We start from the raw sequence: 72,089 nt of genomic DNA, 5'->3' as shown, positions 1-72,089 counted from the left end.
GACCTCTATCGGCGGTTGTCACACCTCTGCCGGAGTTTGCGGCAGCCATCGGCAACTAGCTGTCGCCGCCACCGTCGGTCGCCGCAGTAGGCCACCGTCTTTGCCAATCGGCGGCGATGGGCGACGGCAGGCGGGCAACGACCAGCGGGCAACGGTGGCGGAGGCGGACGACGATCGGCGGCCGACGATCGACGGCCGGCAATTGGCAGCGGCGGTGGCGGCCAATTGCCGGCGGTCGGCGGCGGCCGGCGACGACCGGCGGCCGGCGGCGGCCGACGACGACCGGCGGCCGGCGACGACCGGCGGCCGGCGACGACCGGCGACCGATGACGACCAGCGACCGGCGGCGGCCAGCGGCCGGTGACGAAGGTCGGCGACTGGTGGCGGGCGGCGGTCGACAACAGACTAACGGTATATTCGACATTTAAACTTTGGTGAAACAATGACCTCGTAATGTAATCAGATTACATAGCATTTGCTTTGTTGTAACGCCCCGCCTCCTACTAGCTAGGCTGCGAGGCCGGTCGCTACAGTTATGCTGTGCTGGTCTATTAATGCGGAATGAAAACTGGCTAGTTTAAAATTTTACTGAACTAAATGCTGTAAAGTGTAACTTAGTGTTCTGGATGTACCTAGGAGTTGTACACATGTTAGGGAAGATAATCTATGCCCCTCGGATGGCCTGCTAACTGTAATCAGGCACTTCAATCGATCCATAGATCGATTGGGCTGTCGGATCGATCCCGTGATCGATCCAGCTTGTTACTGGCACGGAACAATTCTCTGGATCGGTCGGCAGACTGATCCATATGCTCCCTCGCCTCTGTATGCGGCTGGATCGGTCTACCGACCGATCCAGGAGTACCCTGATCGGTCGGCTTGACCGATCAGTAGCTCACTGACCGGTCGGCTGACCGATCAGTAGCTCACTGACCGGTCGGCTGACCGATCAGTGAGCGTCGATGCTCTCTGTTCGCACAATGGATCGGTCGGCTGACCGATCCATAACAGAGGCCAACTCTCTGTTCGCGCATGGATCGGTCAGCTGACCGATCCAGCGGCACAACCCACTCCCTGATCGGTCTGTAGACCGATCAGAGTTCTGATTTCAGCCTGAAACTCTGATTTCAGCACTTGGGCGTGCCAAAATCTCACATATGAGTTATACACTACATGAGAAACATTCTAATAACATAAAACTAGTATTCTAAACTTAACATGACACATAGTTCATTGGTTCATAGCATTACACAACTAAACGTGCATGAAAGTAAAACACTAAAGAGTTTTACGGTTTAAACTTGCTAAGTCCCCTAAGAATCTTTTATTCCAGTTCCTGCCACACACACCATCTCTGCATTGGCCTCCAGCTTCCTCTGCTAGTCCATTTTCCTTTTACCTGTATCTGCAGTATAAGGAAAATAGTATCTGTAAGCTAAAAAGCTTAGTAAGAAACTATCTACCTCACTAAAACATGCATACGATGCAATTATGATTTTAAATCATGCTATTTGAAAAGATATGCTAAGTATACTGAATAAACTAAACATGGCATGACATATAAGCATACAATCATGGCATGACAACTAATCATATGAATCAATAAAGATAACTGAATTGAACATATAATAAGCTAAACTGTAGCTAAACTGATACTGAATTCCAACTCAACTAACATAACTAATTTGAGCTTTGAAAACTAATTCATAATAAGTGAAAATACATAATCATGTTGTTTGGGCCCGGCAACTGTACTTGCTGTGCGCGCATCCCTAACTAGACCCGGGTTTGCAAGTCCCGAATTTAGTAGGGTTAACTAGGTTATCTAAACCTAGGGACGACTATGGGAGTCCAACCCAACGGATATCTGATCCAGTACAGTGCCACTGAAAATAAAATACTGAATATAGCTAACTGTTTTAACTTGCTGTTTCTAGATTATCTGAACCTAGAGCTAGGTTGTCTGAACCTAGAGGCGACTGTGGGAGCCCACCCATTGGACCGTGGTCCCATATAAGCTAAAATAAACTGATTTACTGATTTAAATGCTTCTAATGCATTTAACTGAGCTATTAAAATGTCTAAGTTGCATTTTAACTTAACTAGCTATTTTATCGAACACCTAGTGTGCCCCAACTCTCCCCTCTATTAGGGAGACCACTTCTAGGCTCCCGACAACGTCTAGGAACCCCCACTGAAGAGGGAATACGTGTCCGGCCCATCTAGAAGTACTCACTAAATCCCTAAATCTGCGAAGAGGGTCAAATTCACCCTATGCGTCGATAAAAACTGCATATAGCTAAACTAGTGCGTATAAAACCAAACGGAGCTACTTATACTGCAGGTGAGGGGTTTCTTACCTTGTGTGCTAGATTTCTTACAAATCTAATCGCTAGAAATTCCGGTGGAGACGACTTCTCGACGATTCGCTCGCGTCCACGTGCTCTACGCGCGGAGGGGAACGTCCTTGTGCTGAAATCGTCGCCGGAAAGTGACCTTGGGACCCTAGGGATGGAACCCTAGTTCTCCTTGTGGTTGGCGCCGAGAGAGGGAGGAGAGGGAGAGGTGTTCGGCGTGAGGGTTTGGAGGGGAAGAGGTTGCCGAACCAAATTAAAAATAACCCAAACCAACTTAAGTTTTTAATTTATATTAAGTGGGTATTTTGGCCCAACTCAATTATAAATATATTTGATTCTCCTTTCTCTCAGCACGGCCCTGCTGGGTTCACCGGTTACTAAGGCTAACTAAAGGTTTAGCGGACCCGAGAGGTCCCGGGTTCAATTCCCGCTTAAGCTTTTTTATTATTCTAATTATTTTTGCTACTTCCGCTACTCGGAAAATTCCGGAAAAATATCTAAAAAATCATAGAATATTCCTAAAATAGTTTTGAGAATTTTCAGGCGTTACATTTGTAATCCAGATTACAAATCTTCACTACCTTTTGTAATCCAGATTGCATTACATTACAAGTTTTAAATCAAACCAAACAAAATAATCGACTTTGTAATGTAATCTGGATTACATTACAAGGTAGATTACATGCTACTAAACACAGCCTAAGTGTCATATTAATTATCACTTTTTGGAATAATAATAATAATAATAATAATAATAATAATAATAATAATAATATCCTTTTAAAATTAAATTACTCTTTTTGTTCATTAACTAATTCTCGTCAATTCTTTTCACCTAAAATTTTGATGGTTAAAATATATAATGAGCTGCTACTGCTGTAAGAATTAGCTAATTACTTTTTGGTCTTGTTTATTTGATTGAAATCATGACAGATGAAAAAGAGAAAAATGAAACAATAATTGAAAATGTTTTCTTATTGTTTACTTCAGCACAGACAATTGTGCCATGTCTACATGGAAAAAGAAAGGGATTGAAACAAAAGAAGCGTAAATAAGTTTCAAAGGCACTGTTTTTTTTTTAAAAAACCCCAGGTGTTAGTTTCGCTCGATTATGTTGATTGTTACTCAGAAAATCTAATGATTTTACTATACAAAAATTTTATACAAAGGTCTGAATCTTTTTCTAGCTACCATGTGTTCTTTTAAATTAAACTCGGATCGCTTGCGGAATTTAACACGTTTGATCCTAAGTTTAATTTATTTGTTCTTTTAGGTTTAGACTCGGATCTCCTGCGGAACTTAACACGTTCGATCCAAATCACCTAGGTTATTAATTTCATTAAATATTAGTTTCCAAAATTAGCTCCCAGTACTGACGTGGCGAGGCACATAATCTTCTTGGATATGGGAACAACCACCACCGACTAGACAAAGCTTTTTAAGGAAAGTTAATATTTAATTTCCTTAAATAACTTTAGGTCAACCGAAAAGAACAATCAAATCACAAGGAAAAGAAAAAACAAAAGAACACAACATCGAAAACAAATTCGAAATACTAGAATCGTATGCCTCTTGTATTTGGTATTTTTACAAAGAAATAAAACTAGTATGATGCGGAAAAACATTACTAGTTATACCTTTCTTTTGAAGACAAAGACCTCTTGATCTTCTACCGTATTCCTCTTCTAACCTCGGACATTATGTGGGCAATGATCTTCCGAGACGAGAACCACCTAGCACCTTCTTCTTCTTCCTTCAAGTTTCGGCCAAGCAAAAACTTCCAAAGGATGAAGAACTTTTTCTACCAACCAAGCTCCAAGGGATGCAAGCTTTCTCTCCTTCTTCTTCAAGCTAGAATCCGGCCACCAATTAAAACTCCAAGAGCATGAAAAGGTTCAGCCACAAGATGGAGAAGAAAGAAAGAGGAGGGGCCGGCCACACCCAAGGAGAAAAAGAGAGGAGAAAATAATAGAATCGTTAACCATGAAGGCACCTCTACCCCCTCTTTTATAATCCTTGGTCTTGGCAAATAAGGAAATTTAAATAAAAACTTCCTTAATTCTTTTGCCACGAAAAAGAAAATTTTTAATTAATTTAAATCAAAATTCTTTTCTCAATTTCAATGGCAGGTCACATTAATATCTCCAAGCAAATAAAATTTTAAACACAAATTAAAACTTCCTTATTTGCTTCCGGAAATTTATAAAAATTTATCCAATAATTTTTATCCCTTCATGATTGGTTAATAAAAAGGAAATTTTATAAATTAAAAACTTTTTTTAAACATGTGGATAATTTCTAAAAAGGAAAGTTATCTCTAAAAAATAAAATGTCCTTTCAATTTACAAATAAGGAAAGATATTAAATCTTTTCTTAATCTTTTGTAGAAACTAATAAAAGAGAATTTTTAATTTTTAAACTTTCTTTTAAATCATGAACATGATTAAAAGGAAAGTTTTTACCAAAATTAAAATCAACCTTTTAATCTACAAATAAGGAAAGAGATTTAGCTCTTCTCTTAATCTTTTGTAGAATCTTATAAAAGGAAAGATTTAAATTTTTTAATTTCTCTTTTAAATCATGTTATCCACATAAGAAAAAATTTTAAAATTAAATTCCTTTTTATTTTAATAGGGCCGGCCACCTAAGCTTGAGTTCAAGCTAGGGCCGGCCACATGAATTCACCCATGAACCAAACCATGGCCGGCCCTAGCTTGGTCTCCAAGCTAGCTTAGCCGGCCCCTATAGGATGGGTAAGAAGGTGTGTATAGGTGGGTATAGTACTCTATAATTAAGAGGCTACGATAGGGACCGAGAGGAGGAATTGGTTTTGGTCTCCCGATAAAATTAAACATCCCGTGTTTGCCTTGAACACACAGCTTAATTTTATCAATAATAATTCATTCCACTAGAGAACTATTATTGAACTACCGCACCAATCCCAAATTACATTTTTGGGCTCCTTCTTATTATGAGTGTGTTAGTCTCTCTGTGTTTAAGATGTTGAATGTCCACTAATTAAGTGAGTTACTGACAACTCATTTAATTAATATCTTAGTCCAAGAGTAGTACCACTCAACCTTATCGTCATGTCGGACTAAGTCCACCTGCAGGGTTTAACATGACAATCCTTATGAGCTCCTCTTGGGGACATTCTCAACCTAGATTACTAGGACACAGTTTCCTTCTATAATCAACAACACACACTATAAGTGATATCATTTCCCAACTTATCGGGCTTATTGATTTATCGAACTAAATCTCACCCATTGATAAATTAAAGAAATAAATATCAAATATATGTGCTTGTTATTATATTAAGATTAAGAGCACACACTTCCATAATAACTGATGTCTTTGTTCCTTTATAAAGTCAGTATAAAAGAAACGACCTCTAATGGTCCTACTCAATACACTCTAAGTGTACTAGTGTAATTATATAGTTGAGATAAACTAATACATAATTACACTACGACCTTCCAATAGTTTGTTCCTTTCCATCTTGGTCGTGAGCTACTGTTTATAATTTATAAGGTACTAATAACATGATCCTCTGTGTGTGACACTACACACCATGTTATCTACAATATAAATTAATTGAACAAAATGTAGACATTTGACCAATGTGATTCTTATTTCTAGATAAATGTTTATACCAAAAGCTAGGCTTTTAGTATACATCCTAACAGATTAATCTTTGAAGTAGGTGATCTTTATCCATATTAGTTTATTGGATAAATTGAAAGTACAATTTATTTATGCAACTCCATCTTTAAAATATTAATCTTTATTGGGGAATTTATCTCTGGACTACAGTCATGGGTATCAAGTTGTCGTACAGACGTTTGAGGTTCGATTTGAGTTACAATATATTTATAAACATGTTTTAGAGAAATTTTTCTTTCCGATGAGAGTCACAACATTAGGATATTAGTGTTAAATTATATATTTTTCTTTTATATATTTATAGTTTAGGATTTCTTAATTAAATTATATAAAAACTTTATACACTGTATTTTAAATGATCAATTTTGAATTCAATAATATGATTAAATTTTTTTTTCTTAATTTTTACATGGTATCAGAGCAAGATTTTTTTTGACCTAATTTTTTATGTCCTATGCTGTTGATTTCGGCGTCGACGCTCTTTTCTGTCGATTTCGATGTCGACGCCTTGTGTTACTGATTTTGGTATTGACGTCCTTTTCGACTGATTTCGACACCGACGCCATGTGCTGCCGATTTATATGTTTGACATCTTTTTCTGCCTCAAATTCTCTGTGAGACCACGGATCATCCTGACACTAGTTTTTATAGATCGTACAGATGTTATCCTTATAATTTAGTTATTTTGAGCATTATTCGTTCTATCATCATGCCTGGTCATGCAGATGCTTCATGAAAATCTGATCCGTATATGTTGGAGCAGTTTCAACAGTTCCTTGCTTCACAGCTCTTTGCCATGTCAGCTTTCTCTCATATAGGTTTGTCATCGTCTGGTATTTCAGGTATATTTTCATCCTTATAAATTTTGGACTATGGTGCCTCCCATCATATGTTATCTAATTTATCATCTTTTGTTTCTTTTTATCCTAGTTCATCTATATCTATTGTGACTGTTGATGGTACTCTTATGTCATTCGTATGTGTCAGTTCAATTATTATATCTTGTTTATCTCTTACTGATGTTTATTATATTCCGAGTCTTATTTTAAATATTATTTCTGTTAGTCAATTATGTGAGTTTAGATACCTAGTCTCTTTTTATTTATTCAATTGTTATGTTCATGACCTGCAATCTCAAAGACTGATTGGGACATGTCATAAGCAAAGAGGACTTTATGTTTTAGATCAACTCAAAGTACCAAAAATTGTAGCTTCGAGTGTGGATTTCTCATCTTTTTATCTGAATCATTCATTTTCTGATTTTTTTTGTGGCACTCTCATTTAGGTTATGTTTTAGTATCTCGTTTTCAATTTTTAGCTTTTATAGAAGTACAAGCATTAGATGAAATATACGATGACTCTAATATAACATGGGATAAGATGGTATCAAAGTTGAAAATAGTAGCTAAGAGTGTACTCGGTGAGTCAAAGGGGCATGTACCACTAAGTAAAGAATCTTGGTGGTGGAATGAGAAAGTACAAGAGAAAGTAAAGGAAAAAACGAATAGCTTATAAGGAATTATATATTTGTAAGAACGAGGAAAACTTAAAAATATATACAATAGCCAAGAAAGAAGCTAAGAAAGTAGTGAGTGAAGCAAAAAATGAAACTTTTGAACGATTATATCAAAAATTGGATACAAAAGAGGGGGAAAGAGACATTTATAGAATAACTAAAATGAGAGAAAGGAAAACAAGAGATCTTAGCCAAATAAAATGTATTAAAGATGAATGTAATAGGGTATTAGTAAACGATGGAGAAATAAAAGAGCGGTGGAAGATGTATTTTCATCAACTTTTTAATGAAGGTTTAGGTGGCCAACTTAACTTAGGTAATTTAATTAGGTCAAATGAGCATAGAAATTTTAATTTTTATCGTAGAATTCAAACTTCAAAAGTAAAACAAACTTTAAATAAGATGCACAATGAAAAAGTCGTTGAACCAGATGATATTTCAATAAAGGTATGGAAGTGCTTGGGGAAACAAGGTATTGAATGACTTACAAAATTATTTAACATGATATTGAAAACGAAAAAAATGTTTGATCAATAGAGGATAAGTACTCTAGTTCCCTTATATAAGAACAAGGGAGACATACAAAATTGTGCAAATTATAGGGGTATTAAACTAATGAGTCATACTATGAAATTTTGGAAAAAAGTAATAGAAAATAAATTAAGGAAGGAGACCACAGTGACAGAAAATCAATTTATGTTCATGCTTAGAAGGTCGACAATAGAAGCTATATATCTTCTTAGACAATTAATTGGAAAATATCGAGAGCAAAAACAAGATCTACACATGGTATTCATTAACTTAGAAAAAGCTTATGATAGAGTTCCAAGAGGAATTATATGGAGAATTTTAAAAAAGAGAGGTGTTAGCGTAACATATATTGAACTAATTAAGGATATGTATGAGGATGTAACGACCAGAGTAAAGACTTCAGGCGGAGTAACTGAAGCATTTCCAATAAAGATAGGGTTACATCAAGGATCAGCTCTAAGTCCCTATCTTTTTACACTAATTATGGACGAACTCACTGCGCACATTCAAGACACAGTACCGTGGTGCATGTTGTTTGCAGATGATATTATTTTGGTAGATGAGACACATGAAGGAGTAAATGCTAAGTTAGAATCTTGGAGGGAAACCCTAGAAGGGAAAAATTTTAAGCTTAGTAGATTAAAGACAGAATATATGGAATTTAAGTTTAGCAATATTAGAAGTAATGAGACAATTGTTAAGATAGGAGAGGACGAGTTGCCCGGAACCGAGAGATTTAAATATTTAGGATCATTTTTACAAGATGATGGAGAGATTAAGAGAGATGTCTTACATAGAATACAAGCAGGATGGGTGAAATGGAGGGGAGCGTCGAGTGTTTTATATGACCGTAAAATACCTCTTAAACTTAAAGGTAAGTTCTATAAAACCGTAGTTAGGCCTGCTATGTTATATGGAGCTGAATGTTAGGCTATGACTCGAGTACATGAGCAGAAGATAAGAGTTGCAAAGATAAGGATGTTAAGGTGGATGTGTGGACATACGAAGATGAACAAAATAAGAAATGAGAGCATTAGAGAGAAAGTTGGAGTTGCGTCTATTGAGGAAAAACTCCGAGAGACACGTTTAAGATGGTACTGACATGTACTTAGACGACCAATAAATGCTCCAGTTAGGTGATGCTAAACTATGATAAACATGTATATCAAACGAGGAAGAGGAAGACAAAAAAGACTTGGTTAGCATCAATAAAATAAGATAAAATTTATTTAAATATAGATGATAATATAATAGGAGATAGAGCCCAATGGCATAAAAGGATTTATACAGCCGACCCCACCTAGTGGGAAAAAGCTTGGTTGTTGTTGTTGTTGTTGTTGTTGTATAGGAGTACTAGGACCTTTAAAAAGTTCTGATATTTCTGATTGTAGTGGTTGTAAACTCGCCAAATTTTCTGTCTTATCATTTTCTAAAAGTCTTTCTTTTTTTTCTGCTCCATTTGATTTTATCCATTCCGATGTGTGGAGACCCTTTCCTATTCCTACAAAAGGGGGGGAGTCAAGGTATTATGTTTCGTTTATTGATGATTGCACTCATTACACTTGGGTCTATCTTATGAAACATAAGTCTGATTATTTTACCATTTTCAACAACTTTAGATCTCTTGTGAAAACTTAATATTCTAGTGTCATAAAGTGCTTTCGTTGTGATTTGGGAGGTGAATACACTTCGAATCATTTTCACAATTACTTGATTCTGATTGTACTATTTATTAAACCTCTTGTACAAATACTCTTGAACAAAATGGTGTGGCTGAACGAAAATATAAGCATCTTGTTGAAACAACCCGTTCATTTTTTTTGTCTGCTAGTGTTCCTAGTATCTTTTGGGAGGAAGCAATCCTTACCGTTTCTCACGTGATTAATAGAATTCTAACCTCACACAATTTAGGCTTATCACCTTTTGAAAAATTGTATAGGCATGCTCCTCTCTATTCCTCTTTGCGTGTTTTTGGTTGTACTTGCTTTGACCTTGGTCTACATGTCGAGCGTAATAAATTAGCCTCTCGGTCTGCTCTTTGTGTCTTTTTAAGTTATGATGTTACTCAAAAAAGATATCATTACTTTGATCCCGTTGGTCAAAAATTGTATGTCTCTCGTCATGTTATATTTCTTGAGCATATTCCATTCTTTTCTATTCCAGCTAGTTCGCATAATATGACAAAGTCAGATCTACTTTGTATTGATCCTTTCAATACTGACACTAGGGAAGTTTCACCCACAACTTCTACTGGTAGCTCAACTGAATCTGATACATTGGTTCCTGAGATATCCACTCAACATTCTCCTCCTTTTGCCACTACTCAATCATCTCCTGAGGTTGCAGATGATCTTTCTCTCCATCGTCATCAATTCACTCGTGTTCGTAAGTTTACTAAACTGCCAGATTTTGCTTACTCTTGTTATTCTCATTCTTTTGCTTCATTTGTTGCATCTATTCATTGTCTTTCTGAGCCTGTATCCTATAGACAATTGTTTGTAACCCACTTTGACAGAGTGCTATGACTGAGGAACTAACTACTTTGTATCAGACTCATATATGTGATTTGGTTTCGTTGCCACCAGGAAAACATACTATTGGCTCTCATTGTGTATATAAGATCAAAACTAAATCTGATGGATCTATCAAGTGATACAAAACTCGTCTTGTTGCTAAAAGTTATTCTCAGGAGTATGACATGAATTATGAGGAAACATTTCCTCATGTTGTAAAAATGATGACTGTTCGTACTGTTGGGGTTGCAAAGTTGCAAACATAGTCCCACATTGAAAACACATGGGAAAAATCATGGGGCATGAGACATTTTGGGTAGAGGCCAAGAGCAAAAATTATGACGGCTTAGACCCAAAGTGAACAATATCATATTATTGTGGAGATATTTAAATTATTTTCGATCCTACAATTGGTATCAGAGCCCGGACTGCCAGAAGGTTTAACCGTTGACTAGACACAAGAGCTATGGTCTGATTGAGCCATGTGGGCACAATATTGACCTTGAATAAAGAAAGTGGGAGCTCCTATATTCAGATCAAGAGGACCAGATACCAGGCAGGAAGTCTTAGTTGTGGCTAGGCAAGAAAGTCCTAATAGGTCGGGTGGACTGAGGGGCAGGAAGACCTGGTGGGTAGAGGATCGGACGTGGGAAGCCTGTGGTTCTTTGTTTGAGGGGGGATTGTTGGGGTTGTAAGGTTACAAACATAGTCCCACATTGAAAATACATGGGAAAGATCATAGGTTTATAAGAGAAAATATATCTCTATTGGCATGAGACCTTTTGGGTAGAGCCCAAGAGCAAAACCCATGAGGGCTTAGGCCCAAAGTGGACAATATGATACCATTGTGGAGATATCTAAATTCTTTTCAATTCTACACATACTATGTTTGTTGTTGCTTCTGTCGTTGATGGAGAATATCTCAGATGGATGTTAAAATGCATTTATAAATAGTGATCTTCATGAAGAAGTTTATATGACACCTCCTCCTAGTATTTCACACAAACGTGGGGAAGTTTACAGGCTTCGTAAAGCACTTTATGGTTTCAAACAAGCACCTTATGCTTGATTTGAAAAGTTTTTTACAGTGATTATTTCGCTTTGTTTTCATCCTAGTAATCATGATTCAACATTGTTTGTTAGATGTGCAAGTGCAGGTCGTATTCTTTTATCATTATATGTTGATGACATGATTATTAGTGATGATTCTGATGGAATTACTTCCCTGAAGTTTGAGTTGGCTCGTCATTTTGCAATGAAAGACTTGGGTATACTACGCTACTTTCTAGGCATTGAGGTTACTTATTCCCCAAAAAGTTATCTTTTATCCCAGTCAAAGTATATATCTGATCTATTTGAGCGTGCTCGTCTTATTGATAATAGAGCGTTGATACTCCTATTGAGACTAATGCTCGATATTTTTCATCTGATTGCTCACCTTTGTCGGATCCTAGTTTGTACAGAACTATTGTTGGAAGTTTGATTTATCTCACTGTAACTCGTCCAAATATTACGTATGTTGTTCATATGGTTAGTCAATTTGTCGCTGCATCAACTACAGTTCATTGGACTGTTGTTTTTTCGTATTCTCAGGTATCTTCGGAGCACTCAATTTCAAAGCCTTTTATTTCCTTCTACTTTATCTCTTGAACTGCGTGCATACTCTAATACGGATTGGACTGGCGATCATACGGATCGTAAATCTACCACTGGTTTTTACATTTTTCTTGATGATTTTCTCTTTTCTTGGAAGAGTAAGAAGCAAGATAGTATTTCTAGTTCTTCCACATAAGCCGAGTATCGTGCCATGACCTCGACTACTTGTGAGATAGTTTGGTTGTGTTGATTACTTGTGAATATGAGTATTTCTCTTCATCAACCTACTCTGTTATATTGTGATAATCAGAGTGCTATTCAAATTACATGTAATTCAGTTTTTCATAAGCGGACGAAACATATTGAAATTGTTTGTCACGTTACTCATCATCGTCTTCAGATTTGTACCATCACATTGCTTTTTGTTCTTTGAAAATTACAGATTGTTGATATGTTTACCAAGTCACATTTTGCTTCACGCTTTCGTTTTTATCCGACAAACTCTCAATGCTTTTAGCTTTAACATCATGAGTTTAAGGGGGAATGCTAGATTATATATATTTATTTGTTTATAGCTTTTAGGGTAATTTGGTCCTTTTCTCTTTTATATTTAGAGTTTATGGTTTCTTAACTAAACTATATAAAGACCTTATACTTTGTATTTTCAATGATCAATTTTGAATTTAATAATATGACTAATTTGTTATTTTTCTTAATTTCTACAGTTAGATTTCTAGATCATCCATCATAACGCCTTCTCAATTTACCCTGATGACCAATAGAAAACTTTGACCTTAAATGCTTTCTTACAAAATGATAAACTAATCAAATGTTCATAAGTTTTATGTTTAATTTAATAAAATTTATTTATATTTATTTGATTATACATATTTAGGGTTATGATTTACCAGGCACCTTGTACACTTAATTGTAGGGGTGAGCAAAAATTCAATAAAACCGAATTAACCGAACTCAACCAATCGAATTTAGGAATTCGGTTCGGTTAATTCAGTTTTTGATTTTTTTTTAAAAGTCAGTTTGGTTTTCGGTGAATTCGGTTCGATTTCGATTTTAATTTTTGTAATTCGATTAAACCGAATAAACCGAATAAAAATATTTATTAATTTTTTTATTTAAAAATATAATAAATAAAATAAAATCTCTTCTTTTTTTAATTAAAATCAAATAAAATTTTAAAATTCGGTTAATTCGGTCAAAAACCGAATTAACCGATCTTTTATCGGTTCGGTCGATTCGGTTTTTGTAGAGAATTTGGTCGCTTCGGTTGGTTGAAAAAAAATCGGTTTATTCGATTTTCAATTTATTCGATTCGATCGGTTCGATTTTGATCGAATACTCCGTCCTACTCAAGTGATCGTCCATAATTTAAATACTAGTAAACTCAATCATTAGTATTTATTAATAATGTTGATGAATAATTTATGAATAAATTTATTTTATTAACTTATATAAAATTTAATTATTTAAAACATATATATGAATGATTTTATAAATTTTTTTGCATGTTCTTTCTATATTTAAAATTCATAATACGTTAAACATAAAAAAATATAGATTTTATGAATCGATATAAATTTAATATAAATTATAAGAATAACAAATTAATAGTTGAGCTCGATTAAAAAATTTGAATATGCTTATTCATGAACAATTTTCAGGGATAAACTTGAGTTTCACCAAGTTCGAAAAGATTTTTAATAGACAAATTTGAATAAACTCGGTAGTAAATAAATAAACGAACACAATTACCTTGGATTGGCATGACTCGTTTAAACCCTTAAAATTTAGTGTTGATTTTATATATATATATATATATATATATACTAATTTCTTTTCAAACTTATAAATAAAATTCTTAAACAAACAAATAAGTTTATAATATTAACTCACTAGTTAACCAAATAAATTTAAAAATATAAAAATGTTAAACAACTAAATTTTAAGTGCTCGATAATATTTAAAAGAATTAAGCCAAACTAAACTTAAATAAGATTAAAATCATAAAAAACAAAAAGTTAAATTTAAACAACTATATTCATTTGAGATCCCACTCAGATTTGAATAATATAAAATTTACCTGAACTTCCCTATTTTATAGTCTTATTTATTTATTTATATATATATATATAGTAAACATCGTTTTATATTAAAAATATGTTTATACAATTTCATCAAGTGTTGGCCTTGCCGTTGAAGCAGGCGTCCTCGGTGCCTCCACTCGTCCGGGTCGAGCGCTCGTCCACTCTTCCCCCTTTCTGGATCTCACACCTGCCCCGTCTACCAAGACCGAGTCGCACGCCGCTGCGATCAACGCGACTATAGCGTAGGTGCTCGTCTTGTCAAGGGAGAAGATGAAAGCAGTGCTGGCTAAGCCTTCCCCTACTTCTCTTGCACCGACCAACTTTGTTCGATTCCTGTGTCAAGGCTGGCGAGCCTTGCTGCAGCAATCAATGATCTCCTTCCCTTTGTCCGTTGTTGTTGGCCGACGAGCAGCAGCCGCTCAAACGAGTTCTCTTCCCTCTTAGCGTCAGTCGTCCAACGGTGTCGACCTTTTTACTTCAGCAAGCAATGTCGATGCCCGCAGCCACCATCCGAGGTGGCAAGCGGTGGAGCCTTTTTCCTCTGCCATCAGTGAGCAACTACGGGTCTTTGTTACTTGCATTCAGTCGCGAGATGGAGTACTGTTGATAGCACATTTGAAAGCTTGCTCATACGACTTACAACAGTAATAATTGTTTTATAGAGAGGTTTCGTGCTTTGTGGCTTTCATTTTTTCCCCTTAAAAATGTTTGTCGTCCCTTTCTTGTGTACCTAATTGTTTCTCCTTGTCTTGGCTAAGATGCAGAATATTGACCTTGGCCTATTTTCTCAGCAATGACATGTCTTTGGTTCGAGGTAGGGTTCTCCCCTTGTTTGTGGGGGCGTTTTCATTGAGTTAGGGGTTCTAACCTAAGGCACTCTAGCGATGAGGTGGACTAATCATGGAGATGAGTAGTAGTGAGTGCCATAATGTCCAATGGCGTGCATCCTAGTACCATAATTGAGTTGTGTGTTTTTCTTTAGCATGGGAATGGTGTGCTCATCTACATCCCAGAACTTGTTGGAGGATTTGCTGTAAGAATATGTTGTAGATGAGATAACGTCAATCCTTACAGTTGTGCTGTCTAGGAGTTGATTGGGAATTGCACCCATTACGGGGATTAGGGAATTGGAGAGGATGAGATGTGTGCTGAGTTCCAACTTGAGCAGTTGCGAGGAAGATTCAAACAATGTTTGACCGTTCTAGGAGTTTAGCTAGTATGATCTACTTCGGGATTGTGATATCATGGTGGAACCTTAGTATGGTTATAGAAGCTTTGGTCCTTAAAGTGAAGTATAAGTGGTTTTGTTGGTATAACCATAAGCTTGTACAAGTGCTTATGGTAGAGTTGAAGACACCAATATGTATATCACTCGAAGTTAGATATCAATCACCAATATGTATATCACTAGAAGTTAGATATCAATCATTAGAGTGGAGGATGTAAGATTTAGTGCCATTGGACCTAGTGGGTGGTTTGAGATTGTGAAGCGATTAATATGTTCAAGGTTAAGGGTAAATTGATTATCATGTAATTAGTCCAGTCAACTTGTTAGGTCTTATGTAGGCTCAAATCTTAGTGCGTTTGTGATGGACATACTTTGATTGATACCTAGATACTGCTGGAACATATCACTTCAATTGTTTGTGGATACTGTGTTGGTATGGGTAAATATGATTGTAATGCCCATGCCTACAGGTTTAGTAGCATCGATGTAGATAGACAAGCTTTCCCCAGTGATACTGTCTGGAACTGACTGATATAAGACTTTTTTTTTCCTATGTCAACCTTCAGCGGCATTAGGAGGAGATGATACACAATAAAGAAAGAGAAGAGGAAGAGGAGAAGCACTAAGGACACAGTTGGTTGAAACAAAAAGATTCTTTCTTAATGGCTTATCCTTCAATTTTGTTTTGTCGATCATGAGAAGGAGATGAATCATGAACAAGAGACAGGAGGAAATGAGAAGATGTACCATTAAAAGTGAAGCTAGAGTTCAAAAATAAGATGTTTCTATATTCTTTTAATTTCAGTTGTGTTAATCTAAGTTCAACTCCAGTTTCAATTGTCAATCTAACTCCAACTTCAGTTTCAGTTATGCTGCATAGAGTTGGTCACTAGGGGATGCAGTGCATGTGGAAGGGACATGATGAATGGGGAGAAGAAATGAACTGATCCTCGGAATTGGTTGACATCGACACTGGCATGGGAAGAAACAAATATCATGAAGGCTCTAATACCATGAAAAGTTAATGGAAATTATGGTTAAAATTACATGTCCCAAATGGTCTCCTATATGTATGATATGAATTGCGAATCATATGATTTTGACAACTATAATAATTAATAAAGCCTTAAAATGTTCAGTGAAAATTACAAAAGTATTTGTTTGCCCCACAACTGCATTCTGCACTCTTGAAATGTTAATAATTCTCACCATTTTTTCATGCTGACAAACCACCCTTTGAAAATAAAGAGTATCTGCATCACCATCCTTGATCCATCTAGTTTTGGCCCATAGAGAACAATGCGCAGATTTATTCTTGTGGAGGTAATCAAAATAGGTTTTGAGGCACTGATATTCAACATGCTCCTGAGAAGTCCATGCACATAAACTCCAATTGCTTCATATGATCTAAGCATTTGTCCAGACTAGATTCCTCTAATATAGAATTCCACGTTTTGCAACACACAGTTTCAGGTAAACTTGTAAACTATGAAGGTTGCTAACCCAACTGGATTCTGGGCCCCTCACGACCAAACAGGATGACTCTGCAGAGAGGACTTGCAACCTGACATATGGTGTATGAGTTCAAATTAGAAAAACAATCATTTAATTGTTCAAATTAGATGAAGTTTCCTACATCTAATTCTCCCTGGGCTACATAATGATCGAAACCCCTTGCACCGAGTAGCTCTGTAGCTCATTTTTGGTTCTATATGATTTACAAAGACAATGAGGCCAAGCCTTTTTTTGGATTGCTGGTTTAATCTTTTTTGTAACATGACATCTATGCGACAATTTACTAGCAATTAGGTTTTGGCTGAATGTTGATGAGGGAGGTTGTTCTGAAACAATGACAATAGTTGTGTCACTCTCCATAAACATGAGAATCGACATGCTTTTCTTTGCTGGTTTTTTCTACACATCTATTTTTCTTCTATTCTACATGCAATCTTTTGGCTACGGAAGGATGTATAATATCTTCTCTTTATTAGGAGACTAATAATTTCTGTGTACTGTCGCAGTGTGCTTTCACTTCTGAGCTCTTGTTTCATTTATCATAGCTTGGTTTCTTAATCCTCACAAAATGCCTTCCTTACAACTACTAAAGTTAACTGAGCGTGGATGTAACCTACTGGCATCAAGGAGGTATCTCTACTCCTTTCACTCTTGTCCCTTGTTCACTGATGATGTTTCACATTCTCATTCTTGAAAATTCCATTTCTTGAAGTCTATACTTGAGAGTTGTCTCCAATACATGAATGCTTTTTCGAGCAGGAGAATGCTTGCAGCAGTCTCAGCTGTTCTAGTGGCTAGTGGAACAGTTGCATATATGCAATCATGTCGCAACAGAAGAAGATTATTGAAAACAGAGAATTCTGCAAATTGCACCACTTCCAGTGAGACTGTAAAAAGTTTGAGCCTAAATAGTGCTGGTGATCAGCAAGTTCATAATGCAAGGCAGAGAAGAAAAGGATTGGGATCTTTACGTGCTTTAGCCTCAGTGCTGCTCTCCTCAATGGGCCCCAATGGTAGACACTATCTTATGGCCTTAGTGACTACAGTGGTGAGCATTTTGACTATGTCTTGTCTGGTTTAATTACACTATGGTTAATATGTGTTGCATCAGTACTTGATTATTGGATAAATACTGATGGTTGATATGCATTAGAAAAAAAAATGGTGTGATGATCAAATTTGTACAAGCAACTTATTCAATTTCATTTATTCTTAACTGGAACATAAAAATCATTTAGTTTAGGCAAGGAGCAACTCAGTGATTATCCATATGATATTTCTTTGTGTATACTTTACCAAAAGTCTGCATGCCTTGAAGAATTTGACAGTGAAATCCAACATATCAAGCAACATAAAGAAAACAATTAGTTTTCATATTTCTTCTAAGAAGCTTAACCAGTGGTAAAAAAATGCATATAAACAATTCAGTTAGATTTAGCATGATACTGAAAAGGATAAATTAGTTTATACAGGAATTGAAAAGGCACCTTGGTTCGGTCATTTGAATCATGGTGTACTTATTTAATTTTGCATCTTGTCTTCTGAACAATTAGGAATGATTTTGTAGCCGTTTCATTCAGACAAAATTTTGATGTTTCTTTTGCAAACTTGGTCTCAGTTTTTTTTCCTGTTACACACATTACATTCAAAGATTGGTAGTACTCGTTTGTTGGTTAGGTAGGACATATTCTTACAAATGTAAACTTTACAAATTGCAGGCGTTGAGAACTACCATGAGTAATAGACTGGCAAAAGTTCAAGGTTTTTTGTTTCAAGCTGCTTTCCTTCGGCGTGTACCCACCTTTTTGCGCTTAATTCTTGAGAATCTTGTTTTATGTTTTCTTCAGTCCACTTTATATGCGACATCAAAATACTTGACAGGGTCCTTAAGTCTGCATTTCCGAAAAATCTTGACAGAGCTCATACATGAGGATTATTTTGAGGTGCAAACATATTCTGTTATTATGGGTTGTATAGAATTTTTTGTTTATTCTTTTATTCGCCACTTAAGCTCAATGCAACATAGTTTTATTTTAATTGAAAGTAATTTTTGAAAGAATTTTTCATTTAAGTTTGTATTTGCTAATACGGGCTATTTCTTAACTGGTCTCATTATTACTTCAATGTGATTTGTGGAGATTGATCAAAGTTAAAAGGGTTAGTATCTCAGATAATCCAAGCTACACAGGTTGTTCCGAATGCCTGCTTTTGCATTTTATCAAATCTAAACCAAAAATGACTTGGTTATGTTTTAATTATATTTGTTAGACCCATTTAATTTTTTATTAGTTTTATTGATGTGGACATGCCATGTTTCAATATAACCCAGTCAAACTGGGGATGTGGTTTGTTTAACCTTGGACACTGATGAGGCTTCCCGATGGTGTCTTAGCCCGTGGATTTGCTTGTTTTTCCTTGTCCTCGCTTAATCAGATCAGATTTATATTTTCCTGTTTAAGGTACTTTTTTTAGGTAAAGTTTTGTTTCTGATTAATTAATTCTAGTTGTAAAATCCAGAACATGGTATACTACAAAATCTCACATGTTGATGATCGCATCAACAACCCAGAGCAGAGGATTGCTAGTGATATAAGAAAGTTTTGTTCTGAATTTAGCGAAATTATACAGGATGATCTCACAGCAGTAACAGACGGCATGACATATACCTGGCGCCTATGTTCTTATGCAAGTCCAAAATATGTGCTATGGATACTGGTAGCATATTTTTCTCTTGCAATTTTCAAATGAATTAGTAATTTCCTCATTTATATTTGTTAAGTTTCTGCCTTTGTTGGCATAGTTCGATGCCTATTTTTTTAGTTTTCTGTGAAGACTCATTGTTTGCTTTCAGGCATATGTCATCGGGGCAGGTGCTTCTATTAGGGTTTTCTCTCCAGATTTTAGAAATCTAATGTCCATGGAGCAACAGTTAGAAGGGAACTATCGGCAGCTTCACTCACGATTGAGGACTCATGTTGAAAGTATAGCATTCTATGGTGGAGAGACTAGAGAAGCATCTTATATCAATGAGAAGTTTGAGGCTCTTGTAAAACATTTGAATATTGTTCATCGTGATCAATGGTGGTTTGGAATAATTCAAGATTTCCTCTTGAAATATCTTGGTGCTACAGTTGCAGTTGTGCTGATTATTGAGCCTTTTTTTGCTGGTGCACTCAGTCTTGATGCTTCTACTCTTGGAAGAGCAAAAATGCTGAGTAATCTTCGTTATCATACAAGTGTGATAACATCCCTTTTTCAATCACTTGGGACTCTCTCCACCAGTTCTTGGCGACTGAACCGCCTCAGGTTATTACTAATTCTCCCAGTTTATATTGGATAAAATTATGCATTCATTGAGCAGGTAACTTTTTTTTTTAAATGTCTATATTTTATATATTTGATGATTTTATCGTTCTTTCTTCTTTTTCATATTTTTGTGATGCTGACCTCCATTGCTACTTGTCATGAAAAGAGAGATGGGAAGGAGGGGGAGGGGGAGATGAGAAAAAAAAGCAAGGGGTGGGAGGGGAGGGCTATGGGAGCGTGGAAGAGGTGGGAAGGAAGAGTGAAGTGGAAAGATGATATAGCCAGAGTGTGAGAGCTTGCTTGAGAGGAGTGTATCAATTTCACTTAACTGCACACCAGCTGATCTTAAAATACAATGGCTTTCCTCTTCTTACAGTATCATCGATACAAGTTTACTTGAATGTCTTTATTTGTTTATCATGCTGAGTTAATTGACATCAAGGGAGTCTCACAATTTAGCAACATCATGAAGCAAGAAAATTTTCAAGTTGGTCTTCTCGGCAGTGACTTTTAATATTAGACACACTGTTATTATACTAATTAAGGAGGTTACTTCAGTGACAAACTTCTTAGTGTGTTCCATCTCAGTTCATGACATCCTTAGTTAATGATGGTCCTCACGTTAGTATAGCACATGCATTCGGGTCAAAAATTTATATTTTAGATTTAGGATTTTTGAGCATGTCTTATAATATTTTTCCTTTTTCCTAACCTTACACCAATATCTTATCCCCTGAATATCACTAGTAGAGAGGGGGTCATGCTCATCAGCTAATGACATTGGTTAGGTAACTCCTCCATCCTTGCCGTTTTGTCCTGCCCCTCCATATGTTCGAATTTTCTTTGATTTATAATTTGTGAACAAACTCATTAAATTATTAAATTACTTAATAGTTTTACTATTAACTTTGTTCTCATTTAAGATATGTGGACCAGAAATGTAATTAGCATAGGACTTGTGGGAAGTGGGAGCTACTAATTTGATTTCTCTGCTTTTCTATCACCCAGCATCAGACCTTTTAACCAAGTGACTCTCTTGTCTCTTCGATTGTAGAGGTCGACATGACAATCAGAGCAACTCCTTAAATAGCTCCCAAGTTACTCCATTCTAGTCAAATATTAAAAAGAGTCACCATGTGGAATTCATTGCATGAAAATATGTAAAAATGCTTATTTGGGTATTTAAAAATTTGTGCATACTTATTTTGATGGGTGAGAATTTTTATTATAGTGACATGGGTACTTGGATTACATGGATGCAATTTTTGTCAGATCATTTTCTTTTTTTCGTACTCTAATTTGCCTAAGTTTATAAAGGTCTCATTGTAAATTTTTTCTGGTCATGATAGTTTGAACATATGAATTAACTTATGCTTTCTTTTGAAGATATATTTCTTCATATCTCAGTATAGCTGTCAATTTGGGTTGGGCCCGTCGGGTTGGCCCGCCCCGCCAAATAATTTAAGCGGGTTGAGTTGAAATTTTATCAACCCAAGCCCGCCGTGGGCCAACCCGCCTAGGCTCGCGACCCACGCGGGTTAGCCCGCGACGGGCTTGGGTTGGCTCGCGGGTTGAGAAACACATATAATCTAAGTTTTATGTCAATTTATTATCTTTCTTTATTATAATTTTAAAATAAAAAATAATACTTTTCATCCAACTTAAGTACTAGTTTATGTCCATTTATATTTAAAATACATATTTATATATAGATTTGATTGATGAAACTTTCCTGAAGTAAAACGTTGAAGATATGAAATAATTTTTTTTATTTTTTAAAAAAATTTTGATGGGCCCGCGGGTTGGCCCGCCAAACCCGCAACCCGCCTTAGATTGGGTTGGGTTGGAAATTTCCTAACCCGTCAAGTTGACGGGTCGGCCCGCCCCGCCCCGGCCCGCCAAATGGTCGGCCCGCCATGGGTTGGCCTGTCTGACAGTATCTCTTGAGTACGGTTATTTTTTTTTCTCGTCATGGTTGATTCCTTGTGATGAGAAAGCTTTCATTTGGTGAAGTTGGAGTATCTAGTGCAGAACCAACTACTTATTATCTACTTATTATTATATCTAGTGTTAAATTAATGTCCAAGCCAAGGTTGGGATGCTTAATTGTTAGGGCCCTGACCTCCATCTTCCTTCAGTTCATAAGCATGCTTTGCATCATGTAGAGATGATGGCGCTAAGAAGGCAAGTTAATACTTTCCAAGAGCTCCTAGCACGAATGGAGACATTGAGATATGCTACTTAAAATGTTTCAAAAAATGAAGACCAAAGTGGAAGAGGAAGACAATCCCTTTCACAATGGTAATGAAGAGGTTCTCTCCTGATAATGTACTTGAAACAATTATTGCCAACACGATTTTGATCTCAAGGTGGACATCCTCAAATTGAAGGATGGATTCAGCCCAATCTATTCATAGATTGATTTGATTCTATTGAGTGAACCTTTGATTATGAGGATGTACTTGGTGAGTAGGTGAAGACATCTTCAGGATTGAAGAGCTAATAAAGGCAAGCCAAAAATTAAAACACAAGTGAAAATGAAGAAAAAACTCAAAAAGAAATTCTTAGTGAACTATTTCTAAGATACTTACCTTGAGCTTTTTCATTTGTTTCCATAGAATTATTCCGTTGAAGAATGCAACTTCCAAACTAGAAGAGGAACATAAATGGTCACAGGTCAACCAAGAAGCAAGAATAGCTGGTGCAGATATAATTGGATGTGATAGATCAAGAGATCATGCTTCCCCAATAGGGGAAAGCTCTAAATTCGCTAATCTGGACAAAAGAAAAGATGATCCTTCACTTCTCCCTCATTTAGGCTGATATATACTCCTTAATAGTTGAAGGATGTCATAAGGGTTCTTCAATTTAAATTCAATTTCTTGACTTGAAAGTTGAAATGGCCCCCCTTAGCACACCGTAATGACCCAAGAAAATACAGATTGAACTGCCACCATTCTACACAAGATCACTGAATCTAGAGCCCAGTAGGATAAGAAATCCATGACATCGAAAGAGGTTAAGTTTGAACATCATAGGAGTACATCAGTCAGGTAACCCACTTGTTGAGAAAGTGATTAGCAACACCCACAAATGAAGAAAATCAGTGGGTATGATCATGATTGGAAGCTTGCTTGAGTTACAATCCATATCATGGATGGCTAAATGGGGAACTTAGCTTGTTGTACACATTTTCTCTGATCAACAGGTTGCCACTCTCAGCAGAAGAAAAAAGCCTGCTGGTCCTCTATGCTCATGAGCAGATGAAGGGGCTATGACTAAAGCTCTGATGAGGAAGTAGGTCAAAGATTTCTAGCACTCGATCTAATTGCACGGGTGAGATTGCCAAATGCTGGTTGCTCTTTACTCGCTGCAATGACTTGATGAGAGAGGACCATGGATGGGTACAGTGCTCAGGCTGAAGGGGTTAGGCACAAATGATACTCGCTTGAGGAAGATCCAACAATTGCAAGGGTGAGACTAAGAGAGGGAGAGAGAAATAAATCGGGAGAGGAAGAGATGCTCGGTGGCGGCAAAGATCCCATGTAAAGAGCTCTAGGTTCCAGTTAATCCTAATCACAAGACTTACCAGTTAGATCCACTAACACTAAAGTGGGATTGCACATTGGTCTTATGATCCTAAATAATTGAATTAAATTACCCCAAATAATATCACTACCACTAATAAATTACAAATATAGATAACTTCTGACATTTGTCTTTTTTTTCCTTTCTAAATTTGGTCCTCTAAATTCCACTACCTCTAAATTCCTCTAAACTCAGCTCAACTTTGGATTTGTTTTCCCTTTTGGAATAGAACACCTAAAGTACATTAATCCTCTAGTTTCTATTCTTTAATTATTGTGAATCTTAAACATGGAACTTATTTTGTTTGTGTATGATACTTTCTGGAGATCTTTCAACTGAATTTTTTTAATGCAGTGGTTTTGCTGACCGCATTCATGAACTAATGATTGTTTCAAAGGAACTACGTGCCATTGGTGACAAGTCATTGATCCAGAGAAATTCTAGCAGTAGATATATCTATGAAGCAGATTATATCGAGTTTTCTTGTGTTAAGGTAGTTTAAAAAATTTTGGAAGATTTTCTGTCTGTCCTTACTATCTGTGAACCTTTTGATACTTGATGTTTTCCAGGTAGTTACACCAACAGGAAATGTATTGGTCGATGATTTGAGTTTGCAGGTAGACTCAGGTTCAAATCTATTAATTACAGGTAATTTCCTGCAAAATATTTGCATTGCTTTGGATTTTATAGATTTAATTAGGGTTGTTGCAAGTTCATCCTATTTGCTCTTGAAGTTTTTTAATAAAGATATCTCTTGAAGATAAATTATTAGTTTCAAAGATTTAATCATATGTTTTAAAAGGTGATTTCAGGTGCTAGGTAATCGACCCACTAACAAACACTTAGGCATAAGTGAGAGAGCTGAGGTGGTTAATATTCAAATAATATTAAAAAAAAAACTTTGATAGTAACATTAAGATGACTAAAAATGTATTGCTCAATCAAAATAGATTTATAATGGTAAGTAAATAGTGATAATTAATAACTAAATATGTAACAACAACAAAACATATCATAGTTTACATTGTAATTTGCAAAAACACATAATATAACAAAAACATAAGTACAAAACAAAATATCCAAGCCATATTGACACAATATAAACACCTAAAAATATAACATAATTCATAACTGGGTCATGCTATAATCTCAAAATTCAAAAGCATAGTTTAGATTTTACAATCAATCAATCATAATATCAAATCTAGTCCTTTCTAGGAGTAAAACTATTGAAAAATTAGTCTCTCAAATAAAGTATATGTGTGTGTGTGTATATATATACACATATATACCTGTCTAGATCGCCTAGGTGTGTTGCTTCACAGAAGGTCCTCCGCCGAAAGGGTACCATTTATTGGCTAGGCAAAGCAGTCCCCTTACTGCCTAGGCAACAACTTGGATCTCATTTTAGAACACTGGATTTCTTTTATCAATATAATTGACCATTTAACCTGTTGACTCTTGAAATATAGCTCTAATTGCAAAAACATGTATATAAATATACATTTCTGGGTGAAGTACTGTTCCTTAAAGAACTCTTATTGCAAACCCATTTATGTTTTTAACACTTTTGTCTTAGTCTTTGTTATGTAGGAGAAAACAACTCATCTCTGATAGCATGTGCTCACTAGGTAATCAGGATTAGTTCTCATCTCTTTCACTTACCCAAGTTACTTGTTTGGGTAGTTTATAAATCTGAGATCTGTCAGTGTTCTTATCATTTTAAGAATTTTGTGTATTGAACCTTGTATTGCTCTTCACTATTTATCCTTTTCTTCCATGCCATACTTAATAACACCTCTGCTTGTTTGCTTCTAAATGTAACAGCTAAGTGGAGATCAAAATATGTTTTCAAAAAAGAAAGAGAAAGAAAGAATATGAGAATTCTAAGTTAATGAAATGGTGAAAAAAACAGATAAAATTAAGCAGACCCTCAAAACCTTCTAATCTATGGCTTTGCATGTCAGCCATATAATTTGACAGAAACTGCTAGCTTGAAGTGGTAAGTTCTGCTTGGCTGAAGATATTTATGGTTTTCATGTTTAAGAAACTTCAATGGCCTAGTGTAAAAATAGATAGAAACGAGGGAGAAACTTAAACAAACTGTTGCTTATACATCATCTGCGGGAGTTAGCTTTCTGTATACCTGAACTCCTCATGAATCCTCATGAATTTCAAGCAGTTTTTGCACAAGCAAACTAAGTGTTTTCTCCAATGCAGGAACAACATCTAGCTTGAGTCTAGGATATCAATTTTCTTCTGTTCTGCTTTCTTAACATCAGAATTTTAATTCCAATAATGCATCGTGGTTTCTGATAATTGATATATTTATATCTTTCTTTTGTTAAGGTCCTAATGGATGTGGAAAAAGTTCCATCTTCCGTGTTCTTGGAGGTCTGTGGCCACTTATATCTGGATACCTTGTAAAACCTGGGATTGGTTCAGGCCTTAATAAGGAGATCTTTTATGTTCCACAGCGGCCATATACAGTAGTCGGGACACTCCGTGACCAATTGATCTATCCTCTTACTACGGATCAGGAGACTGAACCACTCACTTATGACGGAATGGTTGAGCTGCTGAAGAATGTAATTTTTCCTCGGTCTACTTAATTTTCTAATTCTACCTCGCAATTAATCATTGCATGTATTTTACTCTACATACCGGTTAATTACTATTTAAAAATATTTGATATAAAATTGCTTTGGTAGGTTGATCTTGAGTATTTGCTGGATCATTATCCCTTAGACGAGGAAATGAACTGGGAAGATGAGCTTTCCCTTGGTGAACAACAGAGACTTGGAATGGCCAGGTTATTCTATCACAAGCCTAAGTTTGCTATTCTTGATGAATGTACAAGTGCAGTCACAACCAAAATGGAGGAACGCTTCTGTGAGAAGGTTCGAGCTATGGGGACATCCTGCATTACAATCTCTCACCGACCTGCATTAGTTGCATTCCATGACATGATTTTGGCATTGGATGGGGAAGGAGGGTGGAGAGTCCAGTATAAGAGGTTATTTTTGGTGATTAGTTTGCTCTCTTTCTGGACAGAAAAAAGAGTGGCATTCTCAGATTTTACTGATTTGCAGGGATGCTTTGTCTCACCCTTATAAAACAAAACATGATTTACAAAAACTTTCGGGAACTATTTGTCTGGATTATGCATGTGCTGTTCATAGAACTTCTACAAGTGGGGAGGTAGTTGTCTATGCAAAATACCATGATTCCAATTCTACTTAAAAGAACAAAAATTTTTAAAATACTTTTCATTTTGCAGGAAAATACGTTATTGACATCTAATGGGCATTCATATTCAAGTAAAGTTATTGCATTTTCACCTGAAATAGACAAGGAGGATCCCCTTCCTAGTGTTCCACAACTGGAGAAACCACTAAAGGTTCTGCCGAATAGAGTTTCTTCAATGTTTAAAGTGCTGGTGTGTTTTTTCTGTCACATTTATCTGCTTTGACACTCTTCACCTTGCACAAATTATTTGTTGTTCTCATTAATTAAATGCTTTTTCCATACCTATCTGACAATTTATTTGGGAAAGATTTCTCTTAAAAATTGGAACTCATCAACCATGTTATAGATTTGTTCAAATGGCCATTGCCTCAAATATCAATATTGAAGGACTCAATTTTTATGTTTATTTTTTTAAACATTTCCTCTAAGATGAACTTAATTTGATGAGGCTGCAAGCCAAATTATTTTGTGGGGACATGTCCATGATGATTGACTAAACAAGGGCACTGAATTGAACAATAATACAGATTAAGCTGTGATTTGGTTTCATGACTTGTGGTCCATGTTAAATATACAATTTAGTATTCTTTTATACTAAAAACTTAAGCTATCGAGAAGGGCACAAGTTTTATATTTCTGATTTTTACTGGCTTAAGATTTTGGAATAAGTGATTACCCAATTAGTTTTATGCGGCATTAGAGCAGCTGGGCCAGTGTTAAATTCTGTGTTGACAAAAAAAATCTTATCATGATGTGTCTGAGCCAATCAGAAGTATACTCATCTGTGCTGAAAGGAGAGTGTTAAGCATATACATGTATAATTAGTCATTTTCTTCGTAGCTTGGGATTTTGAGATAAGTGGTTATCCAATTAAGTTTATCATGATTTTTGACTCGTGCTTGGTCAAAAACCTGAAGTGAACCAATTCGAGTTATTCTATTTGTTGGATCCTTCTACAGGTTCCCTCCCCTTTTGATAAACAGGCTACGAGGTTATTAGCAGCTGCTTTAATTATTGGGTCTAGAACATGGATCTCTGACCGTATTGCTTCTTTGAATGGTATGATTATGTGACTTAATTTCTCAGTCCATAAACAAGTTCTCTTTATATCTGGAATTAACTTTACAGGGACCACCGTAAAATATGTCCTAGAACAGGACAAATCAGCCTTTATTCGATTGGTTGGTGTAAGTGTTCTTCAAAGTGCTGCTAATTCTCTTCTTGCACCCACGTTAAGGTATATCTTTCACTTGTAACTATGTACTTCAAGTACTAAATTAATCTTTTAACTAATAATTCAGAGATTTTGTCTCATTCTCACTGATTATCTAGTAGCGATTGGTTGTAGCTTAACAATATGATAAAACAAGAGAATAAATTAAGTTGGTATGGGTATGTTACAAGACAACCAATGCTCTATATAATTAGACAAATTAAATCAATTAAAGTTAAGGTATCATGGCTAAAATGAAGAGCAAAAAAATTATATTTAATGTTATTACAATCTAAAAGTGAATTAAAAATCTGGATATTGCATCTAAATCAATTAGAGTTAAGATATGATGGTTAAAATGAAGACCAACGAAAATTATATCGCTACTGGTATACCCTTGTTGTTGAATTGAATGTCGGGATAGGTTCATATCAAGGTTTAAAATTTCGACCCGTGCCGAGGTTTCGGTCTCAGACCGGAACGATACGGTTTCGGTATCGTATCGTACCGTGCCGATACAGTTTCGGTATTTTTTTATTTATCTATAGTAATTATAAGATAAATATGTTTATGATGTATATAAAAATAAATTGTATATTGATTTATTATAAGTTCTCAATTATTGAATAATTTAATATTATTAGAAAAAATAATTAAAAATAATTTTATTTAAATAGAATTAATATATCAATCATTTAAATTAAAATGGAAGTATCTATAATAATAATAATAATAATAATAATAATAAGTATATAAATTAATACAAGATATTACTTTATATTAATAATAATTATATAAATTAATTATTTATTCATTTAATTAATTATTAATTAAATAATATATATTTTAAATAGCAAAAAATATCAAGTAAAAAAATTTTTAAAAAAATATCAGAGTATAAATATAATTTATTAGAATTCTTTTAAAAAAAATTAGAATTTTTAAAAATTTTTTAGAATTTTTAAATTTTTTTTTAAAATTTAAATGAAATTTAAAATAATAAAGAAAATATTAGAATATAAATAAGAATTATTATATTTTTAAAAATTTTTAAATTAAATTTACAATATTATTTTTTTCAGAATATTAATTAATAAAATTTATTAAATTTATTTTAATTTTAAATATATTTTTTATATATTTTATTAGAATAATTTAATTAGGGTTTATAAAAGCCTCTTCGAAATAACCCACATCCTCCTTAGGAATTGTTTAATTTAATTAATTAAATAAAATAAATAAATATTAAAAAAAGAAAGAAAAAAATCGCGCTTACGCGAGATCGCCCGCGATCATCGCGGGCGATCCCGCGGGCGGTGTCCGGCGGCGCCGGAAGCGTCGCCGGACGCCTCCAGCGGCGCCGGAAGGGTCGCCGGAAGAGTCCGGCGACGCTGGCAGCGTCGCCGAAAGCTTTCGGCGACGCCTTTGGTGCCGAAGGCGTCGCGGGACGCCACCGGAGGCGTCCCGCGACTCCTCCGGCGCCGACGGAGGCGTCCCGCATCTCCTCCGGCGCTGCCGAGACGGGGACGCCTCCCGTGCCGGTTTCGGCCGCCCGGCGGAACGGTAAAAACCGCCCGTGCCGGGCGGCACGAAACGGCATTTCATACCGTGGTTCATATTGCCTATTTCAAATCGATTTAAAAGAATGGTTGTTTTTGCTGCTATTGTGTTTCATTATCATAGAATTGGATCTTTGAAAAAATTCTTTGCATAACAACTCTCCTTCCAACTAGCATGCTTGTTTAAATTTTTTGTTACCTGTGTTGTAGTATTATTTAAATTGAATTAATGGGATTGACAGGTATAATTCTAGCATTGTAAATTTTTTTTACTTTCTGGAATTAGTTATTATTTCTGTGAATACTATTCTGTAATTGTAAGTTGGACTAGTTAGGAGGCCAAAGATAAGTGAATGGAGCTGCTATAATGAGGTGATATATGGTTTGCTATAAAGGCAATATCTTGGTAATTACACACATTTGTGGGTTGTGTTAATAGTCTTAGTACTTTTCATACTATCGCATTCGAAAATCACATGTTGAGTGGATATATCCCATATGCTATAAAGTTTTGTGTTTGGGTTTAAGTTTTTAGTGTACTATTCAAGAAATGCAAATGATTCATCACATAAACACTGATGTTATGGTTCGGAGTATTCCCAGCAATTTGCTTCTTGCAATGGAATACTGAACAAACTTTTGCTATTTGATCTTCCATATTCATTGTTTCTCTAAGTTTCTTCCTTTTTAAAGTTAAATCAATAGTTTTCAATTATCTGCATAATTGCATCTATGTCGTGTGATCAAATTTTCACTTCTCTCCTAACCTTGTGCATTAGTGTATTCAAATGTTCACTCATCTGTATCTATTGGCCATTTGTCACAGTGTGCACTTGTATGCTTTACTTTCTACATGATTTTGATCACTCCTTAACTGTGCATCATAGATACTTGACCTGTAATGATCAGTGATATATAATTTATATCATATGCAATTCCTTGTGTACTCTTCCATCATCTAGTTTCTTTTAGTTTATTCACCGTAGTTTTGCATAGATTTAATTTGTTTGCTTTCATAACTTTGCAACAACTTTCTTTCTGAAAAATAACTTTGCAACTATTTGAATCAAATGGATAATTCTGTTAAGCTCCTGAAGTGCTAAATTTAGTTTTGACTTTTTCAATAGGTATTTAACTGTGAGGCTTGCCCTTGGATGGAGAATATGTTTAACCCAGCATTTATTGAAAAATTATCTGAAGGGAAATGCTTTTTACAAGGTAATCCACCCCCTTACTACTTGACTATCACGATTTTACTTGCCTTTCGGATTTCAAGAGACCTTAAAATCTCTTTGAATAGAAGTGACTATTTTGAGAAGAAATTGTTTGTGTTTGGCTTGCCATTAAGTGCTAATTATGTGATGTAAAAATGAATCCCCCCAAAAATCAAACTAGATCAACACTAATACTCCATAGTCTTAATACGTCTAATTCACATACTCATATGAAGTTGGCCAAAAGGAGGTAAAATAATGTCTATTCCATGTGATAAAATCTCAAGCTCTGCACACCGAGACATGGCACAACATTGAAGCTAGCACCACTATCTCTTGACTTCTTGATCCATCTTCTGAGCGACTTTGAAAGAACTAAAGAAGTTTTAGCATTGACACCACACCACTATCTTCTGATGTCCTCAGCCTTACTATTTGTAGGGTGAAACCCTAATTCATCAGCTTTGTGATCTCATCAAGTTCCTCCATGCAATAGAACAACCTTCAAAGCCTTCAAAATAGGACAGATGTCAAGGCTTCTCTAGTGTCAACAATGCCACTTGTGTTGTTGACGTGGGTGACACGTCATGAAACAGTCTCCGAAGACCCCAGCTCTGAATGACATTTTATACCTTGGTCTATTCAAGAATATTTTGTAGAACAATTGTTGTGATGGTGGTAGTTACACCTTGTTTGTGTAGGATCGAAAAGAACAACACTAGAAGGGGGGTGGGGGGTGGGGTGAATAGCGATCATGAAAATCGATAGCGAATTAATCGAAGTATGCAGCGGAAGAAAAAAATGAACCAATGCTAATAAACCGAGTTTTACTTAGTTCGGAGCCTTCGACGACTCCTACTCCAAGGCCCGCACTCGTCAAATGCTTTCGTTGGGCAATCCATTAACAGTTCGCAAAAGATTACAGGAGTTAAGTACAAGAACTAGAAAAAGTTACCAACAACAACAATAAAATTGAAAAGTCTTGGTCGCCGGTTGTCGGTGGAGCGTAGTAGCGTTGCGGGAGCCTTTTCGGAGCACCGAGCAAGAAGAAAATTTATAGTAGTTGTTGTTTTGAAGCTCTGGGTCGAAGGCCTTTATATAGGTCCATTCTAGGCACTTGGAACCCCTCCGGGCGCTTGGACCACGTGACTCGGCCAACCGACGCGCTCCACGTCAGCTTGTGGATGAAGTTTCGGGTCCGGGCGCCTGGACCGACTCCGGGCGCCCAGACCGCCTGGGCGCCTGCAACCCACCCGGGTGAGCATGGTTCGGGCGCTTGGACCCCTTTTCTTCAGTAGCTTTCCCCTGCAGAAAAGGTTAGTCCTGGCTAATCTAAAAATAGATTTTTCCCTGCAAAACAAGGTTAGCACAACATAATAGAATATGAGTGGTAATTAGATCCCGTCTCCCTGAGACCAGGATCTAGTCAGGTCTCAGTTCAAGTTTCTCAAATGGACTTAAGCTGGACCGACGCCTACAGTTCCCTCAATGGGGAACGCGTCCTCACTAGATCTCTCCTCCAGTTGCTTACCTTTACTTACCACTTGTAGTCACTCGACTTGCCTATGACCCACCAAGTCTTCCCGCCAGTTGTCAGGTCCGCAGGCCCAACTAGACTTCGGCCGGTTGTCAGGTCCCGTGTACTTCCTGTTAGATATCGGGCCCCGCGGACCTATCTGAACTTCACACCAGCTATCGGGTCCCGGCGACCTAGCTGGATTTCCCACTAGTTATCGGGCCCCACGGACTTAGTTGGATTTCAGCCAGGTGTCGGGTCCTTCAGACCAGTCAATTCCTGCATACTTGGTAGAAGCATTAGACAAACAACCCATCTAACTTTAACTTATTTGTCATACATCAAAATCAGACTGTTAGTGCAACCTGTACCAACAATCCCCTCCTTTTTGATGTAATAACAACTTGAGTTAAAGTTATAGAAAAAAATGCAATAAAGCAATAATGCATAAAGTGTTTTAAAAGTGAGTTCAATTTTCCTAACTTATTTTTTTTAAAAGTGAGTTCAATTTTCCTAACTTAACCCACTATCCTCCCCCTTTGGCATACATAAAAAAAAATTAAGGCATAATGCATAAAAAAATAGGAAAAATATTGCAAGCAGAGATCTTCAAGTAAGTTTCAAAGAATTATGGCAATGTAAGGAATTTTGAACACTAATTACTTTAAATAATTAGGGTTTAATTGGAGGGAGGAATAAATATTTTGAGAAATTTGCAAGTAAGATTTTCAAAAGTAATAACTTTTCAAAAATATTTTGAGAAATTTTGCAAGTAAGATTTTCAAAAGTAATAACTTTCAAAAAAATATATTTTAAAGTTGTTTGTCAAAATGATTTTAAAAAATTCAAAGTTTTCTATGTAAAAGATTTTGGAAAGAAATGTCTAACTAAAAGGAAGTTAAAGCAAAACTTCTAAGGAGGTATGTATATAAGAGCATTGTTGAAGTAAAGGTTTAAAAAAACTTCTTTTTTAAAAAAAAATCAAAGTGGAATAACTTTTCAAAATATTCTAAAAGTATTTTTCAAAATATTTTTCAAAGAGAGATGTTTTTTTTAAAAAAATATATAGAGAGATCATTTTTAGAAATCATTTTTAACTTGTATAAGCAAATTCTCCCCCTTAATCTGGTAACATAGTGAGTCAATCATTATGTAATAAGCAATAGCAAGTCAAATTACCAAAGTGAAACTGGCTAAAGAGAGATGGAATATTAGTAACTGAAATGAAAGTAAAGTCACATCAAGTCAATAAGTACAAGCAAAAAAAAAAATAATCAAGGACTGTACTATTGCGAAGCCGAGGAAGACGGGTCGGAACCCCAGGAGCACAAGATGTCCATCAACTCAGTATGACGAGTCTGGTTCTCCTCTCGAGAATTGGACATGTCCCGTCGAAGAGAGACCTCCTGTCGAAGACTCGTCATGGCAGCCTCAAGTCCGGTAACTCGGTTGTCTAACGTACGAGGGACTGGAGGTGCCGGTGCCCCAAAGAGATCAGCAACGTATGCATCTAGCACTGCCTCCTTGTCTGAAGCTGGATTAGGCTGATCCTGGGCCTCAGGATTAGGCTGGGGCAGGGCAGCTGGATCGCGCTAGTGTTGTGCCGCTCTCCTCTAGGACAGGGCGCCCTCATCATCGATATATATGTATACCCCCTAAGGAGAAGTTCCTAGGACCTACCATGTCAAACTCATTTAGGGCGCTAACATCACCTACGGTGACATCAACGTCCAATGAGGCAATGTATGCGGTCAAAATATGATAATAAGGTATGTGGACCCGCCGACTAGTGGTAATACTAGCCGAATAGAGGATGGTCTGAAATATATGCAAACTAATGTCTATATCTAATCTATGACATGATGCATAAAGGAGAAAGGAATGAAAAGGACGCATCATCGCTACGTCGCGAGTGGTCAGGGGAAAAATGTATGTAACTAGGACTCGATAGAGGATATAATCCTGGACTCTAAGGGTAACTGATCTAAATAGGGTCACAATCGGTACATCAATATGAATAGATCGTATCAAGTGTGATATATGAGTAGGGATCACCAAATGGTGGATCTCAAGGAGGTTAGCACCAGAAGGGACATGCGGATAGACGCAATCCCAAAAAGTCACGAATAGTAGTGGGAGATAAAGTCATATCTGTATTGGCAACCCTAGTAGTGTAGGTAAAATCATCGACTCTAACTAGGTTGTTATATAGCTCAGCACACAGACCTATGTTAACTGAACTGGAACAATAAACTAATTAATGCAAGCTGTAATAATCAATAATTTCTATGGGTGAAATGCATGATCACATGAAAAATTGTCTATCTAAAAGTCTAGAAGGTATAGGAACATAAATGGTAGAGGAAAATCTAACCCTAAGTTCATCAGTGGGGAACCTAGGGTCTGTACTAACGGTCGAGGGGCCAGCACCAGAACGGGATCGTTTCCTAATTAACAAATAACAGCCTAAAAATGAAATTCTAAGCAAAAAATAAAAAATTAAAGTTTAAGGTTAAAAACAATTTACTGAGGCATAGGGAATATTTATAAAAGAACTGACGATCTCGGTTGATCCGCAACGCACGGCTTGATAACCGAAGTAAGAAAGTTTTAGGAAAAAATATTTTCCCTTTTCTTGCTTTTGCTCATAAAACCTGGTGAGGGGCTTTTTGCACAAGAGAAAAGGATGAGGGGCAAAGGTTGGGACGCCCCTACCCTCCTTTTATAGGGCGTTTTGGGCTCCCAGACTCCTGGATTTAGGCGTGGTGTGGGGCGCCCAGATCCAAATACCAGGGGTGGGCGCCACTGGTTTTGTGCTCCCATTCGTGGTTATTTATTTATTTATTTATTTTTATTTCTTATTTATTTATTTATTTATTATATATATATATATATATTAAAATTAATTAGTTAGGGGTTTAGTTTTAGGATCTATTTAATTTAAAATTTATTAAGTTAAAGATTAATTTAAGTGACAAATTGATTCAAGTTAAATTGTTTAATTAATTTTTATTTGGTGAACTTGGAAAATTAAGTAAGGAAGATGATTAAGTTAAAATGGTTAATTTAGTTGTTAAGGTTAAGGATTTTAATTGAGAGTTTTAATAGATTAATTAATTTGTTAAATAAGTAAGAGATAATTAGGTTAGGTCAATTCTTTAATTTAGGTTAACAATTAAGTAGATTTATAGAATTGATTAAATTAAATAATTTGTGTAAGTTATAAATTAATTTCAAGTTGTGAAATTAAGTTAAAACTTAAGTTAATTAACGTAGATTAATTTTGACGATTAATTAGCTTAAGAAGTTAATTTAATGGTTGATTAATTTAAGAAAAAGTATGAGTTTGATTAATGGTTAAAATTGATTAACTTGAGGATTAATTAATTCAAGTTTAAAGGTTATTTTGAGTTAATTATATTAATTAATTGAAGATTAATTTAAGTTAGTAATTAAGTCAAAGATTAAGTTAACATGGGTTAGAAGACTAATTGAGATAAAAATTTAAGAAGAGCAGTAGTAATAAAAACTTAGTTAAAACTATTCATCAATCATTGGTTACTAACTAACTATCAGAAGATAGCAGTGTTTACCTGGTTAGTCAAATCAAGTATTTATGTCCAATTAGATATGTTCTGAAAAAGGATTACTTGATTTGATCAATATCCTCTTGTATTTTTCACCCAGACTTATGTTGATGCACTGATATAAGCATCTGAAGTCCAGGCAAAATGCCTACGCATCTCACACCATTCTATGTTTATACATACACAATCAGGGTAGGTTAGTATATTTGTGAGATGCTTAATTCCTAGATTTATAGGATCATACTTTCTGGGGGTTTGATTTAGGCTAAAGCCAGAACAAATTTTTGGAAAACTAATGAAATAGGAAATTTTTAGAAAATATAAGTACATAAATTTTCCTAGAATTTTAAAAATTATCCGAATAAATATCCTCCCCTTAATCTAAGATTTTTCAGACATAAGCAATATCTTTAAACTTATTTGCAGAAAATATTAATGAATTAATTATTTTGATTTTAGTTTAATTATTAACTTACTTTTAAATTATCCTTATTCATCTCAGTCTAAATTTTCAAACAAGAGGGATCCTATGATTTTGTGAGATAAGTTAAATTGAATTTTAGGGTTTGGTTTAACTTTGTGTTAGATTCAAGTTTAGCTTTGGGTTCAACAAATATACAGTCTTTGGATAAACTTCTGGGCTATGGTGAGTCACCTGGACATCATTAGAGTAACCATGCGTTCGAGGTTTTCCAAATAGTCCTATCCACTAAACTTAATCACAAAACTTTGGTCTAACTAGCTAGGATTGGTAGAAAGTAGCTCTAGTTAGTTCCACTAAGCTAAATGCACCAGGTCGAAGCCATATCTTCCTAGACATGCATAGACAGAACTTCCCTAACTTACTATCATCCAAAACTTCTCCGGTGCTATTTTTCAAGTTAAACTTTTGTTCCATCTAATTCTAATTACCCATCTGGGCAAACTAATATTTTGGAGGTGTCAACTAATTTGGAGCCTCCCCCTGAATTATTGAGTTTTTATGTTTTAGGTTTACGTCGTTTATTTTTATAGTTATAATAAACTTGATGATAATTATTTAATTTATTTGAGTTTGACTTTATTTTATTATTTGATTTATTTGAGTTTGATTTGTTTGACTTTATTTTATTATTTGATTTATTTGATTTTATTTGATTATTTAGTTTTGAGTTAATGGGTTTAGTTGGATTTGTTTTTAGATAATGAATTTTAGTTTTGAGTACATAGAATTTATTGAGTACTACTTGCGTGGTAAGACACACTTTCGGAACCCAAGCTTTAGTCAGATTTTTGTTTTGACTTATCAGTGACATAAAAATTTTGTTTGTTGAGCTTGACTTATATCCAAGCCCGGATTTATTGTATACAACTTTTTGGATTTTAAGAATTAGGTCCAAGTTTTTTGATCTAGTTGGGAAGGATTCTAATAACCCTTTAAGATTATTAATTTCATTTTTTAAATTTGTGTTTTCCTCCTCAAGTTTTATATCTTGATTTGGATTTCTTTTTCCAATTTGTTCCTTGAGGCGTTGATTTTCCTCAAGAAGTGATTCAGATTGATTTTCATGTTTAATTAATTTTTTATTTAGACATGCGATAATTGCAAAGAACTTTGAAGTTAGGATAGAAGATACCTCGTTCGAACCTTCGGAAACGAGTGCGGACTCGTGGCTTGATTCGTATTCGGACTTGTCATCTTGTTCCGACTCACTTTCTGATTCCGGTCCTGTTGCGATTAGTGTGAGGTAGTTGTCGTGCTTCTGATGTTCGGCATCCAATTCTCCTGAAGATGATTCATCCCACGTCGTTTTGTGCACCTTTTTCTTTCTGATTGCTTTGGATTTGTCGTCTTTCACCTTTGGCCACTCGTGCTTGTAGTGTCCTTTCTTGTTACACCCATAACATGTGATCTTCGCCTTCGTGTCATTTGACTTGATTATCTTTTATAGGTCCTTCTTCGAGAAGTTGTTCTTTCTTCTTGTGAACATTTTTCTAACCATGTTCATAAGTTGTTCTTCTTCGTCTTCTGAGTCAGTTTCAGATTCTAGCTCTGGTTTGTTCTTCTGTTTAGCTTCTTTTGAGGGACCTGCAAAAAGACTAATACTTTTCTCGACCTGTTTTGAGTTAGTTTGTTCATGGAGTTCAAGTTCACAAAACAATTCATCGAGTTTTAATTTAGATAAGTTTCTCGAAATTTTATAAGCATCCACGATAGATGCCCACAGTGCATTTCGAGGAAACACGTTTAGAGCATACCTTATCAAGTCTCGATTCTCCATTTGATGACCAATTGTATGAAGCCCGTTGAGGATGACCTTTATCCTTGCATACAGTTGACTCGCAGATTCTCCTTCTTGCATTTTTATGTTAAAGGTCCCTTTTTGTTACCTTTGTGTCGTTAATTCCCTTGTGAAGTTTGATAAGTTTGTCCCACAGCTCCTTTGCACTTTCGTGTGGGCCGATGCGGTTTAGCTCCTCCTTTGTTAATCTGCACTGGATTGCGTTCAAATCCTTGAAGTCGATTTGGGCCTTATTCTTTATTTCCGGATTCCAATTTTCCGAATCCATTGGAATTCCGCTTTGTCGACAGGAGCCTTGTAGTCTTTGGTGACGCTGAACCATTGGTCGAAGCCGGTCTTCAGGTATGCCTCCATTCGCTTCTTCCAGTACAGGAAGTTGTCATTTTAGGCAATGAATCTTGCACACAAAGAGAAAAAGAAAAGGTGGTCCCAAGATTGGATCTTGGATTAGCAGTGTGGGAGAAAAGTTTTGCGTGGTAAGATATGCTTTTTGAACCCAAGCTTTAGTCAGATTTTTGTTTTGACTTATCAGTGATATAAAAGTTTTGTTTGTTGAGCTGGACTTGTATCCGAGCCCGGATTCATTGTATACAACCTTTTGGGTTTTAAGAATTAAGTCCAAGTTTTTTGATCTGGTTGTGAAAGATTCTAATAATCCTTTAAGATTATTAATTTTATTTTTTAAATTTGTGTTTTCCTCCTCAAGTTTTATATCTTGATTTGGATTCCTTTTTTCAACTTGTTCTCGAGGAGTTGATTTCCCTCAAGAAGTGATTCGGATTGTTTTTCATGTTTAATTAATTTTTTATTTAAACATGCGATTATTCTAAATAATTTTGAGGTTAGGATAGAAGATACCTCGTTCGAATTTTTGGAAACGAGTGCGGACTCGTGGCTAGATTCGTCTTCGGATTCATCGTCTTGTTCCACCTCGCTTTTTGATTCCGGTCCAGATGCTATCAATGCGAGGTAGTTGTGATGTTCCTGATCTTCGATGTCCGATTCTTTGGAGGACGCTTCATGCCATGTCACCTTCTCTTCTTCCTGAATTTTGACATTAAGTAATTTATTCAAAATTGAATCTTTTTTAGTTACCTTTGTTTCGTTGGTGCCTTCGTGCAATTCAATCAATTTGTCCCAGAGCTCCTTCGCATTTTCATATGGGCCGACGCGGTTCAGCTCCTTTTTTGTTTATCCACATTGGATTGTGTTGAGAACCTTGAAGTCGATTGATTTTCTTCTTCATTTCCATATTCTAATTTTCTGGGTCTATTGGAATTCTAGCGTTGTTGACGGGAGCCTTGTAGCCTTTGGTGACGCTGAACTAGTCGAAGTTGGTCTTCACGTATACCTCCATCCGTTTCTTCCAATACGAGAAGTCGTCACCGTTGAAGAGGGGAGGATGGATGGCGCTGTATCCCTCGTTTTGGGTCATGAATCTTGCACACAAAGAGAAAAAGAAAAGACGGTCCCAAGACTAGGTCTTGGATTAGCAGTGTGGGGAGAAAAATGAAAATATTAAGACTGAATTGACGTTGCACCAATTCAGAGTAGTTTGCAACGTAAAAAAATTTATCCAAAGAGGTAATTGTACCAATTTGGATTATATCGAAAAAACAAAATACAAAAAAGAAAAAAAATTATCACCCCCTTTGCTTGATTGGTGGTTGCACCAATTCAGAGTGGTACCTGCTCTGATACCACTTATAGGATCGAAAAGAACGCTATAGGGGGTGAATAGCGATCGCGAAAATCGATAGCGAATTAATCGAAGTACGCAGTGGAAGAAAAAAATGAACCAATGCTAACAAACCGAGTTTTACTTGGTTCGGAGCCTTCGATAACTCCTACTCCAAGGCTCGCACTCGTCGAGTGCTTTCGTTGGACATCCACTAACAGTTCGCAAAAGATTACGAGAGTTAAGTACAAGAACTGGAAAAAGTTACCAACAACAACAATAGAATTGAAAAGTCTTGGTCGCCGGTTGTAGGTGGAGAGTAGCAGCGTTGCGGGAGCCTTTTCGGAGCACCGAGCATGAAGAAAACTTGTAGTAGTTGTTGTTTTGAAGCTCCGGGTCGAAGGCCTTTATATAGGTCCACTCCGGGCGCCTGGAATCCCTCCAGACGCTTGGACCATGTGGCTCGGCCAACCGATGCGCTCCACGTCAGCTTGTGGATGAAGTTTCGGGTCAGGGCGCCTGCGGCCCGCTAGGGTGAGCTTGGTCTGGGCCCCCGGACCTCTTTTCTTTAGCAGTTTTCCCCTGCAGAAAAGGTTAGTCCTGGGCAACCTAAAAATAGATTTTTCCCTGCAAAACAGAGTTAACACAATATATGAGTAGTAATTAGATCCTGTCTCTCCGAAGCCAGGATCTAGTCAAGGTCTCAGCTCAGGTTTCCCAAATGGACCTAAGCTGGACCGACGCCTATAGTTCCCTCAACGGGGAACGCGTCCTCACTAGATCTCTCCTCCAGTTGCTAACCTTTACTTACCACTTGCAGTCACTTGACTTGTCTCTGACCCACTAGGTCTTCCAGTCAGTTGTCAGGTCCGCAGACCCAACTGGACTTCGGCCGGTTGTCAGGTTCCGCGGACCTAACCGGACTTCCCGCCAGATATCGGTCCCGCAGACTTATCTGAATTTCACACCAACTATCAGGTCCCGCAGACCTAGCTGGATTTCCCACCAGCTATCGGGCCCCACAGACCTAGCTGGATTTTAGCCTGGTATCAAGTCCTTCAGACCAGTCAACTCCTGCACACTTGGTAGAAGCATTAGACAAACAACCTATCTAACTTTAACTCATTTGTCATACATCAAAATCGGACTGTTAGTGCAACCTGCACCAACAGTTGCTCATATGTTTTAATTGGTGATGGGTTGTAAATTCTATGAAAATTTGCCACATGAATTGACTGATTCAGATTGCTTAGAAGTCATGATTAGATGAAAATAAGAGATCAGAAGACAGGAAAGTGTTAAGAAAAGATGTAAATGCTTGTTGACCACGCTGGGAAATTTGGGAAACCTCCAGTTCTTTGCTTCTAGCTAGCGCTAGTGAATTAATAACATTCATAAAGAGGAGAATGGTTAATCTGGATTTTTCTAATAGGAAAATGATTTTAAAAGGTAGGACATATTTTGGCATAGTATAAAAAATATAATACTTTGCATTTCTGTGAGGGTATTGTTTGGTTAAAGCATCAGAGAGGGTGAAATCGTATTGGGGAAATTGTTAGGATAAGATTATCCGAGGTGTCCCCTCTAACATGTATCTGGATTAATCTTATTTTAAATTTATAATTACATTCATGGTGAATGTATATTCATAGCTAGGTCCCTACAGTTACGTGTAAGCCTCTAACACTTCCCTTTACGTTGGTTCAATAATATTGAAAAGACAACTTGTTTCAAATGTATTTCACTCTTAAGGTTGTGTTTGCTCTAATGAAATTGAGTGGAAAAAGGAAATCGTGCCAATTCCTTGGATCTAATTTGGATCCAAATCACTCTTCTTTTTCTCTGTTGAAGAAGTATGGTAAATAAGGGAATGCAATTCATTTTTTTTCCTTTTCCTTTCCTTTCCTCTATGAGAGAGTAAACACACCATAAAACTACTTCAGGATTTAGTCAATAAACATAAACATTCTAAGTGCTAACTGATCATTGGAACTCACAATCTTCATAAATTGCAACTTTTCTCTAAGGAACTGGTAATCAATTTGTATACATGTAGTCCTCTCATGAAATACTTGATTTGAGCTAATGTGTGTTGCAGCTCGATTGTCATGGAACAACTTCATTGGCTCGACTGGAGTGTTACCCAACTCAGCTACAGGTTTAGGGGAAGACAAGGAGTGGGTTCCATGGAAATGAGTATATTCAAAGAACTTAAGATCAGTAAAAATAAAATCGCACAGTAAAAATAAAAACACACTGATTCTTTGCAGTAGCAATGATAAGTCTTGAGTATGATAGTAGCCAGGGCCGTACCTGAGTTTTCGTAGGCCTGAGTCGAAGTTTCAAAATTAGCCCCTGTAATTCATTTTTTTTAATCAAAAGTATTCTTCATTAAGACCTACAAAATACAAAGCAAAATATTAATTTGAAATTGTATATACAATATATGTAATTTAGTTAAACAATAATAAATTATAGATATTACCAATACTCACTTAAATATAACACGTCTTGTCGTTTTTGATGCAAAAATATCAATTAAGCATGAGTAATCAAGATATTCCACAATTTTCTTCTCAATTGACAGCATGGCCAGCCCGTTCAATCTTTCTTGTGACATAGTTGATCGAAGATAATTTTTGATCAATTTCAACTTCGAGAAACTTCTTTCGGCAGTTGCAACTGTAACTGGTATAGTCAACAAAATTCTGTAAGCAATATAAGCATTCGGATAACAACCATCCACATCTTTGAGATGATTCAACACGTCTATTGCTCTTTTTGCTTGTGTTGGTAAAGAATACTTCAAAAGAGTTAACTCCATGAATAACTCATGTCCATCAATATCAGAATTGTCATTATGCTTTAAACATTGTTCAAGATTTTCACAAGATCTTAACAAATTATCATCATCAACACACTTTAATTTCTCCAAACTGAATAAAAACCCAAAAGTTTCTTCATATTTTTTAAATTGTTCAAACCGGCTTTGTAGAGAAGAATACCCTTGATCAATCAAAAAGAGAAAGTAGTTAACTCTGAAAGATTCCTCCGCTGATTGTGTTACCTCATTTGTAATAGTTTCATCAAACTGTTTTTTTCTTCTAATAATACGTTTTTCCTTGAATGAAGCTTCAATTCCCAATTCATTTGCCATTTGTTTAGCTTCATTAACAGCCTTTTCAAATCCATGTTCTCTATATTCTTCAAAATTCAACATAAGACCCTTTATATGTTTAATAGCAACATCAATATCTACTTCTTCAGCTTGGAGAATCTTGCTTACAATATTTACTGAATGCAACAACTTATACCAAATTACCAAACCAACCAAGAATTCAAAATTTTCAAGATCATGTGTTGCTAAAGACTCAGCCTCACTCTTTCCTGTTGGATCATCACCCATGTCTGCTAAGTCAAGTAAAGCATCTCTTATCTTTGAAATTTGTTCTTTTATTGGTCTCACACTTTCAACGTGACTTTCCCAACGGGTTTGTGACAATGGCTTAAGTGTTAAACCTTCCACGTGATGTTTGAAAATTTTCCATCGCTTGGTAGAAGATGAGAACAATTTATATATCCGTTGTATTACTCCAAAAAATGACATAGCTTGAGGACAACAATTCGCAATATCACATAATGCCAAATTTAGGCTGTGACATCCACAAGGAGTATAGAAAGCTCTAGGGTTAATATCTAATAATCTTCTCTGCACTCCATTATGTTTTCCTTTCATATTTGATCCGTTGTCATATCCTTGGCCTCTTATATCATCAAGATTAAGTCCAAGATTTTTCAACACAGTTTTTAACTCAGTAAAAAGTCCAAGTCCTGATGTATCATCTACCTTCAAAAATTCAACCCAATATTCTTCTATCACTGCAGAGGTTGCTGAATCATCCACACAACGTATTACAAGGGACATTTGTTCCTCATGACCTGCATCTGGAGTACAATCTAGTATAACTGCATAATATTTGGCCTTTTAAACTTTTGCAATGATTGATTTTTTCACTTCATGTGCCAGCATCTGTATCAACTCATTTTGGATTTTAGGACCAAGATATGTATAATGAGTTTCACTTGATTGTATCCGACGAATGTGTTCTTTCATTATTGGATCAAACTCTGCTATCATTTCAATCATTTGCAAAAAATTGCCATTGTTTTCAGCATAAATTTTCTCATAATCTCCTCGAAATGCCAAGTTGTTTTTTGCCAATCTATGCACAATAGCAATTATCCTCTTTAATAGTTGTCTCCAATGCTCCTTCTCTTTGTTGATTTCTACTTGTATACTATCATCAATTGTCTTATTTTTTTCCAACCTTTTCTCCAATTCAATCCAATTAATCATACAATCAATATGTTCCTTACTTGCTTCATGATTTTTCAGACTACGACTCAAGTTATGCCAATCTTTGTACCCTTCATTAGCCAATTGACCAATTTTGTACATGGTACTTTGAGTTTTGAATAATTTGCAACAGAAGCAAAATACTTTGTCGGAAGAAATTGAATACACAAGCCACTTTCTATCTTTTTTTTCGCCATTAGGTAGTAATCTCTTGTAATGTGATGCATCAAAATGCCTACCATTATTGTCCTTAGGAAACAAAACACCATCAACTCTACTTGAACCCCTTTCAACTAAAAAATCCCGAATATTTTGATCAATCTTATCCCAATTTGCTGGATCATCAACATTAAGTGGAAACAAAGTCTCTTGATTTTCAGATTGATTATTAACCACATCCACATCATCTTCATCATTCGATTCATTTACATTGAGGGTTTGAATCAATTCTATATCCAAAGATTGATCAAGTTCTTCAACATGAATGTTGCTTTCATTCTCTTGTTCCACATTCGTTGGATTATCAATTGTTTCTTCTACCATCATTCTCTTGTTACTAGAAAAATATTTATCAATATCTCCTGCTTGACTTTGAATTAATGCTTCTTCCTTTTGCTTTCTCTTTCTTTTCTGATAGCCAGATAGATGTTTGGGATTGGAAGCCATTAATTATATTTTACCTATAAAATATGTAAGAATTATCTAAATATTAAAACTCTTATAGTCTTATGTTGTCAAAAATTTTCTAAGAAATTATATTAACTACAAGAAAAACCCACCTCAAGGGAAGAATTTCCAATTTGATATTTTTGCCTATATTATGCTCCTCTTAGTTAACTGTAAGCAAATATACAAGATATAAATAAGATTCCAATTCTTACTACTGCAACTATGAATGTTTTTGCATCAAGAGATAAAAACTAAATATCTTATTACTGATTAGGATCGATAAATCAAAAAAGCAGATTACACATCTCAAGAAGACTGCCCTATCAGAAAAACGATTGAGAAAAATATAAAATGAAAAAGAAAAAGTGAATTCTGGTATCACAATCCAAGACCGGAATACACTGAAAAAAATAGAATAAATGCTAAAAAATAATACTTGAGATTTCAACAAAAAAGAAAATACCTGAAATATGAGTCCGGCTAGCAATAGCTTCCACTTCTCCCTGAGAAGCTTAAGTTCCACAGAAGTTTCCGTGAAAACCCTCTTCCATAGCTGCAAAACAAAAGACGAAAGCAACCATCAAAACAAATAAAACGTCAGGAGAGCGATAGAAGTCTCCCTGCACCAAAGTGCAGAGGGAAAAAAAATACTAATCTTTTAGGGAAGAGGAGGACCTTTACCTTGGAAGACTCACGAACGACGTAAAGCGTGCAGCAGCAGTGCAGACCGACGGCGTTAGTTGCTGGCGGCAGGGGAAATGAAAAATCGAGAACCTGTGGAAGAAAAAGGGGAAATAGGGTTAACTTATTATTTTACACTTTTACATAAAGTTTTTAAAATTATAATTAAGTCCTGAAAAGTGTAGCATGATTATTATAAAAACCCTCTATTGTGCTCCAACTAATGAGCCCCCTAAGATGATGGGCCCTGAGACAGTTGACTCTTGGGACTGTGCTCAGGTCCGGCCCTGATAGTAGCCAAGGGACACAAACTCAATAGACCGGGGTGAGAGTTTGTCTGCGCCTAGAGATAGGAGATCAGCAAACTAAGTGCAACCAAATACACACGAGGAAGATGATAAAGTATCATAAGGAAAAGGAATAGGGTACATGGCGATGTAGAATAGAGGATGTCTACAATTTATAAGGTAGCATGCGGTAGAAACTGCATCGTTGCAGAGCTTCAAAGGGACTCGCATATGAAGTAACAAAGTGCAAGTTATCTCAAAGTTTATATTCTTTCTCTCAGTAACATCATTCTTTTGAAGTGCGGGAATAAAGCAACTCTTCAAAGGAACCATAGGTAGAGAGGACAAGCTGGAAGTCATATGAGAAATATTTTTTTAGTAGTATCACTTATAAGAATTTTTTAATGGACATGCCAAATTCGAATTTTTTGTCTCATTGTAAAGAGAATAAAACATAGAATAATTCTGCCATTCTCTTTCACTAAGAATGGTCATTCCATTTTATAATAATCATCAATGAATATCAGAATGTACATTGTTGAGGTATTTTCTAATTGACAAGGATCGTTAAGGTGTTGGAGTACTAATGTAACCCTTTGCAGCCCTTGTACTAGTCTTGTTGTGAGCCCGTGGCTAAGCAGTAGAAGATGTAGGATAAGTCTCGCTGCCAGGTGGATAATCGCTGTCTGCCTATTCTGCTTCCCATGAGCCTCTTGGAGTTGTGCTGTCTTCTACATGCCTGACTTACCCCTTTTCTTTTTTCATTTCTGACCATGTCCATCTAATCTAATGAGCAATAGACCATTCACTTAGTCTACAGGTCGAGGCCTACTGCTACTACCATTCACTTAGTCTACAGGTCGAGGCCTACTGCTACTATATTTGTTGTTTAGTCATTGCACGAAACCTTTTAAGAGTTCTTTTCATTTGTCCTCATCCCTCATCGAAGTTCCCTTGAAGCCATTATCCTTATCTCATGTACAGCAGCAGTTAGAGTATAATGTTGTCAATTTGATGAGGTCACATCGGTTGGCTGAGATTCTGCACAGTGATGTAGGATAGATGATGGTGTATGTTGAAAGCCTACATATCATAGGTGAAATTAATCTCTCGAAGATAATTCGTTTTATTAATTGGAAGATAAAAGAAACAAAGGGGTTAGGTCTCTTTAAATCAACATTGAATTTATTCTCCTTAAAATTAGATTAAAAAAATCAAAATGCCAGGTTGAAAATGTACATTTTGTGGAATGCTTCAGCTGTGTGATCTCATCAGGTAGCCTTTATTCCAGGTGTTCCAAATGTCTAGTAAACATATTGATGCAGATCAGAGGATAACCCAAGATGTTGAGAAATTGGCATCTGATCTCTCAGGACTTGTTACTGGAATGGTAAAGCCATGTGTAGACATTCTTTGGTAAGTCATTTGGTTGTGAAGTAGCTTGTCTGTAAACTTTATTGCTACCCAAGAATTATTATGACTAATTAATGTAAATCTGTGTCTGCTGGCAATGCTTGAAACAAAGGTTCACATGGCGGATGAAACTCTTAAGTGGATGGAGGGGAGTTACTATATTATATACCTATATGATTCTTGGTTTGGGATTCCTAAGGGGCATTGCTCCTGAATTTGGTGCCCTATCAAGTAGGGAACAACAGCTTGATGGGGCTTTTAGGTAAAAGTTTTACACTCCTGGTCAATGAGGTTCTTTACTTTTTATATCTCATGTTTTGTAATTTACAATTTTAGTTCTTCAAATTACTTTCATTATCAAGCATTTCTCTTTTTCCTAGGTATATGCATGCAAGACTGCGCACACATGCAGAGTCCATTGCTTTCTTTGGTGGCGGCTCACGGGAGAAAGTCGTGAGTTTAATATATTTCTCCTATTAGTTTAATGCCAAGATGAAACTTGCTTCTTCATTTTATCCTTAATGCATTTTCCATATTGGTATCAATTTTCATTGCCTGCACATAGGTGATCAGATTTCTCATGGTTTATCTATTTCATTCTTTTGGTGATGTTCTACTCTTCTTCCACCATGTTATTTTGAAAAGGCTAGAGGCTTCTTACTGTATGATCAAATGATTGAAAACACTGAATTGAATGCTTGCACTCTGTTGTATACCAACTCCATGCTTTGTTAGGTTTGCAACATTTCTATTCGAGTGCAATTGTTGAGCTTCAAACTGATTTTCAAGAAAAATGGAAGAGGATACCCCTCCCAAGTTAGATTAACAATAAGATAAATAGAAAAAGGATTCCAATAGGTTTTAACTACAATGCATTATAACCATAAAAAAGCACAAGGATACAATATAAAATTATGGTGATTTCCATTCTTTTGTTGCATCAACATGGCATGTGAAAACCATTTGGACTGATTGAAATTCCTGCTTCCTTAATTGACTATTTCTCCCTTTCCAGATTGACCATGCTAACCTAAGAATGTAGTTTCAGAATGTAACATTTACTTGGTAGTGCTGCTTGTAACAGGGTCATCTAGAACTTGAATAAGATATGATGCCTACTTGCTCGTGTCAAAACTCAATCTTAGATAGAGAGATGATGCGAAATCTACTTGTTCTAATTTGAAGGTTATCAACTGGTAGTGTATCTGAACATGACAAAAAGGGAGAATTGTTGTTAAATTTTGTGATTTTATCTTATCTGTACTTCAACACAAGCATAGCAATTTTGTAAAATAGAAGAAGTGCACTGGGATCTTTCTGAAACGATAACTTGTGTCCTTGTGGCATAGGCCAGTGAGTGCAATCCAAAGATTGACATTCTCACATTTTGGCACCTTCTTTATAGGTTGCCAATTTGCCATCATATTTCGGTGCATGTTCTATTTATTATATTATGCTGGGCCTCCTATCTCTCTCAAAAAAGGTCAGCTGTGTGGTCTTCTTGTTTAAAATGGTCAAGCCAATGGCATTTATATTATTATCTCTCTGCCTGGAAAAATGATCATTAAATGTTTGATTGGATGACTTGAAAAATTATGTGTTTGGACTTAGTATCTGGTGCATATTGACTTCTAGTGCTCTTATAGTACTTTGGCATTGTTCCTGATACTCTACATTTTGTTACTGGGAAGATGATTGATTCAGGATTCAGGGAATTTCTTCAGCACCGTAAGATCCGTTTAAGAATGAAATGCCTCTATGCTATAGTAGACGACTTCATCACTAAACAACTTCCTCACAATGTAACATGGATATTAAGTCTACTGTATGCTTTGGAGCATAAAGCTGATCAAGCATTGGCTTCTACTCAAGGTTCAAAAACATGAGGTCATTTCCTTCAGTTAATTGTGTGACTAAAATTTTCCTTTGAATAAGTATAGTTTCTTTCACAGGTGAACTCGCACATGCAATGCGATTTTTAGCTTCTGTTGTCTCACAAAGCTTTTTAGCATTTGGAGACATTATTGAGTTGCATAAGAAGTATCTTGAACTCTCTGGTGGAATAAACAGGATTTTTGAGTTAGACGAACTTCTTGAAGCTGCCCAAAGTGGTAAGTGCTGAGCAGTATTATAGCTATAAATTTTCTCCTCGACTCAGTTAATTAATATTTGTTTCTGATTACAATCCTTTGATTTATCTAACTGTCTCTTTGTCCTAATTAGAAGTTATTTTCTAGTTCCTGTTGATTTATGCCATATCTCCAGCCTATGGCAATCATGGCTGTGGTGTAACTTTTCCTCTGATGCAAAAACATAGGTTGGTAAGGTCATACTGGTGTCAACCAGTATTAGGTATTGAATGATTCATGCAATGATTGAAATACCATTCCGTGCTGTGCACCACGGATGGTTTTTACCGTTCCATCAGGGGAGTGAAACTGGCACCGTATGTGCAACAATTTTGCGTGCGTCATCACGTGTCACGCGTGCGCGACATAAGGTGGGTTGGCGGCGTCCCGGAGGCGTTGCGCAGAAGCATCCATGACACTTCTGTTCAAAATTAATATTATGATTTAATTAATTCATACAATTCTCAACTTAAGTGTGATATTTCGAAGAGATTTTCATAAACCCTAATTAAATTATCCCAATTAAATATATTTAAAATTTTTAAAAATTAATAATTTTTATTAATTGGTTTTCTGAAATTGTTTTTACCATTTAAAATTTTATTTAAAAATTCTAATAAATCAAATTTATATTTTGATATATATATATATAGATTATTTTATATTGTTTACTGTTTTACTGTTTAATTGATATTATAATATTTCTTTACTATTTTAAATATATATTATTTAAATTAACAATTAATTAAATGAAGGGGAGCCTTGGTGCAACGGTAAAATTGTTACTTTGTGACCTAAAGGTCACGAGTTCGAATTCTGGAAACAGCCTCTTACAAAAACTAGGATAAAGACTGCGTACAATAAATCCTTCCTAGGACCACGCATGGTGGAGCTTCGTGCACCGGGCTACTCTTTTTTTTAATTAAGTAAATGAATAAAAAGTTAATTTATATAATTATTATATATAAAATAGCATCTTTGTATTAATTTATATAATTATGATTATTTAATTTGGACGTTGGAGAACTATAGAGTTGACCTAAGCAAAATGTTATAAGAACCAATGTTTCCATCTGATTCACGCTACTTTTTTGGGTTTAGTAATGATCTCGTCTGAAAGCTGAGAAGATGGAACGACCGAAATGATGTGGCTGGAATGTTGACCGAGTTGTCATGACTTGGAGGGGGAGGGTATGATGAATTATCTTCTATATTGACAAAGTCGTCAGAAGGTCTCTGGTCAATGCTACCTACAAACATCGATCGGGTTGTCCCAGTCCCCTAGCCTAGGAGGGCACCCTCTGGTAAACTAGTGAGCTGATTGAAATGCTAATCGAGTCGTCATGACCTGGAAGAGTAGCTGAATGTGAGTTGGATGAGGAGCTAGATAGGGGAGCCAAGGGCTGGAACATAACAGTGACTCGTAGCCCGGACCATAATAACACACAGGTCGGGATATAACGACACGCGGGCCGAAAACAGAACAGTAGTGTACGACCATGGCTTGAAGGCCCGATATGCGACAACGGTGAATATATGTTGAAGGCGGTCAGATCTAAGTCAGAAGTGGGTGGTAATGCAGATTTGTGACGGATTGGCACAAACTTAACCGTCATTGAGGGAGGTGTCAAGGGAGGCGACGGTGGCCTGGATTTGCTACCAGTGTGGCCGGCAGTGAAGAAGAAGGTGTTGGGCCTATGAGGGTGGTGAGGTCTTCAAGGGAGACTTTCCGGAAAGGGGTTTGCCCCTTCTCTTCTTGGAGACAGTGAGAGGAGAGATGGAGGCGGCGGCCGACGAGAGGTGAGGAAGCATTGGCCGACGACGGCAGAGAGAAAAAGATGATCAGTCTTCTTGCTCTGGTGAGTGACATCGAGAGGAGAAGAAGCGTCCCTCTGCTGTGATGGTGCTGGAGAGGAGAGGAACATGGGCAAGTGAGAGGGAAAAGGAGGTGGTTGCTAGAGTGGACGTCGGAGGCAGCGTGGGCGGTGACGAGCGTGGGGAGGGCGGTGTGGCCGATCCAGTGGATGGCGGCATCCCTCATGGAAGGGAGAAAACCCCCCTCCCCTTCGCGTGATCAGTGCCCCCCCCCCTAACCAAAACCCTCCCAATGTGAAAAGACCTCCTTGCCCTTGCCTCCCTCCTCTCTCTTAATCCTTGTGGGGCCCCCTTTTATACATCCGCATCAAGTAAAGTAACATATTATGATGTATCAATTTTAATTCGAGTTATTGATAGATCAATTTTCTTTAGAAAATTATATTTAATTATTTTTTTCTAATAATATTAAGTTGTTTAATAATAGAGAACTTATATAAAATCAATATACAACTTATTTTTAAATTATATACAATAAACATATTTATCTAATAATTACTATATATAAATAAAAAATACTGAAACTGTATTGGCATGATATGATACCGAAACTGTATCGTTCGAGTCTAAGGTCGAAACCTCAGCATGGGTCGAGATTTTTAAACCTTGGATTCATGTCAGCGCAACACCAATGCAGTACCATTCAGACTTATTAAAATTGTGATATGAGACATTGGTTTGGTTGGTATGTCTTGTTTGTCACCGTCTTGATGATGTTGTTTTGTTACAACTTGAAGGGGCCAATTCCTATATGGATAGATTCCTTGCTCATGACAATATTCATAATTTCATACAATAACAAATACAACCAAGCCTTACGCTAGGTGGGTGAGGTCGACTATATGGATCCTTTTACGCTATTGAGCTATCTTTAACTATATCATCTATACTTAAATAAATTTTATCTTATTTTATTGTTGCTAACCAAGTCTTTTTTTGGTCTTCCTCTTCCTCGTATGTGTGTTTGTCATAGTTTCACATCGCCTAACTAGAGTATTTATTGGTCGTGTAAGTACATGTTTGTACCATTTTAAACATTTCTCTTAGAGTTTTTCCTCAATAGTTGCAACTCTAACTTTCTCTCTAATGTTCTCATTTCTTATTCTGTCTATCCTCGTATGTTCACACATCTATTTTAACATCCTTATCTCTGTAATTCTTATCTTCTACTCATGTGCTCGAGTCATATCCCAAAATTCAGCTCCATATAACATAGCAAGTCTAATTGTGGTTTTGTAGAACTTTTCTTTAAGTTTTATAAGTACTTTACGGTCACATAAAATACTCGATACTCTCTTCCATTTCAACCATCCTACTTGTATTCTATATATGACATCTCTCTCAATCCCTCCATCGTTTTGCAAAAATGATTCTAATTATTTAAAGCTCTCGGTTTCGGGCAACTCATCATTTCCTATCTTAATAATTGTCTTATTACGTCTAATATTGCTAAACTTAAATTTCATATATTCTCCCTTTATTCTACTAAGCCTAAAACATTTCCCTTCTAGTGTTTCCCGCCAAGATTCTAGTTTAGCAATTACTCTTTCACGTGTTTCATCTATCAAAATAATATCTGTAAACAACATGCACCACAGTACTATGTCTTAAATGTGTGTAGTGTACTCGTCCATAATTATTGTAAAAAGATAGGAACTTAGAGCTGATCCTTGATGTAATTCTATTTTTATTGGAAATGGTTCAGTTACTCTACTTGAAGTCTTTACTTTGATCGTTATATTCTCATATATATCCTTAATTAGTTTAATATCTGTTATGCTAACACCTCTCTTTTATAGAATTCTTCATATAATTTCTCTTGGGATTCTATCATAAGCTTTTTTCTAAGTCAATAAATACCATGTGTAGATCTTATTTTTGTTTCCGATATTTTTCAATTAGTTGTCTAAGAAGATGTATAGTTTCTATTGTCGATCTTCCAAGCATGAACCCAAATTGATTTTCGGTCACCGCGGTTTCTTTAATATTTTTTCGATTACTTTTTCCTAAGGTTTCATGGTATGACTCATTAGTTTAATACCCTTATAGTTGGCACAATTTTGTATATCTCCTTTCTTCTTATATATGGGAACTAGAGTACTTACCCTATATTTTTTGTGTTTTCAATATCATGTTAAATAATTTTGTAAATCATTCAATACTTTATTTCTCTAGGCACTTTCATACTTCTATCGAAATATCTTCTAGTCCAATGGTCTTTCCATTGTGCATCCTATTTAAAGCTTATTCTATATCTAAAGTTTGAATCTACAATAAAAATTTAAATTTTTATACTCATTTGATTTACTTAAATTAGTTAAGTTAAGTTGGTCACCAAAATATTCATTAAAAAGTTAATAAAAATACTTCTTCCACCGCTCTTTTATTTCTCTATCGTTTACTAGTACCCTATTACATTCATCTTTAATACATTTTATTTAGATAAGATATCTTTTTTTTTTCCTTTCTCTCACTTTAGCTATTCTATAAATGTCTCTTTCCCCTGCTTTTATATCTATTTTTTGATATAATCGTTCAAAAATTTCATTATTGCATCATTCACTACTTTCTTAGTCTTTTTTTGGGTTATTGTATTATTTTTTAAATTTTCCTCGTTCTTATAAATATATAATCTCTTATAAGCTGTTCGTTTTTTCTTCACTTTCTCTTGTACTCTCATTCCACTACCAAAATTTCTTATTTAGTGGTGCATGTCCCTTTGACTCACCGAGTGCTCTTAGCTACTATTTTCAACTTTGATACCATCTTATCCCATGTCTTATTAGAATCATCATATATTTCACCTAATACTTGTACTCCTACCTTTTCCTTAAATATATTTTGCTTTCCATCTTTTAACTTCCACCACTTAATTCTAGGAGTCGTATATATTTTCTCTCTATTGATATTATGCTTGAGACGTATATCCAACATTACTAACCTATGTTGGGTAGTTAAGCTTTCTCCAGGGATGACTTTGTAATTTTTATAAAACTTTCTATTTTTCTTCCTAACTATAAGAAAGTCAATTTGCGATTTATTATTCCCACTAAGTGTTCTTTTCTTTTTTTAAAAAATGTATTAGCTAATATAAGGTTATATGTTATCGTAAAATCTAATATAGTTTTCCCTTCTTCATTTCTCGTTCCAAACCCATAATCCGATGTACCCTCTCATATTCCTTATTTTTTACTTCGACATGCTCATTTAGATCACCTACTATTAAAATTATTTCATTTGGTGGTTTTATAATATTTCATCTAAGTCATCCCAAAACCTTGATTTGGTAGCTTCATCTAGTCCTCCTTGTGGTACATATACCCTATTATATTTATAGTTTCTTTCACCACTATTATCTTAAGGGGTATAATTCGATTTTTTTTCTAACTATTCCTACAACTTCATCCTTTAACGAACTATTTATAACAATATCCACTCCATTTCTTGGTTTACTATTTCTCGTGTACCATAACTTAAAACCCGGATTCTCTATCATCTTTACCTTCTCACCCACCCATTTTGTCTCTTGTACATACAAAATACTAATTCTTTTCCTAATCATCATATCTACTACCTCCATTGATCTACTAGTAAGAGTTCCTATGTTTCATGTTCCAAATCTTACACTATTAGTTTTTCTATCATATTTATTATTATCCAACCTATGGTGTGAGAACTCTTGCCGATATGTTATAGTCGGACCGTGCAACATGAACTCTTGCATATTTAGCGTTACACCCGAGTTCTGGAGATATAGTGGTCCTTTCCGAAACGTTACAGTCGGACACTGTAACGTATTAACAACCTTGTATTAATATAATAGTTTAATAGGTCCATTCATTGTCATAATTTTAATGTTGGTGGACAACCTAACGTAACCCTCCTCCTTTATCTGGACTTGGGAGGACCGGCTATGACTGGTTCGTCATGGCGAAGTTAATATTCATGATTGCATCATAACCCCAAAATAGTAACACCACCAAAAGAATATTCGAATATAAAATAATAATAAATTCTGTAATGTTAATTAATAAATTGAAAATATGTTCATACATCTATCTCGACTCGTGCTGCCAACAAATGAATAATATAGGCATTGGACAACATGAAAATGAAATGACGCTAAATCCGTCTCCAGTATAGTCACTGGGATACGACCTAATCTGAAGCTGAAAATCCAACCTCAAGTGGTCACCTCAAGTCTGTAAAGTTGGAACTAAAAGGAAGTAGGGCTTGAGCACACAAGTGCAAAGTGGAATAAGAGAGGATATGCATGATATAATATCTCATAAACAAAACAAAAAAAATCAATGTCTTAAACATGGGAAATCTCGTATGGTGTTATTTTGTTGGGTGAAGCATTCAAAACGTATTGTTATGATAAATCACCGAAACTTGATATCACTCGGCATTAAGATTCAAAATCTCGATCCGTACCGTAATTTTGGTTTTTGATTGAAAAGATGCTATTTTAGTATCGTGACACTCTGATACATAATGTCAGTGACAAATTAGAGGTTGAAGGAGGAAGGAGATGAAGAAAAGGAAAAATTATTTGTGTTGAGTGGTATCGAGGTTTGGAAATTTACCGGAATGATATATTTCGACCGTTTCACCTCGCATGGTATAAGATTTAAAATCATGTTTGACACAAAGAATGTCTTTATCCTATGCTTCATCTCCTTCTTCAACTCCAATCCATTACCGACACCATGCATTGAAACATCGACTTGATATCAAAACAGTATCATTTGAGTCAAAGATCGAAATTAGCATGGTTTAAGATTTTGAACCTTGGTCTTAAATGAATATCATTTTTTCTTAGCTTCAAATAATCATTTGTATCTTATTTCTTGTTATTGTCTCTTTAAATTCACTTTGTTCTCATGTTTTCTCTTCTATACTCTTATTGATTATTCCTCTTTATTTTATCTGAAAATAAATATATATCACAATTCACTCAATTAGGAATGAATAAAGCCCCCATATAATATTTCATATTGAAGGGTAAACGGCCCATAATCCACATAGTAAGAAATAATCCAAATCCGCCCTGTAAGGAATGGTTGAAGGCCACATAAAATGCCAATGCATCCAAGGTTCCTTTGGAGCTTAGAGCTCAGGCTCACAATATGTATATCACCAATTGTTCTCTTAATTCGATATAAGTTATGCTAATGTCACCAAGTTTCACATTTTTGTGTTTTCTTTATCTTAATCCCGTATCTTTCTTTAAGTAGCTTGTTAAGCTCGTCTTGTTTTAGTTACACTAATTATATGATTTATTGTTATTTACTATTCCACATGGAAAGGTTTAAAATTATTAGAGGTAGATATAAATATAAGGATCAATAGGACTGAAAGATAAGTAGCAACAGACAGCAAGAGTAGCTTTTGAAAACAAAGTCTTATGTGTGTATCACCCGGCTGCACAATATACCCACACAAGGCAAAATAAAGGAAAAGAAATTAATTTTTAATTCTCTTGTTTAACCCTACTACATTCTTATCTATTTCCCATTTCATAATTGAGCAATATAGTTGATAGTCCCTTTTGAAGCTATCTCATATCATCCATGCTATACAATGAATGATGCACAAGATATATTTAAAGAAACAAGTAGGAAACACCCATATGAACAAAGACACAGATTTGTAATTGCTCTCCCCAAGAAACTCTAAACTGCTTTAACTGGTGAATCTATACATGGATACACCAAAAGAAACACGCATTACTTTCTAACCATAATATAAAAGGTTAAAGCAAGAAAATAAGCTATGAACTCTTGTTTAACCCTACTACATTCTTATCTATTTCCCATTTCATAATTGAGCAATATAGTGGATAGTCCCTTTTGAAGCTATCTCATATCATCCATGCTATACAATGAATGATGCACAAGATATATTTAAAGAAACAAGTAGGAGACACCCATATGAACAAAGACACAGATCTGTACTTGCTCTCCCCAAGAAACTCTAAACTGCTTTAACTGGTGGATCTATACATGGATACACCAAAAGAAACACGTATTACTTTCTAACCATAATATAAAAGGTTAAAGCAAGAAAATAAGCTATGAGCTCTTGTTTAACCCTACTACATTCTTATCTATTTCCCATTTCATAATTGAGCAATATAGTTGATAGTCCCTTTTGAAGCTATCTCATATCATCCATGCTATACAATGAATGATGCACAAGATATATTTAAAGAAACAAGTAGGAGACACCCATATGAACAAAGACACAGATTTGTACTTGCTCTCCCCAAGAAACTCTAAACTGCTTTAACTGGTGGATCATACATGGATACACCAAAAGAAACACGTATTACTTTCTAACCATAATATAAAAGGTTAAAGCAAGAAAATAAGCTATGAACTCTTGTTTAACCCTACTACATTCTTATCTATTTCCCATTTCATAATTGAGCAATATAGTTGATAGTCCCTTTTGAAGCTATCTCATATCATCCATGCTATACAATGAATGATGCACAAGATATATTTAAAGAAACAAGTAGGAGACACCCATATGAACAAAGACACAGATTTGTACTTGCTCTCCCCAAGAAACTCTAAACTGCTTTAACTGGTGGATCATACCTGGATACACCAAAAGAAACACGTATTACTTTCTAACCATAATATAAAAGGTTAAAGCAAGAAAATAAGCTATGAACACAATGCTGCTCTTATATACATTTTGAATAAGAGAAACGTACATAAAGAGGGAGTGTTGACACTATACAAAGTGTAGGCCACTATCCTACACTAGATGGCATAAGAAAAAAGAATCATTCCAATAAACAACATACAAGTTAGGAGAGACCTCTTTGTTTGCTTCCCTAAATGAAAAACGATAACATCAATACCAACTATTACTTGAATTAAATGGAAGAAAATATCACCCTAAAGGCATAAGCAAATAATATCAAGTATGGGACAGATTTGTACCTTGTTGATTATCTTTAATACGTTCACACACGAAAACATGTTTGGCTCCCAATTGCGAAGAATACCTGCTGTGTTTCCATCAACAGTAAGCTCTCAGTACGGTACAAAAAATTAAAACAAGGGAAATGGAAGGGGTCTTACTGAGCAGTGGAACAAAGGTCCCAATGGTGAAGACTATGATAACTAAAATGGAAAAATGATACTAAACAATAACTAAAACAAGACAAGAGCATAACATGATACTTGGATAAAGATAGCAAGATGGAAGGGAGGCTACATTGGTGAAGAGCATAACATGTCTCTTGTCTTGTTTAAGTTACACTAATTATAGCATGTCTCTTGTTATAATTAGTGTAGCTAAAATTGATGAAGAGCATAAGATGATACTTAGATAAAGAGCATAACTTGTCTCTTGTCTTGTTTTAGTTACACGAATTATATGATAGCAAGCTGACAAGAGGCTCTCTGGTATTAGCCTCAACAAGCGCTATGACTGATGCGCAAGAAGGATCAAGGCTCCCTCTATAGGATCCACTGATCTAAGAAGTCACAACAACATCAACAACAACCAAGCCTTTTCCCACTAGGTGGGGTCGGCTGTATGAATCCTTTTACGTCATTGAACTCTATCTCCTATTATATCATCATCTATATTTAAATAAATTTTATCTTGTTTTATTATTGCTAACCAAGTCTTTTTTGGTCTTCCTCTTCCTCGTTTGATATGCATGTTTATCATAGTTTTACATCGCCTAACTGGAGCATTTATTGGTCGTTTAAGTACATGTCCGTACCATCTTAAACATGTCTCTCGGAGTTTGTCCTCAATAGATGCAACTCCGACTTTCTCTCTAATGCTCTCATTCCTTATTTTGTCCATTTTCGTATGTCCACACATCTACCTTAACATCCTCATCTCTGTAACTCTCATCTTATGCTCATGTGCTCGAGTCATAGCCCAACATTCAGCTCCATATAACATAGTAGGTCTAACAGTGGTTTTATAGAACTTACCTTTAAGTTTAAGAGGTACTTTACGGTCACATAAAACACTCGACGCTCTCCTCTATTTCACCCATCCTGCTTGTATTCTATGTAAGACGTCTCTCTCAATCCCTCCATCATTTTGTAAAAATGATCCTAAATATTTAAATCTTTCAGTTCCGGGCAACTCGTCCTCTCATATCTTAACAATTGTTTCATTACTTCTAATATTGCTAAATTTAAATTCCATATATTCTGTCTTTAATCTACTAAGCTTAAAACCTTTCCCTTCTAGTGTTTCCCTCCAAGATTCTAGCTTAGCATTTACTCTTTCACGTGTCTCATCTACCAAAATGATATTACCTGCAAACAACATGCACTACGGTACTGTGTCTTGAATGTGCGCAGTGAGTTCGTCCATAATTAGTGTAAAAAGATAAGGACTTAGGGTTGATCCTTGATGTAACCATATCTTTATTGGAAATGCTTCAGTTACTCCGTCTGAAGTCTTTACTCTGGTCGTTACATCCTCATACACATCCTTAATTAGTTTAATATATGTTACGCTAACACCTCTCTTTTCTAAAATTCTCCATATAATTTCTCTTGGGACTCTATCATAAGCTTTTTCTAAGTCAATGAATACCATGTGTAGATCTTGTTTTTGCTCCCGATATTTTTCAATTAATTGTCTAAGGAGATGTATAACTTCTATTGTCGACCTTCCAGGCATGAACCCAAATTGATTTTCTGTCACTGTGGTCTCCTTCCTTAATCTTTTTTCTATTATTTTTTCCCAAAGTTTCATAGCATGACTCATTAGTTTAATATCCCTATAGTTTGCACAATTTTGTATGTCTCCCTTGTTTTTATATAAGGGAACTAGAGTACTTATCCTCCATTGATCAGACATTCTTTTCGTTTTCAATATCATGTTAAATAATTTTGTAAGTCATTCAATACCTTGTTTTCCTAAGCACTTCCATACCTCTATCGGAATATCATCTGGTCCAACGACTTTTCCATTGTGCATCTCATTTAAAGTTTGTTTTACTTTTGAAGTTTGAATTCTACGATAAAAATTAAAATTTCTATACTCATTTGACCTAATTAAATTACCTAAGTTAAGTTTGTCACCTAAACTTTCATTAAAAAGTTGATGAAAATACCTCTTCCACCGCTCTTTTATTTCTCCATCATTTACTAATACCCTATTACATTCATCTTTAATACATTTTATTTGGCTAAGATCTCTTGTTTTCCTTTCTCTCACCTTAGCAATTCTATAAATATCTCTTTCCCCTTCTTTTGTATCCAATTTTTGATATAACCGTTCAAAAGTTTCATTTTTTGCTCCACTCACTACTTTCTTAGCTTCTTTCTTGGCTATTGTATATTTTTTTAAATTTTCCTCGTTCTTACAAATATATAATTCCTTATAAGCTATTCGTTTTTCCTTCACTTTCTCTTGTACTTTCTCATTCCACCACCAAGATTCTTTACTAAGTGGTGCATGTCCTTTTGACTCACCGAGTACACTCTTAGTTACTATTTTCAACTTTGATACCATCTTATTTCATGTTGTATTAGAGTCATCGTATATTTCACCTGATGCTTGTACTTCTACTTTCTCTTTAAATATATTTTGTTTCCCATCCTTTAACTTCCACCACTTAATTCTAGGAATTGTATATATTTTCATTCTATTGATACCATGGTTTAAAATTTCGACCCGTGCCGAGGTTTCGGTCTCAGACCGGAACGATACGGTTTCGGTATCGTATCGTGCCGTGCCGATACAGTTTCAGTATTTTTTATTTATCTATATTAATTATAAGATAAATATGTTTATGGTGTATATAAAAATAAGTTGTATATTGATTTATTATAAGTTCTCAATTATTGATTAATTTAATATTGTTAGAAAAAATAATTAAAAATAGTTTTATTTAAATAGAATTCATATATCAATAATTCAAATTAAAATGGTAGTATCTATTATGATGATGATGATGATGATGATGATGATGATGATGATGATAATGATAATAATAATAATAATTAATACAAGATATTACTTTATATTAATAATAATTATATAAATTAACTATTTATTCATTTAATTAATTATTAATTAAATAATATATTTTTTAAATAGTAAAAAATATCAAGTTAAAAATTAAAAAAAATAAAAAAATATATCAGAATATAAATATTATTTATTAGAATTTTTTTTAAAAAAAATTAGAAATTTTTAAATTTTTTAAAAATTTAAATGAATTTAAAATAATAAAAAAATATATTAGAATATAAATAAGAATTATTATATTTTTTTAATTTTTAAATGAAATTTAAAACATTATTTTTTTCATAATATTAATTAATAAAATTTATTAAATTTATTTTAATTTTAAATATATATTTTTATATATTTTATTAGGATAATTAAATTAGGGTTTATAAAAGTCTCTTGAAATATCACACATCTCCTTAGGAATTGTTTAAATTAATTAAATAAAATAAATAATTATTAAAAAAAAAAAAAAATTGGGTTCGCGAGTTCGCCCGCGATCTCATCGCGGGCGATCCCGCGGCCGGCGTCCGGATGGGTTGCCGAACGCTTTCGGCGACACCTTCGGCGCCACAGAACGCGTCGCGGGACGCCGCCGGAGGCGTCCCGCGTCTCCTCCGTCGTCGACGGAGGCGTCCTGCGTCTCCTCCGCCGCCGCCGAGACGGGGACGCCTCCCGTGCTGGTTTCGGCTGCCCGGCGGAATGGTAAAAACCGTTCGTGCCGGGCGGCACAGAACGACACTTCATACCATGATTGATACTATGTTTGAGGCGTATATCCAACACTACTACCCTATGTTGGGTAGTTAAGCTTTCTCCAGGGATGACTTTGCAATCTTTACAAATCTTTCTATCCTTCTTCCTAACCATAAGAAAGTCAATTTGCGATTTATTATTCCCACTTTTGAATGTGACTAAGTGTTCTTCTCTTTTCTTAAACAACGTATTAGCTAATATAAGGTCATATGCTATCGCAAAATCTAATATAGTTTTCCCTTCCTCATTCCTCGTTCCAAACTCATAACTCCCATGTACTCTCTCATATTCCTCATTTTTCATTCCGACATGCCCATTTAGATCACCTCCTATTAAAATCTTTTCACTTGGTGGAATATTTTGTAATATTTCATCTAAGTCCTCCCAAAACCTTGATTTGGTAGCTTTATCTAATTCTACTTGTGGTGCATATACACGCTAATTATGTTCATAGTTTCTTTCGCCACTATTATCTTAAGGGCTATAATTCTATCCCCTTTTCTAACTACTCCTACAACTTCATCCTTTAACAAATTATCTACAATGATACCCACTCCATTTCTTGCTTTACTCTTTCCAGTGTACCATAACTTAAAACCCGAGTTCTCTATCATCTTTGCCTTCTCGCCTATCCATTTTGTCTCTTGTACACACAAAATACTAATTTTTCTCCTAATCATCATATCTACTACCTCCATTGATTTACCAGTGAGAGTTCCTATATTCCATGTTCCAAATCTTAGATTATTAGTTTTCCTATCATATTTGTTCTTATCTAACCTATGGTGTGAGAACTTTTGCCTATTTAACACTACACCCAAGTTCTTATGGAGATATAGCGGTCCTTGCTAAGACGTTACAGTCGGACCCTATAACGCGAACTCTTGCATATTTATCACTACACCCGAGTTCTGGAGATGTAGCGGTCCTTGCCGAGACGTTACAATCGGACCCTGCAACGCGTTCCTTCCGGGGAACAACCTAGCATTAGCACAATAGTTTAATGGATTCATTCATTGAATATTTGTCATAGTTTGACGCTGGCTGGCAACCTAACGTAACCCTCCTCCTTTATCCGGGATTGGGACCGGCCATGACCGGTCATCATGGGCGGAGTTGATCTAAGAAGTCAAGGAAAGGAAAATGAATAGCATTGATAGGAAGCTCTGCTAAGTCATTGGAAAAGAGAACAATTGCTCCAACAAGGAGAGCTTAAAGAAAGAAACACATCGAAAGCACTTCAAAGGGGAGAAGGGGCTCGACAGCGAGTCAGCAACTACTAGGCCTTACACCAGTGGCATCGCAAAGTGTGGGACATAAATAAGGTTGGCAGAGGCACGGTCTCAGGTTGAGATAACACATGGGAAGAGGGAGTTCTGCTAATGGTTTCGTAAAGGAGTCAGAGTTGCAAGGTTGCTCAGTCGCAGATCTGGGCTGTTGCAAGAAAATTCATGAAGAGGTGTTTAGGATCACAACATTTGGTGTTGCAATTTCATGAGAGAGGAGGGGAGTGGGTCACATGTGAAGTTTTCTGCAGGAACACATAAGTATTGAATACATGCTTAAATTTTATGTAAAGCAATTAAACTAATGTCTAAGTGATATTGCCTTGTATACAACTCAATGGAGGATAAAGATTCATGTAGCTAATCCTGTATAATTGAGTTAAATGGCTTGATGATGACGACGACTAATGTCTATGAGGAAATGCATGTATCCTTACAAACATGAGTTACACTGATGTGTCATTGTTCTTCGATTAAGCTTTCCGTTGCAGGTTTTATCATTTTCCTCATTTAGGTTCCATTTACATTTTCGTAGGAACATTAGATGCTGACTTTTAATGACCAAAAGCCACAGCATTAAGTAGTTGTTTTTCCATCTTTATTGAGAATTTTGCTCACTTACCTTTTTCTTTCATGACTATGTGTCAAGGAACTGATTTGTTTAAATTTTGACCACTTTATGCTACTTTAAAGTGTAGATGTTTTATTATCAGATGCTTGTGTATGCTCTGAAGAAAATGACATGGCTTCTCAAGATATTGTAACATTCTGCAAGGTGGACATTGTTACTCCATCTCAGAAGCTGTTGGCTAAGCAGATGACTTGTGATGTTGTTCCTGGAAAAAGTCTACTTGTTACTGGTCAGTGCAAAGGTTCAGATATTTTACCGTTGCAAAAGCATTACTTCCCTCAAAATTGAAAAAAAAACATTCCTTTATTTTAACAAAAACTTAATAGGATTTCTGACATTCTCCAGGTCCAAATGGAAGTGGGAAAACATCCATTTTTAGAATTCTTCGAGGTTTATGGCCAATTGGATCTGGTAGACTTATGAAGCCCTGCCATAGTGTGTTTTATGTTCCACAGAGACCATACACATGTCCAGGGACTTTGAGGGATCAAATCATTTATCCTTTTTCACATGATGAAGCAAAACTGAGAATGACTACCATGGTGAGAACTGGTAATTCACTGATTCAAACCACCAATGTTCGTACTTATTTATCCTAACTTGTTCCTCAGCATAAATCTGAGGGGCACTTTGCATACTTCTATAAAGCTAGTGTTTATACGTAATACATAGCTGGGTTGCTGAACTGCATGTGAAGAATGTCTGGCATTCTTAGAAGATACAGTGAGATGGCCTATATGCGTCCAAATAATTCTGAATTTACTAAGTAGTTTGATGTTTTGTAAATTTATTTTAAACTTTTATTATTAATATTATTGATTAGATTCAAAATTATGAATTTAAAATAAAATATAAACTTATCACTATCTTTAAATACAAATCTTATTTCTGAGCATTTTAAATCAATAATTTTAAATCTACCTTAAAATTAATTTGATTACATGTATTCTGAGGGGCATTTTGCATACTTTTATAAAGCTAGTGTTTATACGTAATACATAGCCGGGTTGCTGAACTGCATGTGAAGAATGTCTGGCTTTCTTAGAAGATGCAGTGAGATGGCCTATATGCGTCCAAATAATTCTGAATTTACTAAGTAGTTTGATGTTTTGTAAATTTATTTTAAACTTCTATTATTAATATTATTGATTAGATTCGCAATTATGAATTTAAAATAAAATATAAACTTATCACTATCTTTAAATACAAATCTTATTTCTGAGCATGTTAAATGAATAATTTTAAATCCACCTCAAAATTAATTTCTTGGCATGTATGAATACTGAATATTAGTTTGTATAAAACATCCGCGATTGTGCAGTGAAAACTAGTAATTTTGCTACATGATCGAATATAACTTTTGAAAATATTTGTTAGCTACTTTTGTGTAAAAAAATATTATTACTGCTATCAATGCATTGTCATTTGTAAATATAAGTGTTAGTAAAAATAATTAGTTCTATGAGTTTATGGCTAGTCGTGAGTCATGTATATTAATGTTTTATGTCCTTTAGAAAATTTTGAATTGTCTTGATTTATTGCTATTATCCATGTGGGAACAAGAATTAAGGATGACACTATCCTACTATTGAGTTGAAGATTGTATCTGCTAAGGTTTCACATCTTGAGCTATTCCTATGCCTGGTCAGACCGATAGGATAATTGTACTGTAATAACACTAAAAAGGCTATATGCTAAGAACTGATACAGCCGGTTGTTCTTCTGTGGGTATTCTTCTTATATGGTTCTACTTCTGTTCATACCTAAATGCATGTTTTTAGCATAAAAATAAGGGAATAACTAGTGAAAAGTCTTGATCAAGTAGAATAATGAAATGAGATATAATCATCTTGCTTCCTTTCTCAGTTGGATTATATCAACTTCACCAAACTTCTGAACTGGCTTCATTTTCTTTTAAATGTAGACAATAAGATGTTTAGTTTCTGAAAATTTTGAACCACGTGGACAACTGATTTTGCATAATGGCAGTAGGCACAATATTGAGCAATATTCTTATTTGGCACTTAATATTTATTTGAATCATATGCTAGAACTATCATTCAATTAATTATCACTTCTTAGCAACTAAGATGCTGACTCTATTCTTGCCAATTTTCATCCAGAACGAAAATACCACTCAACTAATATATAATTAATAGGAACTCCTACTTTTGCTTTTCGTACAATTGTTGATATTGGAAAGATGTTAATTAATCATCACACTAGGTATTTAGAAGGCAGGAGATGGGAATAAATAAAACTATGTAGAAAAACTAATCATTTATTGGTATTTGTTACTTTGTGTTTTGTGAACTATATTGATTTCATCATGAAAATATGTCATTCTCTTATCATGTCTCTTTTATTGAAATCATGCTGTGCCAACCATGCTAAGACTATTAATTACCAAAAATCTTTTATAATGATAACTAAAGTTGTGTGAATGATGATGAACATTTCATGGCCTTATGATGAAATACTATGTGCTCTGATATTTTATTATTTAGCATTAAATTGATCGATATAGACTTCATCTGTACCCCTGCAAGTATTTGGAAATTTTCCAGTAAGGTTTCTTTACAGCTGCCTTCTTCGATGAATGTATTGATGTTTTGACTATCTTGTGCATGAACAGAGCTCTCATTGCCTTCACGGGTTGGCGCAGTTGATACCTGCATGGGTGGTTGCCCCAATAGGTCTTGGGGTTAATTTATAGCGGGTGTAGAATGCCTCGCTGGGTGCCCGACCTCCCCATGCAAAGGGCAGCTGCGCTAGGGCAAATATTCCCCGTGATTTATCTCCTTCCAGAGAGTGTGGGGCTGCCCTGGAGGGGCCGCTAAGGCGATGGCTTCACCTTTGCTCCAATGAACAGAGCTCTCATTCTTTTATGTTCATTATCTTCAGGTCACAACTTCCTTCTAGATGATCATCTGACGGTGATTCTGGAGAGAGTTAGATTAGTTTATCTTCTTGAACGAGAAGGCTGGGATGCTATTGCCAATTGGGAAGAAGTTCTCTCTTTAGGAGAACAGCAGAGGCTGGGAGTGGTAACTTCATTTATCCTTCTATGATGCATTCCGTAATAATCATTCTTACTCAAATTTTTGCATCTTAATCACCGACTGCTTTTTAATTCTTTCCAGGCTCGCTTATTTTTCCATCACCCAAAATTTGGTATCTTGGACGAATGCACAAAGTAACCATATCATTGACCTTGAAATCTTTCAGACCCTTTTTTAAAATGGTTATAGCTGAAACTACCATTCTTTTTACTGTGTTACAGTGCCATCAGCGTGGATGTTGAAGAACATCTGTACCACCTAGCAAAAGAAATGGGGATAACAGTTATCACATCCTCCCAGGTAGGCTACAACGTGCATTATTTCCCTTCAAAACTCAAAATCCTTGTACTGCTCATGTCAATCGACTGATATGCTTTATTACAGCGACCTGCCCTGGTACCATACCATGCAATGGAGTTGACACTTGTTGATGGCAGGGGAAAGTGGGTGTTATGTGAACTTAGCCAGTGACGTTATCTGTATGCTCTGGATTACTATTTATTGGCATTTTTAGCACTAACACTTCAGATATGTCAAAGCTTCTGATTCCTTATATCGAGTTAACATAAATTGAAGCTCAGATAATAAACTGATCCAGTTCCCAACTCGACTAACTAGTGGACTATGGTTCTCAATTACAGGCAAATGATCTTTATTATCTATGGAAAATACCTATTTGTGCCATGGAGAAATCTCTGATTAGTTACGGAATAGTGCAATACACATGCAGCAAGTTGTATGCTAAAGGGTGCTTTTTACCAATGCACATTGTACAAATTGGATTTTGCAAGATTGCGTCTGATTCTTTCCAATTAATGTAAACTACTTCATAGTATTGGCATTTTTTTTCAGCCCGACTCCTACACAAGTCACCACATTTCTTACGATCGAGTTGTTCTTTGAATTGACTCCTTCCTTTTATCAAAGAATGGTGATTGATGCAGCTTTCTTCTCTCTTCTTTCTCTTTTCTTTTCTCTTCCTTCGCTAGAAGGGTTTTGTTTCCGTAAGGATTCTTTTCCTTCCCCCATCTGCACCTTGAAGGAAACATAGCATAGACTGCATGGGAAGACTATGAATACTTGTATGGAAGGAAGAAATTCTGTATTAGTGTTTATCCTTTATCCCTTATCTTCCTTTTTGAGTAAACATTGTGTATGCCATTGGATAGAAAGATTGAATGTGTATGATACAACCCGGGTAAACCTGGCCAGATTGGGGTTGTCGCTCCCCATCTGTCTCATACATGCCCTCAAAATCATCGGCTCCCATCATGCCCTGGCCTCTTGTGTTAGACCTTGTGGTTGTTTTGATGTGATCAACCAAGTTGGTTAGGTCTTGTTTTGTGTTTGATCCCTGTGTCTGAGTGTGCAGGAGCTTAGGAGCGTAGAAAGTCGAGCGGAAGACGCAGCTAGCGAGAAGGACGGTACGGGAAGGGAATCGACGGGCTCGGTGCGTCCGAAGGACGAGAGAGCTGCGGAAGAGTACACCGGTGGGTGAGAAGAATGTGCGCGACGTTCGAGGGGCGTTAAGCCGGGGAGGAAGGCTGCTCGAGGAGAAGGTCGAAAATTAGGTTCGGGTGAGTCTTATTTCGGTTGGCCGAATCACCCAAGCTATTGGAGCATCAGAAGTCAAAGCAACGGATTGGGAAAAGAAGCAAGAGGCGCCTTCATGCTTGGATTGGGAAAAGAAGCAAGAGGCGCCTTCATGACTTGATGAAGGCGCCTTCAACAGGTCAAATATGACCGTTTGCGTTTCGGATAAAGTTTTATCCGCCTATTCGATGGAGGCGCCTTGGACATCCGAGATAGAATTTCTGGGGGTTATAAAAGGACCCTTGGACCTAGGAATTATTCATCAATTGTTCAATCAATTCTGTATTCATTCCTAGCAATAGTTCTGAGTTGTTAGAGTGTAAAAGACTTCTCCGCCTTCAGTAAAGGAAACTTTTTCTAGTGCGCTTTTCATCGCCCTGGATTAACAACTTTCTTGGTTGTAACCAGGTTAACTGCTAAGTCTCTGTTTTATTTCTGTTTCTTTATTTCAGTTATTTTATTATTGTTATTGCACTTTTGAGTTGAAAGATTTGAGAAAGGTATAGTTTTTATTTTTCAGAAGCAATTCACCCCCTCCTCTTGCCGACCTCCGTTGCACCAACAAGTGGTATCAAAGTCAAACCGCCTCAGAAGGACTAATCGACGATTGAAGCACGAAGATCAAGACAATGGCCAGAACAAGCATTCATCCCCCGAAGTTCGACGAAGACTTTGCGACATGGAAACGTCGGATGGAGGTATTTTTTTAAAATCGACTTCGATATTTTACTAACTATGAAATATGATTTTGAAGTTCCGAAAGACAAAGAAAAGCATCAGTGGAACAAGAAGGTAGCACAACTCCAAGCAAGGATTAAGGAGCTAATAACTCAACTAAGCAACCTTGGAGAAGAAGTAACGAACCAGGACTCGATCCGGTACGCACTCAACGCCTTCCCCAGAACTCCAGAATGGGCGTCCTTAGTAGATGCATACTACATCTCTAAGGACTTCGAGGTAAGTACTTTAGAAAATTTATTTTCTACTTTTGAACTTCACGAATCTCGAGTTGCAGAGCCCAATGGAGTAGAGAAGACTAGTCAGAACATTGCCTTAAAGGCAAGAATAAACGGTTATGACTCTGAAGTCTCGATCGACGAATCCGAAGCTGCATTAATGGTAAGATGATTTAATAAGTTTTTTAAATCTAACAAATTTTGATCGCAGTCGAGTAAACATCATCAAAAGAGAAGAACAATTCGTTGCTACAATTGCAACGAAGAAGGGCACATCAAGGATGACTGTCCGAAATTGAAGAGCAAGTAGAAAGAGAAGGAAAAGGTAAAGTACAAGAAGCAAGAATCCTCCAGATACAAGACCCTGAAGGCCACGTTCTCAGACTCATCCTCCGAGTCAGACATCGAAGAATTCTCGGGGTTAGCGATAATAGCTAACCATCAGCTAGAAGAAGAATCAAGTTCAGAAATGAGCATAGATGAAGGGGGAGAAACATCAGAGGAAGAAAGCTGCAGTGAAGGGAGAGCATCACCAAGTCAGGTAAGTAAGGTACGTAATCTAATCCTGACTCAGTCATTTCAATTTATTAAGTCTCTTTCTAAAGATTTATTCAAATTAGAAAAAGAGAATGCTGACTTAAATAGAATTTTAGATAAATTAAAATCAGAAAATGATAATTTAAAATTAGAAATTGAAAATTTGAAAACTAATGCATGTTTTAAAACAAATATTTTTCAAAAGTCAAAACTTAGAATTTATGAAAAATTAAACTGGTATGTTAAACATCATCAAGGTCAACTTAGGAAAATTTCCAAGAATTATATACCCCCTAAGTTTCTGATTAATCCAGTAGGAAGGAACCTCTATTGGGTTCCAAAAGCTTTATTAGACTAAATTTCTTTTATTATTAAAGCTTTCAACACAAAAATTAAACGTTAAAATTTTTTTATGAGGCTTTGTTTAAGAAGTGGTTGTTGCTCCAATAACCAAGAAGGTCTAGTGCCTCGCCACGACTTGGAAGCTGAAATATTAAAATAAAATGTTTAATTAACTTTCTGAAAAAACATTAAAACTAGAATTAAATAATGCTTTGAAAATGTTTCAAACATTTTCTGGAAAATTCTAAAAATTCAGTTTACTTAGAAATTTTTTTTTTGGAAAATTCTAAAAATTCATTTTACTTAGATTATTTTAAAATTCTAAAAATTCAGTTTACTTAGAAATTTTTTTCTGGAGAATTCTAAAAACTCATTTCACTTGGAATTTTTTTTTAAAATTCATATTCTCTTATTATTACTCCATTTTTGCTGTGATCAAAGGGGGAGAGATAGATACAAGTGTAGAAGGAGAGAGTTTTTTTTAATAACTCTGAGTTTTAAAAATATTTTTTAAAAATTATGTTTAACTCTTAATTAAATAGTTGTAATTTTATTTATTGCAAATTTATGCTTAACATGTTAGTTTAGTAATTTTCTTTAAAATTAATGTTTGTCAATTTTTTACCCTAACTTGAACTTGGGTTGATGTACATCAAAAAGGGGGAGATTGTTAGACCCCGTGGTTGTTTTGATGTGATCAACCAAGTTGGTTAGGTTCTGTTTTGTGTTTGATCCCTGTGTTTGAGTGTACAGGAGTTTAGGAGCGCAGGAAGTCGAGCGGAAGACGCAGCTAGAGAGAAGGACGGCACGAGAAGGGAGCCGACGGGCTCGGTACGTCCGAAGGACGAGAGAGCTGCGGAAGAGTACACCGGTGGGCGAGAAGAACGTGTGTGGCGTTCGAGGGGCGTTAAGCCGGGGAGGAAGGTTGCTCGAGGAGAAGGCCGAAAATTGGGTTCGGGTGAACCATATTTCGATTGGTCGAATCACCCAAGCTATCTGAGCATTGGAAGCCAAAGCAAAGGATCGGGAAAAGAAGCAAGAGGCACCTTCATGAAGCATGAAGGCGCCCTCAACATGAAGGCGCCTTCATGACTTGATGAAGGCGCCTTCAACAGGTCAAATATGACCGTTTGCGTTTTGGATAAAGTTTTATCCGCCTATTCGATGGAGGCGCCTTGGACCTCTGTTGGAGGCGCCTTGGACATCCGAGATAGAATTTCCAGGGGCTATAAAAGGACCCCTAGATCTAGGAATTATTCATCAATTGTTCAATCAACTCTGTATT

At 35.8% G+C, this 72,089-nt stretch overlaps 1 protein-coding gene across 6 annotated transcripts; it reads left to right on the top strand.

Annotated features, from left to right (window-relative positions):
• The first annotated feature begins 17,481 nt into the window (after window positions 1-17,481).
• Window positions 17,482-68,198, top strand: LOC122017965 (ABC transporter D family member 1-like). Of its 6 annotated transcripts, none has more exons than XM_042575696.1 (25): window positions 17,482-17,654; window positions 17,784-18,072; window positions 18,743-18,967; window positions 19,542-19,739; window positions 19,876-20,330; window positions 24,273-24,411; window positions 24,488-24,566; window positions 26,268-26,506; window positions 26,630-26,934; window positions 27,011-27,119; window positions 27,199-27,318; window positions 28,127-28,226; window positions 28,296-28,404; window positions 31,067-31,157; window positions 47,502-47,626; window positions 47,736-47,885; window positions 48,004-48,076; window positions 49,315-49,495; window positions 49,576-49,734; window positions 64,382-64,555; window positions 64,660-64,866; window positions 67,219-67,361; window positions 67,458-67,510; window positions 67,598-67,676; window positions 67,761-68,198. In XM_042575696.1, the coding sequence occupies exons 1-25, from the start codon at window positions 17,593-17,595 to the stop codon at window positions 67,845-67,847; spliced, it is 3,951 nt and encodes a 1,316-aa protein (XP_042431630.1). In that variant the 5' UTR covers window positions 17,482-17,592; the 3' UTR covers window positions 67,848-68,198. The 6 variants fall into 6 exon arrangements, 5 of the variants coding, with proteins under 5 accessions (XP_042431630.1, XP_042431626.1, XP_042431628.1 ...); XM_042575692.1 differs by having other exon boundaries at window positions 27,199-27,357; XM_042575694.1 differs by having other exon boundaries at window positions 17,483-17,654; window positions 27,199-27,357; window positions 64,397-64,555; window positions 67,761-68,197.
• The last annotated feature ends 3,891 nt before the right edge of the window (window positions 68,199-72,089 follow it).

Source organism: Zingiber officinale, chromosome 8B, assembly GCF_018446385.1.
Source record: "Zingiber officinale cultivar Zhangliang chromosome 8B, Zo_v1.1, whole genome shotgun sequence".
NCBI lineage: Eukaryota > Viridiplantae > Streptophyta > Magnoliopsida > Zingiberales > Zingiberaceae > Zingiber > Zingiber officinale.
Note: the sequence above shows the minus strand (reverse complement) of the source record. Positions and strands in the feature narration are given on the sequence as shown.

Coding starts and splice junctions, on each gene's coding strand:
- LOC122017965 (XM_042575692.1), top strand. CDS start 17,593: ATGCCTTCCTTACAACTACTAAAGTTAACTGAGCGTGGATGTAACCTA. Junction 28,227..28,295: donor CCGTATTGCTTCTTTGAATG/GTATGATTATGT, acceptor TTAACTTTACAG/GGACCACCGTAAAATATGTC. Junction 49,735..64,381: donor TCTTGAAGCTGCCCAAAGTG/GTAAGTGCTGAG, acceptor TTTAAAGTGTAG/ATGTTTTATTATCAGATGCT.